The 72089-nt window shown below is 37.3% G+C and overlaps 1 protein-coding gene and 2 pseudogenes across 1 annotated transcript; all 3 read left to right on the top strand.

The window, feature by feature from the left end:
• Positions 1–2825: 2825 nt before the first annotated feature.
• Positions 2826–3770, top strand: LOC129559534 (olfactory receptor 2AJ1-like; annotated as a pseudogene).
• Positions 3771–25525: 21755 nt separating this feature from the next.
• On the top strand, positions 25526–26482 carry LOC129559050 (olfactory receptor 2L2-like). Its single transcript, XM_055430491.2, has one exon. It carries the CDS (start codon positions 25526–25528, stop codon positions 26480–26482), a length of 957 nt encoding a protein of 318 aa, XP_055286466.2.
• An 11562-nt stretch (positions 26483–38044) lies between these two features.
• On the top strand, positions 38045–44348 carry LOC129558908 (olfactory receptor 2L5-like; annotated as a pseudogene).
• The last annotated feature ends 27741 nt before the right edge of the window (positions 44349–72089 follow it).

Raw genomic sequence — 72089 nt, 5'->3', positions numbered from 1 at the left:
TATGTAGTCTCAACTATACTCTATTAAGTATGTTTATATATATTATATATATTTAATATATAATAATAATATATATATTAATATCTTAAGATTAGTAATTGACTTCTACTTAAATCTAAGTTTGAAGAAATACTCTATAAACCTAATTTATATAATAAAAGATCTACTAGAAAAATGAAAAAAAGTATTATGAGTCAAGTCAAAATGCATTGATATATACTATACTTTGAGAATCTTGATAAATGCAAGATGATGAAAATAATTTGAGTGTAGTACATTCACTGAATAAAGAACACAATGTATTTCTATTTTCTATAAGGAAAGACTGAAACACTGCTTTTATAATTTAAAATAATACCTAAAAATTATTTCATTTTCTATTTAGATTCCAGGCATTTAGAAGATAAAGGGATGTAAGCTATGTGTTACATCTCTTTTCTGGCATTTAGTATTAGTAAATCAGGAAAATTTGAGCCTAAACGGAGTGAAGACTTTACCTTGAATAAGACTTGCATATATATGGAAGTCTGATATGTAACATGTGTTTACTCCATTTTTTAGCTTTCAGTAAGGAGGTCACCACTTGAGAATTTTTCTTTGAATTCAAGAACAGCTTTCATTCCAGATCTTGGAAGTCACAGATATTTCTTTTTCCATCTTTCCAGTTCATAGGAGAATATTCAGATGCCTGATTTACCAATTAAGCTAAGTTTTACAATAAATGGTTGCAAAAATTTTAGGTAATTCTTTTAAGCACCTCGTTTTTCCCCTACCTCCTAAGGGTAGGGGAAATATTATAGAAGTAAGATAATAAGTATGTTAGGGAATACATAATGGAGTACATCCTATATCTGAAATCAAAATAATAAACATACTTGTGCAGACAAAACAAACTGCCTAAAAACATAAATATAATTGATGACTCATGAAGACCTTTCATATCAGAGATCTGAGAAACATAAGTCAAAAATTTTCTTAATAAGAATCTGGGACGCTATCATGGTCCAGGGACTTTACTAACTAACAGGAATTTAGTGTGAATAGACATTGTCCATTCTTCTTAACACTAAAATGAAGTGTTTTGTTTTAGGATGACTACATTGAAGTTAACTGTTAATGGAAAAAGCAAAGCCAGAAGGACAAAATGATTCTATGCAGTGGGAAAACGTCAACTACTTTGGATATCAATATATTAAATGTGAGTTGCAGTAATAGTCACTGATTTTAGAGACTAAATTATAAACAGTCTGTTCATGGGAAACACCACTGCCTTCAAACTGAATCTATGCCTACACCAAATTTTACTGAGCTCTAGATCAAACCAGTAGAAACAGCAAGAACCATGTTTGCGCCCCCATGGACTATAGTCCACCAGGCTCGTCCGTCCATGGTATTCTTCAGGCAAGAATACTGGAGTGGGTTGCCATTTCCTCCTCCAGGGATTTATATATGCATACATCTGCAAATCCCACTGATATGCTGATCTTTTAAAATTTTTTAAAAATGACAGCCAAACAGTGTTAACATTTCAGGGAATTAAATATATAATTAAGTTTATTCTTATATAAATAAAGTATATACAAATTATGTTTATTTCGTAATGGATAAAATAATTAACTTGTTCAGCAAATAAATGCCCATGGTGTAAAACATGCCCAATTAAAAAACTATCTGAGTCCATTGGCTTTACTTGGAAAATATAGCAAAAAGAGAATATGCTTATATTTAGTTCAGTTCAGTTCAGTCACTCAGTTGTGTCCGACTCTTTGCGACGCCAGGAATCATAGCACGCCAGGCCTCCCTGTTCATCACCAAATCCCGGAGTTCACTCAAACTCATGTCCACAGAGTCGGTGATGCCATCCAGCCATCTCATTCTCTGTCATCCCCGTCTCCTCCCACCCCCAATCCCTCCCAGCATCAGAGTCTTTTTCCAGTGAGTCAACTCGTCTCTTGAGGTGGCCAAAGTATTGGAGTTTCAGCTTTAGCATCAGTCCTTCCAATGAACACCCAGGATCGATCTCCTTTAGAATGGACTGGTTGGATCTCCTTGCAGTACAAGGGACTCTCAAGAGTCTTCTCCAGCACCACAGTTCAAAAGTATCAATTCTTCGGCAATCAGCTTTCTTCACAGTCCAACTCTCACATCCATACATGACCACGGGAAAAACCATAGCCTTGACTAGATGGACCTTTGTTGGCAAAGTAATGTCTCTGCTTTTTAATATGCTATCTAGGTTGGTCATAACTTTTCTTCCAAGGAGTAAGTGTCTTTTAATTTCCTGGCTGCAGTCAGCATCCGCAGTGATTTTGGAGCCCAAAAAAATAAAGTCTGACACTGTTTCCACTGTTTCCCCATCTATTTCCCATGAAGTGATGGGACTAGATGCCATGATCTTCGTTTTCTGAATGTTGAGCTTCAAGCCAACCTTTTCACTCTCTTCTTTCACTTTCATCAAGAGGCTTTTGAGTTCCTCTTCACTTTCTGCCATAAAGGTGGTGTCATCTGCATATCTGAGGTTATTGATATTTCTCCCGGCAATCTTGATTCCAGCTTGTGCTTCTTCCAGCCCAGAATTCCTCATGATGTACTCTGCATATAAGTTAAATAAGCAGGGTGACAATATACAAACTTGACATACTCCTTTTCCTATTTGGAACCAGTCTGTTGTTCCATGTCCAGTTCTTACTGTTCCTTATCTTATTATACAGTTAAATATAAAGGAGGTTGAGATTTATGCTAATTTTTCTTTCTTTTCACTCTACCTCTTATCTATTTATATTTGTTTGTTTATTTATTTATTTTAGGTAAACAAGTATTTCATGATGGGATATGAGAATCACACTTCCTGCAGTGACTTCATTCTTTTTGGGACTCTTCTCTTCTTTCCAAACAAGTCTGATTTTCCTCTCCTTTATATCATCATTTTTAATATAACTATAACAGAAAATACAATGATGATTATCCTTATCCACAGGGAATCAAGACTCCATACTCCAATGTATTTCCTGCTCAGCCATCTCTCTTTTATGGATATCTTGCATACTAGCAACATTGTTCCCAAAATGATCACTGACTTTCTGTCAGGCAGCAAAACTATTTCCTTTGCAGCCTGTGGCTTCCAGATATTTCTATCCCTCATCCTCTTGGGTGGTGAGTGCCTTCTCCTGGCAGCAATGTCCTATGACCGCTATGTAGCCATCTGTCACCCACTGCACTACCCCATTCTTATGAATGACTATCTCAGTTTTCTTATGACTGGAGGGGCCTGGTTTATTGGGATAATCAACTCCATAGTTCACACAGCTTATGCACTTCACTTTCCCTTTTGTGGCTCAAGAGCCATTGATCACTTTTTCTGTGAAGTCCCCGCCATGTTGGTGTTGTCCAGTGTGGACACAACACACTATGAACGAACAGCTTATGCAAGTGGCGTTATTTTCCTGTTTTTCCCTTCCTCTCTAATCTTTGCATCTTACATCCAAATTCTTCTTACTGTCCTCCAAATGAAATCAAAAGAGGCAAGGAAAAAGTCCTTTTCTACCTGTTTCTTCCACATGATTGTGGTCATAATGTACTATTTGCCTTTTATTTTCACATACATGAGACCTAAAAAGTACCACACTCCAGGCCAGGATAAGTTGCTGGCAATATTCTATACCATCCTCACATGATCTTTAAACCCAATTATCTACAGTATCAGGAATAAAGATGTCTTAGATGCAATGAAAAATATGCTCAGAAGTAGTTTTCTCCACAAAATGTTATAGGTAAAAAGCTTAAAGTATATATTGCTGTCTATTTCCATAATAAATATTTAGAGGATATCTGTTATTCAAATCTCTAGAAAGTCTTTATCTCTTCAAGTATGCAGAGATGGATATTTCTGAAACATTGGAAAGAGTAGAGTTGTTACAGATATTTGTTTTATAAATACATATATATAAAAGTGTATCTGTCTCTCTATGTTGCCAATTATAATCTCCAAATCTCCAATTATAGAACATCAAAGATGACTAAAGGCTAATTTTATATTCCCACTAAAATCGTACAAATCTGTAAAAATTATCTATTATGATATAATCACATTATATATAGATATATACATATATGATGTATGTGAGAGAGAAATTCATATGATTTCTGCATTTTTATGAAACTATAAAATGATAATTCAAACCTTATAGTAAATTATCAAAAATTTATAAAAAGTCATAAGTGAAAAGGGTGAAGGTGACAAAATACGGAAACTTGAAGTTATGAGATAAATAAGTCCTGGGGAATTAATGAACAACATGGTGATTACAGTTAAAAATGCTATATTGTATATTTGAAAGGCACTAAGAGAGTGTCCCCACAACAAAGGTCCATCTAGTCAAGGCTATGGTTTTTCCCGTGGTCATGTATGGATGTGAGAGTTGGACTGTGAAGAAAGCTGATCACCGAAGAATTGATGCTTTTGAACTGTGGTGCTGGAGAAGATTCTTGAGAGTCCCTTGGACTGCAAGGAGATCCAACCAGTCCATTCTAAAGGAGATCGATCCTGGGTGTTCATTGGAAGGACTGATGCTAAAGCTGAAACTCCAATAATTTGGCCACCTCATGTGAAGAGTTGACTCACTGGAAAAGACTCTGATGCTGGGAGGGATTGGGAGCAGGAGGAAAAGGGGACAACAGAGAATGTTATAGCTGGATGGCATCACTGACTCAATGGACATGAGTCTGAGTGAACTCCGGGAGTTGGTGATGGACAGGGAGGCCTGGCATGCTGTGACTCATGGGGTCACAAAGAGTCGGACACGACTGAATGACTGAACTGAACTAAGAGAGTAGACTTTTAAAAGATCTCATCACAAGAAAAAATTGTAGTTTCCCAAAACACACACCCTATGAAGACTGAGTAGTGAGCAGAAAATTTGACTAGACCTATAATTAGTAAGGAGCTTAAATTAGTAATTAAGATTTCCCAACAAAGAAAATCTGTAAAGCAGATAATATCACTGGTTAATTTTAGCAGTCATGTATAACATAATTAATGTCAGTCATTTTCCATATCTTCCCAAAAACCAGAGGAGGAGGTATCACTCATTATCTCATTCTATAAGGTCACAATTACACTGATACCAAATTCAGAAAAAGATTCTATAACAAAAGACATTGAGGGGAGGGGTCCTAAGATGGCAGAGGAATAGGACAGGGAGACCACTTTCTCCCCCACAAATTCTTTGAAAGAACATTTGAACACTGAGCAAATTCCACAAAACAACTTCTGAATGCTGGAAGAGGACATCAGGCACTCAGAAAGGCAGCCCATTGTCTTTCAAAGGAGGTAGGTCAAAATATAAAAAAGAGAGACAAAAGAGGTAGGGATGGAGATCCATCCCCGAGAAGGGAGTCTTAAAAGAGAAGTTTCCAAACGCCAGAAAACACTCTCACTGGCAGATCTGTGGGGAATCTTGGAATCTCAGAGGTTAACATAACCAGGAGGAAAAATAAATAAATAATTAATTAAAACTCACAGATTACATGCCTAACGGCAACTCTTGGCACTCGCAGCCGCCACCAGCAAGTGGGGGCTGAACAGAGAGGCACAGGCTGCATTGCTTAGGGTAAGGACTGGGCTCGAATGCCCTGAGGGAAATCTGAGGGAGCTAACAGGAGATAGCAACCCAGACTGTGGGGTAGCCAGAGAGAGAGAGAGGGCTTTTCCTGCGAAAAGCCCTAACCTGAGGCACTGCCAGGCCCGCTCACAGAACAAAGGACTGAACAAATACCAGGGGAGAGCTAGCAGGCTGTGGACCGGCTCATCCCCCACTGGAGACAAGGAGGTGGGGGTGGGGGTGTGGGGAGGGATGCGGATTATACAGCCAGAGCATGCAAGGGGAAATTGTGGCCCCAGAGAGGCATCGTCTACCAAACTGCAGTCTCTGTTGCTAACCAAGAGTTGTTGAGATTCTGGACGGTTGACATCTACCGGGAGGGTTGCAGCCAGAGATCAACTCCCCAGAAGAGACACATGGCATACCTGAGAAGGCGCTCCCTTTGTACACTCAGAAAACCAAGTGGCTGGGACGGGGGGAGGCGATAAGACGTACCACCCACCTAGGGGTGACTGCGCTCGCCAACCACCTGGTCACCTGAACTTTTTGGACCTGGAAAGGGCACAAAATGCAGGCCTAGCCGAGTCTGCACCTTTGGGGAGTACTTGAGAACTTGAACCTGAGTGGCTTAGACCTGGAAAGTGCACCCAACCCATGGCCCGCCTCAGACAGTTCCCGGCAGAGCAACCTGGACCCTGAGCAGTGTAGACCAGGAAAGCACACACACTGTGAGCGGGGGCAAACCCAGTGCGGCTGAAACACTGGGAGAACTCCCCACACACGCCAGTGATATTTTTTGCAATGTTCCTCCCTCTCCACAGCACGACTTAACAAGTGAGCCTAAATAAGTGACCACTTTCGCCCCCTTGTGTCAGGGTGGGAATTAAACTCTAAAGAGACCAGCAAACAGAAGACTCTGAAATAAACAGAGGGAACTGCTTTGGAAGTGACAGGTGCAACAGATTAAAACCCTGTAGTTAACACCGACTACATTGGAAGGGGCCTATAGATCTTGAGAAGTATAAGCCAGATCAAGTAGCTATCTGAAAATGAACTCACCCCACACTGTCCACAATAGCTCCAGAGAAATTCCTAGATATATTTCATTATTATCATTTTTTTAATTTTTAAAATTTTAAGTCTATTACTCCTTCAATTTTAATTTTTATAACCTATTATCTTGCCCAAAAAAAGCCCCGATTTTTAAAGCAAACTTCAAATATATAGTTTATAATTTTTGTGACTTTGTTTTGCTTTATTTTAATATTGTCTTTTTGAGAATCTAACCTCTAGTCTAGATTTTTGATCTTTGCTTTTTGGTATTTGTTATCATTTTTGTATCTTTAAGAACTCAATCTTCAGTACCCATTTTTACTTGGGAGTGAGATCACTGGCTTGTTTCTCTCTCCCTCTTTTGACTCTCCTTTTTCTCCACCAGGTCACCTCTGTCTCCTCCCTCCCCCTTCTTTCTCTATCCAACTCTGTGAATCTCTTTGTGTGTTCTGGGCTGTGGAGAACACTTAGGGAACTGATTACTGGCTAGATTTGTCTCTCTTCTTTTGATTCACCCTTTTCTCTTCCTGGCCACCTCTGTCTCCTTCTTCTCTCTTCTCTTCTCTGTGTAACTCTGTGAACATCTCTGAGGGATCCAGACTGTGGAGAGAACACAGGGAACTGATTATTGGCTAGCTTGCTCTCTCCCCTTTTGATTCCCCCTCTTCTCCTCCTGGTCACCTCTATCTCCCTTCTCCCTCTTCTCTTCTCCATGCAACTGTGTGAACCTCTCCAGGTGTCCCTCACTATGGAGAAACTTTTCATCATTAACCTAGATGTTTTATCATCGTTGCTGTATAGATGGAGAAGTCTTGAGGCTACTGTAAGAATAAGACTGAAAACCAGAGGCAGGAGGCTTAAGTCCAAAACCTGAGAACTCCTGACTCCAGGGAACATTAATCAATAAAATCTCAACAAAAGCCTCCATACCTACACTGAAACCAAGCACCACCCAAGAGCCAACAAGTTCCAGAGCAAGACATACAACACAAATTCTCCAGCAACACAGGAACACAGCCCTGAGCTTCAATATACAGGCTGCAGAAAGTCACACCAAATTCATTGACATCTCAAAACGCACTACTGGACACTTCATTGCACTCTGGAGAGAAGAAAACCAGCCCCACCCACCAGAACACCAACACAAGCTTCCCTAACCAGGAAATCTTGACAAGTCACCCGTCCAACCCCACCCACAGCGAGGAACCTCCACAATAAAGAGGAATCACAAACTGCCAAAATACGGAAAGACCACCCCAAACACAGCAATATAAACAAGATGAAAAGGCAGAGAAATACTCAGCAGGTAAGGGAACAAGATAAATGCCCACCAACACAAACAAAAGAGGAAGAGATAGGGAATCTACCTGATAAAGAATTCAGAATAATGATGGTGAAAATGATCCAAAATCTTGAAAACAAAATGGAGTTACAGATAAAATAGCCTGGAGACAAGGATTGAGAAGATGCAAGAAATGTTTAACAAGAACTTAGAAGAAATAAAAAAGAGTCAATATATAATGAATAAGGCAATAAATGAGATAAAAAAATACTCTGGAGGGAACCAACAGTAGAAAACAGAGGCAGAAGAAAGGATAAGTGAGATAGAAGATAGAATGGTAGAAATGAATGAAACAGAGAGGAAAAAAGAAAAACAAATTAAAAGAAATGAGGACAATATTAGAGACCTCTGGGACAATGTTAAATGCCCCAACATTCGAATCATACGAGTCCCAGAAGAAGAAGACGAAAAGAAAGACCATGAGAAAATACTTGAGGAGATAACAGTTGAAAACTTCCCTAAAATGGGGTAGGAAATAGTCACCTAAGTCCAAGAAACCGAGAGAGTCCCAAACAGGATAATCCCAAGGCAAAGCACCCCAAGACACATATTAATCAAATTAACAAAGATCAAACACAAAGAACAAATATTAAAAGCAGCAAGGGAAAAACAACAAATAGCACACAAGGGGACTCCCATAAGGATAACAGCTGACCTTTCAATACAAACTCTTCAGGCCAGAAGGACATACTTAAAGTGATGAAAGAGAAAAACTTACAGCCCAGATTACTGTACCCAGCAAGGATCTCATTCAAATATGAAGGAGAAATCAAAAGCTTTACAGACAAGCAAAAGCTGAGAGAATTCAGCATCACCAAACCAGCTCTCCAACAAATGCTAATAGATCTTCTCTAGACAGGAAACACAGGGTGTATAAACTCAAACCCAAAACAATAAAGTAAATGGCAATGGGATCATACTTATCAATAATTACCTTAAACGTAAGTGGGTTGAATGCCCCAACCAAAAGAAAAGACTGGCTGAATGGATACAAAAACAAGACCCCCATATATGTTGTCTACAAGAGACCCACCTCAAAACAAGGGACACACACAGACTGAAAGTGCAGGACTGGAAAAAGATATTCCAGGAAAATAGAGACCAAAAGAAAGCAGAAGTAGCAATACTCATATCAGATAAAATAGACTTTAAAACAAAGGCTGTGAAAAGAGACAAAGAAGGAAACTACATAATGATCAAAGGATCAATCCAAGAAGAAGATATAACAATTATAAATATTTATGCACCCAACATAGGAGCACCACAATATGTAAGGCAAGTGCTAACAAGTATGAAAGGGGAAATTAACAATAACACAATAATAGTGGGAGACTTAAACATCCCACTCACACCTATGAATAGATCAACTAAACAGAAAGTTAACAAGGAAACACAAACTTTAAATGATACAATAGAACAGTTAGACCTAATAGATCTCTATAGGACATTTCACCCCAAAACAATGAATTTCACCTTCTTCTCAAGTGCACATGGAACCTTCTCCAGGATAGATCACATCCTGGGCCATAATCTAGTCTTGGTAAATTCAAAAAAACTGAAATCATTCCAGGCATCTTTTCTGACCACAATGCAGTAAGATTAGATGTCAGTTAAAGGAGAAAAACTATTAAAATTTCCAACATATGGAGGGTGAACAACACGAAGCTGAATAACCCACAAATAACAGAAGAAATCAAAAAAGAAATCAAAATACACATATAAACAAATGAAAATGAAAGCACAACAACCCAAAACCTCTGGGACACTGTAAAAGCAGTGCTAAGGGGAAGGTTCACAGCAATACAGGCTTAGTTCAAAAAACAAGAAAAAAGTCAACTAAATAACCTAACTCTACACATAAAGCAACTAGAAAAGGAAGAAATGAAGAACCCCAGGGTTAGTAGAAGGAAAGAAATCTTAAAAATTAGGGCAGAAATTTATGCAAAAGAACCAATGAGACCATAGCAAAAATCAACAAAGCCAAAAGCTGGTTCTTTGAGAGGATAAATAAAATTGACAAACCATTAGCCAGACTCATAAAGAAACAAAGGGAGAAAAACCAAATCAACAAATTTAGAAATGAAAATGGAGAGATCACAACAGACAACACAAAAATACAAAGGATCATAAGAGACTACCATCAGCAAGTATATGCCAATAAAATGGACAACTTCTTAGAAAAGTACAACTTTCCAAAACTGAACCAAGAAGAAATAGAAAATCTTAACAGACCCATTACAAGCACAGAAATTGAAACTGTAATCAGAAATCTTCCAGCAAACAAAAGCCCAAGTCCAGATGGCTTCACAGCTGAATTCTACCAAAAATTTAGAGAAGAGCTAACACCTATCCTACTCAAACTCTTCCAGAAAATTTCAGAGGAAGGTAAACTTCCAAACTCATCTGATGAGGACACCATCACCCTAATACCAAAACAAGACAAAGATGCCACAAAAAAGAAAACTACAAGCCAATATCACTGATGAACATAGACGCAAAAATCCTTAACAAAATCTAGCAATCAGAATCCAACAACACGTTAAAAAACTGGGATGAACCAGAGGGATAGGATGGGGAGGGAGGTGGGAGGGAGGTTCTAGATGGGGAACATATATACACCCAGGGCAGATTCATGTCAATGTATGGCAAAACCAATACAATAATGTAAACTAATTAGCCTCCAATTAAGATAAATAAATTTTAAAAAAGAGATCATACATCATGACCAAGTGGGCTTTATCCCAGGGATGCAAGGATTCTTCAATATCCACAAATCAATCAATGTAATACACCACATTAACAAATTGAAAAATAAAAGCCATATGATTATCTCAATAGATGCAGAGAAAGCCTTTGAAAAAATTCAACATCCATTTATGATCAAAACTCTCCAGAAGGCGGGAATAGAAGGAACATTCCTCAACATAATAAGAGCTATATATGACAAACCCACAGCAAACATTATCCTCAATGGTGAGAAAATGAAAGTGTTTTCCCTAAAGTCAGGAACAAGACAAGGGTGCTGACTCTCACCACTACTATTCAACATAGTTTTGGAAGTTCTGGCCACAGCAATCAGAGTAGAAAAAGAAATAAAAGGAATCCAGATTGGAAAAGAAGTAAAACTGTCACTGTTTGCAGATGACATGATCCTCTACACAGAGAACCCAAAAGACTCCATCAGAAGATTACTAGAACTAATCAATGAATGAATAGAAAAAAGATCTTTATGACCCAGATAATCCCGATGGTGTGATCACTCACCTAGAGCCAGACATCCTGAAATGTGAAGTCAAGTGAGCCTTAGAAAGCATCACTATGAACATAGCTAGTAGAGATGATGGGATTCAAGTTGAGCTATTTCAAATCTTGAAAGATGATGCTGTGAAAGTGCTGCACACAATATGCCAGCAGATTTGGAAAACTCAGCAGTGGCCACAGGACTGGAATATGTCAGTTTTCATTCCAATCCCAAAAAAAGGCAATGTCAAAGAATGCTCAAACAACTGAACAATTGCACTCATCTCACACGCTAGTAAAATAATGCTCAAAATTCTCCAAGCCAGGCTTCAGCAATATGTGAACCATGAACTCGCAGATGTTTAAGCTGGTTTTAGAAAAGGCAGAGGAACCAGAGATTAAATTGCCAACATCCGCTGGATAATTGAAACAGCAAGAGAGTTCCAGAAAAACATCTATTTCTGCTTCATTGACTATGCCAAAGCCTTTGACTGTGTGAATCACAATAAACTGTGGAAAATTCTGAAAGAGATGGGCATAGCAGACCACCTGACCTACCTCTTGAGGAACCTATATGCAGGTCAGGAAACAACAGTTAGAACTGGACATGGAACAACAGACTTGTTCCAAATAGGAAAAGGAGTACGTCAAGGCTGTATATTGTCACCCTGCTTATTTAACTTATATGCAGAGTATATCATGAGAAACAATGGGCTGGAAGAAGCACAAACTGGAACCAAGATTGCTGGGAGAAATATCAATAACCTCAGATATGCAGATGACACCACACTTATGGCAGAAAGTGAAGAGGAACTAAAAAGTCTCTTGGTGAAAGTGGAGAGTGAAAAAGTTGGCTTAAATCTCAACATTCAGAGAACTGTGATCATGGCATCTGGTCCCGTCATTATATGGGAAATAGATAGGGAAACAGTGGGAACAGCGGCTGACTTTATTTTTGGGGCTCCAAAATCCCTGCAGATGGTGATTGCAGCCACGACATTAAAAGACGCTTACTCCTTGGAAGGAAAGTTATGACCAACCTAGACAGCATATTAAAAAACAGAGACATAACTTTGCCAACAAAACTCCATATAGTCAAGGCTATGGTTTTTCCAGTGGTCGTGTATGGATGTGAGAGTTGGAATGTGAAGAAAGCTGAATGCTGAAGAATTGATGCTTTTGAACTGTGGTGTTGGAGAAGACTCTCTTTTTTTCTAAATTTATTTATTTTAATTGGAAGCTAATTATTGTTTTGGTTTTGCCATACATTGACATGAATCTGCCCCGGGTGTACATGTGTTCCCATCTTGAACCCCCCTCCCACCTCCCTCCCCATCCCATCCCTCTGGTTCATCCCAGTAGAGCAGCCCCGAGCATCCTGTATCATGCATTGAACCTGGACTGGCGATTCGTTTCACATATGATAATATACATGTTTCAATGCCATTCTCCCAAATCATCCCACCCTCGCCCTCTCCCACAGAGTCTAAAAGACTGTTCTATACATCTGTGTCTCTTTTGGTGTCTCGTATACAGGGTTATCGTTACCATCACAGCAGGATCCTCCATGACCCACCTCCCAGAATATTGGAAATAAAAGCGAAAATAAACAAATGGGACCTAATTAAAATTAAAAGCTTCTGCACAGAAAAGGAAACTATAAACAAGGTGAAAAGACAGTCTTCGGAATGGGAGAAAATAATAGCAAATGAAACAACTGACAAAGAATTAATCTCCAAAATATACAAGCAACTCCTGCAGCTCAATTCCAGAATAATAAACGATCCAATCAAAAAATGGGCCAAAAAAACTAAACTGACACTTCTCCAAAGAAGACATACAAATGGCTAACAAACAAATGAAAAGATGCTAACATCACTCAATATCAGAAAAATGCAAATCAAAACCACAATGAGGTACCATTTCACACCAATCAGAATGGCTGCTATCCAAAAGTCTACAAGCAATAAATCCTGGAGAGGGTGTGGAGAAAAGGGAACCCTCTTGCACTGTTGGTGGGAATGCAAACTAGTACAGCCACTATGGAGAACAGTGTGGAGATTCCTTAAAAAACTGGAAATAGAACAACCATATGATCCAGTAATCCCACTTCTGGGCATACATACCAAGGAAACCAGAATTGAAAGAGACACGTGTACCCCAGTGTTCATCGCAGCACTGTTTATAATAGCCAGGACATGGAAGCAACCTGGATGTCCATCTGCAGATGAATGGATAAGAAAGCTGTGGTACATATACACAATGGAATATTACTCAGCCATTAAAAAAATACATTTGAATCAGTTCTAATGAGGTGGGTGAAACTGGAGCCTATTATACAGAATGAAGTAAGCCAGAAAAAAAACACCAATACAATATGCTAAAGCATATATATGGAATTTAGAAAGATGATAACGATAACCCCGTACACGAGACAGCAAAAGAGACTCAGATGAATAGAACAGTCTTTTGGACTCTGTGGGAGAGGGCGAGGGTGGGATGATTTGGGAGAATGGCATTGAAACATGTATATTATCATATGTGAAATGAATCGCCAGTCCAGGTTCGATGCATGATACAGGATGCTCGGGACTGATGTACTGGTATGAACCAGAGGGATGGGATGGGGAGGGAGGTGGGAGGGGGGTTCAAGATGGGAACACATGTACACCCGGGGCAGATTCATGTCAATGTATGGCAAAACCAATACAATAATGTAAAGTAATTAGCCTCCAATTAAAATAAATAAATTTAAAAAATAAAAAAGTTTAAAAAAAGAAATTTGCAATACCATGTATAGAACAGTTAATGGGAACTTGCTGTATGACTCAGGGAACTCAAACAGGCTCTCTGCGACAAGCTGAAGGGTGGGGAGGTCCGGGAGCAAGGAGACATGGATGTCCCTATGGCTGATTCTTGTTGATGTATGGCAGAAAACCACAAGATTCTGTAAAGAAACTATCCTTCAATTAAAAAATTAAAACAAAAAACTGAATGAAAAGTACAGAAATAAACCGATTAAAAAAAAATACAAAGTAGTGACCAAAATTTCCCAAATCTGGGGAAAGAAGTGAAGTTTAAGATTCATGAAGCCCAAAGAATTCAATAATATAAATATAAAGATATCTTTACTGAGACACATTCTAAAATTTAAAATATTTAAAATAATTTTGTAAACACTTAAGCTGAATCAATATTACCACTGTCCAAGTAAAAGATGTAGCTAATTCACTGACTATAAAACTACCCGTAATGTCAGATCATTTAAATTATTATATGGAATAAGATTACATTAATGAATGTTTTCTAAATATCTTTGCATCAAAGTATCATCATAATTTTTATTATTTAACAAGTGAAAATTGTTTTATAGTTTAATGTGTTTTCAAACAGAATGGAAATAATTTAAAATATGTAATATTTAAAATCAATGAATGATAACCCTGATGTGTGTAATACACAACACATTTCTGCTTATATATGGAACAAATTTAATTTATTAATTTTGATGAATATATTAAAAACTTAAAATAAGTTAATATATGCAAACATATTATCATCCAATTATGAACTAAATATATATACAATATATGATTTTAAAAAATGATATTGGAAGAATATAAATATATATATTTATGTCTCCACTGGTTAGACTTTTAACCCACTTGTGAAAATATCTAAAGAAGTTAAAAAAGCTTCTTCCCAGACTTGGCATATGGCCATCCTGATCTTGTTAGCCTCATTCTCAGTGGAAATTTCTAACTGAATGCCAAAAAAAAAAAAAAAAGCCTTCAACTGATCTCTGGGTAAAGAATTCTTAGAACCATTGATGTTCCTGAGTTTCCATGAGATATTTAAAGTGTCAGCTGTAGAGAAGAAAGTTAACCTGTACATTTGTCTGGACAATTTTCAAAGAAGCTTACTGCACTGTTGGCAGTTAATCAAGCCAATGACTCTATGAAAATACAGAGATCATAGAAGGTACTAGTACAAATTGTATTTTGACTCTTTATTCATTGGAGAAGATGAAAGACTCTTCAAAAAGTGCTTAAGAGAAATTTAGTCATAATTAAGATCTTTTGTTTATAATAAAAAATAAATACATCCAGGCATCTCATCAGCCAGGAAACCCTTAAAAGTAAATTTTATTGGAGTGAAAGTAAATTTTATTGGAGTGACAGTAAATTTTATTGGAGTGAAGTTTGCTTAAACAAGTGATATAATCTATAATTAAATAGATCCTCCCCCTGGAGGAAATGGCAACCCACTCCAGTACTCTTGCCTGGAAAATCCCATGGATGGAGCATCCTGGTAGGCTACAGTCCATGGGGTCACAAAGAGTTGGATACGACTGAGTGACTTCACTTTCTTTTCTTTCTTTCTAAATATATATATATATATAAGAGACTCAAAACACTTATTCACAGCCATGTTACAAAGCTGTCATTCTAGGTAAATAATGGAAACATGATTTTTTTTTTTTTTTTTGATAACAGAAAGGCAAGTTAAGTTGGGGAGATCCAGACTTTTAGAATATTTCAAAGATCTTAAGAGGAAAGTGAAAGTGTTAGTCGTTCAGTCATATCCGACTCTTTGATACCCCATGGACAGTAGCCCACCAGAGTCCTCTGTACAGGGAATTTTCCAGGTGAGAATACTGAAGTGGGTAACTATTCATCTCTCTAGGCGATCTTCCTGACCCAGGGATCAATCCAGTCTCCTGTATTTCAGGCATATGCTTTACATCTGAGCCACCAGGGAAGCTCAAGAAAGGTGACATGTATTTCTGTGAAAACTGGTGAAGAGGATCTTGTGGTTTAGACAATTTTAAAACTGTAATCATATTTCTTATAGCACTTTCAGCAAAGCCAATTCAAAAACTTCTTGGGTGAATCTCCACTCTTGCTGCACCTCTGTAAAGATTCACACTAGTTTTATTTTGTAATCAAGAATGATTTTTGAGATTAGTTTTGATCAAAAGTGAGTATAGGGTATTAAAATCTGTGCTTCAGTGGGAAATTCTGCATTGTCTAGATTCTAGAGGACACTCTTCCAAAGTTTTTTTTTTTTTTTAATTCTAACACTAGATTACTATGTCTTGAATATTTCACTTCGTATCTTCATGATTCGGTTTTTTACTTTTTAATAATAAAACTATAGATTTAAAAATTGTATTTTCTATAAAATGTATGGATCACTAAAATGAGGTATCTTTAGTATTTTATTTTCATCTCTAAATATAAACATGGTGAAAAGGTCTGCAGTGAAATGGATACATAGTGACATGAAAAAATGGTCAGATGCAATTCATTTTGAAATACAGGCATGTTTGTATATGATTTTAGTAATCATATGGGCTTCCCTGGTGGCTCAGATGGTAAAGAATCCACCTGCAATGTGGGAGACCTGGGTCTGATCCCAGGTTGAGTAGATTCCCTGGAGGAGGGCATAGCTAACACTCCAATATTCTTGCCTGGAGAATCCTGTGGACAGACGAACCTGGCAGGCTGCAGTCCATGGGGTCACAGAGAGGTTAGACATGACTGAATGACTGAGTGACTAAGCACAGCACAGCAAGTTCAAGTTAGTCATCATATAGAATATGTGTATCTGCAATCTCAGTTGAACAGCCAATAATGTGATTGTTCCTTTTTAAGTGTATTCTAGATGGGGACAATTTTGTACTGGGGCTAAAACATGAATTGGATTTTTTTTTTGAGATTTTAAAAGAACATTTTTGTAATATAATGTGTGTGCTTGTCATGAGGGTGAGTGAAAATATGTTAAAACCTTTATATGATTAAATAAAATATGCTAAAATGAATAAACAAAATATTGAAGTAACTTTATATGTGCTCTAAGAGACAGTCTTAAAACACATTCATTCTTGACCTTCTACCAGTGTGTAAAATTTGTTTTAATGACTTCTTTCCTTTTTATTATTTCTTATTTTCAGTTATTTTTTGTTTGTGTGTGTGCTTGTGAACAAAGAGAGACCCACACTTATTTTAGATTCATAAACTCCAAGTATTTAATATTTGAGGTACACGATAGGAAAGATAGAAAGTGCCTTTAGATGATTAGATAGATAGATAGGCATGGGAAACCAGCTGCAAATATGTTTTTTAATGTAAACACTTCAAATCTTTGAATCTCATTTTATCATCTATAAAACATCAATGGTGATTTCAAGCTCAAGTTATCAAATTATCATGGTCAAGATTAAACACAATTTAATCCTGGAACATATTGTGACACATTTCATGTGCCATCCTATGAAATTCATCAATAAAAGTTTGCACTTTTTACCTTCTCTTTTATGTAAGTCACTGTCCAGATTTAAGGCTTAATTTTTCCCCACAAAAACAAGTCAGAATTATATTCTGTTTTTTCCTCTATTATACACTGTTATACCCTTTGCTTGGATTGCAATGCTTTCAAAGAAATTTTAAAAATCAGAGATTGAAAATATTTGGTAAATTGAATGAATTATTTATTGTTCCTCCAGTAGATAAAAACAAAATTAAAGGGAAAAATTGACTAGTTAGAATTGTTTTTACCTAAGAAAAAAACATTTGGCCCTTATTGTTATTATTATTTACCTTTAGACTTTGATAATATTAATGACCTCATGAAAAATTTTCAAAGAAAACCCTATAAAAATACATGATGTTGTAGTGATCATAATTTAATTGATAATTTTAAATATTACATTTTTGCTGTCAAGTATTTAATTAATTAAATCGCTAATGTATATTTTATATTTTGGTATAGTCTAACTTGCTATATCCTGATGAATCCAAACTATATTTAGGAAAAAATTTTGCTCTACTGCATTTTCTTTGAAAGTTTTCCTAGGCCATATATGATTGGGAGATCAATTTCTCTGCATGCTTTAAGGACTCTGATGTAGCTTTTGTACAACATAGAGTTCCAAATATGAAATAATTTTAGTTACATTAAATTGTATTTTTGACTGTTTATTAGCATCTAGGAGAATTTCCTTTCGTTTGAAGACTGAATAAAATTATATTTATGTAATATATATACATATATAATGTATATATGCATCTATGTATATAAATATGCATGTGTATACATATATATTTACATATAAATACATGTATAAATATTTGAATATATGTGTGTATGTAGGTGTGGACATTTGTGTTGCTTACACCTCTTAGCTTTTCAGAACAAGCTTTTAAACACAAGGGTGTACAAATACTTGTTCTATACTTTGCTTTCAGTTATTTTGGAGGTATCCTCAGAAGTGCAATAACTGGATCAAGTGGTAATTCTGTTTACTATGTTGAAAAATTATGGTAGGATTTTCTACAGTCGTTATACCATTTTGCATTCTCACCAGGATTGATTGCAGTGTTCTAATTTCTTCAAAGCTTTATCACTACTTGTTTTTATTTTCTTTTTTTTAAAAAAATAGAAGCTATTACTTAAGGGTGAGATGTGGTATCTCCTTGTAGTTTTAACTTGAATTTCCCTAATAATTAGTGATGTGGAGGTTATTTTTCTGTGTTTATTGGCCATTTGTATAAATATTTACAAATAAATATTTATTCAAGTGTTTTCCCCAATATAAAATTTTTTCTGTTGTCTTTTAGTTTGTATTGTCCTTCATATATTTGTTATATAAATTTATTGCCTGATACATGTTTTGCAAATATTTTTTCCAGTTGGTGAGTTGATTATTCCCTCCATTTTTCAATGCCCCGAAGTTTTTTTTTTTTTCAAATAATGTCCAATTTATTTAATATTGTTATTCATGCACATGTTTTTATTGTTATGTCTAAGAAAACACGGATTCAATGGCATGAAACTTTTCCTATATGGTTTCAACTAAGAGTTTATACTTTTAGTTCTACATTTAGATCTTTGATCCATCTTAGTTAATTCTTACAAATGGTGTAAGACAAAGACCCAAATTTATTGATTGCATATTAATATTACATGTCCCCAGCAATATTTGATGGAATGGCAACCCAATGAAATGGCTATGAGACCCTTGTACAATTCACTGACATAATGTGAAGTTCTTTTTTTCCCAATATTTCTATGTTATTTTGTTGGTTTAAATCTGTCTTTATGCTAGTACTACACTATTTTTATTACTGTAGCTTTGTAATAGGTTTTGAATTAGAGACATTGTGTTCTTTGATTCCTTTATAAGATTTTTTTCCATTATCTTAAGTCCTTGAGCGTTCATTAGAATTTTAGGATGTATTTTTATTTCTACTTAAAAACTATCGTTTGAGTTATGACAGACATTTCTTTGCATCTGTAGTTTGCTTGTAGTAGTACTGTCATCTTAACTATAGTCAGTTTCCCAACACATAAGCATAGAATGCTTTTCATTTTATTTGTCTTTTCAATTTCTTTTGCCACTTTTGGTGCTTTTCAATGAACTCATTTTTTACCTCTTTTGTTAAATCTATTTTTAGGACATTTCTTCTTTTTTCAAATTCTGCAAATATAGTTGTTTTCTTGAATACCTCTTGGTATTATATACTGTTTAGTGTATAGAAATATCCTGCAACCATGGGGAATTTCTTCATCAGTTATAACAGATTTTTTGGTGAACTTTTTAGTTTTATACATATAAGCTTATGTAATGCTCTGTAAATTGGAAATGTCAAAGTGGACATCTTTGCCCTTTAACTTCTTAAAGGAAAATTTTTTTGTCTTTCACCATAGAATAAAATCTTAGTTTTGTGTTCAATTTTAATCATGCCATCAATTTTCTATCAAGTGAAAATAAATTCAAGTAAAGCAAGAACATGATCTTAAGCATCTACAGGACAAAAAATGGTTTCATGATCCAACCTGATGTCCAGGAAAAATACTTTATATTATTTTGATACTTTTCCCTCATTATTCATATTTTTTCACCAATATGCTTATCTTCTAGTGCTTAATTATTAATATTAAATACTATCTCTTGGTTCTTTGCTGTGAACATTGTGGATGGAGACCTTCCCTCCTCCACAGACAACAACATTCAGTGATTTTCTATTTTCCCATCATTTCAGCATAGTTATATCCCAGTTTGTGTCTGGATGGCAAGGTTTACTATTTCACCATCATATAGTATATGCTAAATATAAAAAATACACACTATTTTTAAACCTAAGAATACACAGAAGAACTGTACAAAAAAGATCTTCATGACCAAGATAATCACGGTAACGTGATCACCTACCTAGAGCCAGACATCTTGGAATGTGAAGTCAAGTGGGCCTTACAAAGCATCACTACGAACAAAGCTAGTGGAGGTGATAGAATTCCAATTGAGCTATTTCAAATCTTGAAAGATGATGCTGTGAAAGTGCTTCACTCAATATGCCAGCAAATTTGGAAAACTCAGCAGGGGCCACAGGGCTGGAAAAGGTCAGTTTTCATTCCAATCCCAAAGAATGCTCAAACTACCGCACAATTGCACTCATCTCACACGCTAGTAAAGTCATGCTCAAAATTCTCCAAGCCAGGCTTCAGCAATATGTGAACCGTGAACTTCCAGATGTTCAAGCAGGTTTTAGAAAAGGCAGAGGCACCAGAGATCAAATTGCCAACATCCACTGGATCATGGAGAAAGCAAGAGAGTTCCAGAAAAACATCTATTTCTGCTTCATTGACTATGCCAAAGCCTTTGACTGTATGGATCACAATAAACTGTGGAAAATTCTGAAAGAGATGGGAATACCAGACCACCTGACCTGCCTCTTGAGAAACCTATATGCAGGTCAGGAAGCAACAGTTAGAACTGGACATGGAACAACAGACTGGTTCCAAATAGGAAAAGGAGTACATCAAGGTTGTATATTGTCACCTTGCTTATTTAACTTATATGCAGAGTACATCATGAGGAACGCTGGGCTGGAAGAAGCACAAACTGGAATCAAGATGTCTGGGAGAAATATCAATAACCTCAGATATGCAGATGACACCACCCTTATGGCAGAAAGTGAAGAGGAACTCAAACGCCTCTTGATGAAAGTGAAAGAGGAGAGTGAAAAGGTTGGCTTGAAGCTCAATATTCAAAAAACAGAGATCGTGGCATCTAGTCCCATCATTTCATGGGAAATAGATGGGGAAACAGTGGAAACCATGACAGACTTTATTTTGGGGGGCTCCAAAATCACTGCAGATGCTGATTGCAGCCAGGAAATTAAAAGACGCTTACTCCTTGGAGGGAAGGTTATAACCAATCTGGATAGTTATTAAAAAGCAGAGACATTACGTTGCCAACAGAGGTCTGTCTAGTCAAGGCTATGGTTCTTCCAGTGGTCATGTATGGATGTGAGAGTTGGACTGTGAAGAAAGCTGATCGCCGAAGAATTGATGCTTTTGAACTGTGGTGCTGGAGAAGACTCTTGAGAGTCCCTTATACTGCAAAGAGATCCAACCAGTCCATTCTAAAGGAGATCAGTCCTGGATGTTCATTGGAGGGACTGATGCTGAAGCTGAAACTGCAATACTTTGGCCACCTCATGCCACGAGTTGACTCACTGGAAAAGACTCTGATTCCGGGAAAGGTTGGGGGCGGGAGGAGAAGGGGACGACAGAGAATGAGATGGCTGGATGGCATCACCGACTCGATGGACATGAGTTTGAGTGAACTCTGGGAGTTGGTGATGGACAGGGAGGCCTGACGTGCTGTGATTCATGGGGTCACAAAGAGTCGGACATGATTGAGCAACTGAACTGAACTGAAGAATATTTTAGTTGGTATTGCTATAAAATAGTTTTTCTTATTAGCAGTATTTTCTTTAAGACACTTTTAAAATTTATTTTAAAAAATTTTTTAGAGTATAGTTGATTTACAATATTGTATTTCTACTGTAGAGCATGGTAAATCAGCTATACATGTACATAGTTTTTGTTCAGTAGCTGAGCTGTGTCCAACTCTTTGTGAAGGCCTGTAGTATGCCAAGCATCCCTGTCTTTCACTATCTTCCAGAATTTGCTCTAATTTATTCCATTGAGTCAATGATGCCATCCAACCACCTTATTCTTAGTTGTCCCCTTCTCCTCCTGCCCTCAATCTTTCCCAGCAGTAGGGTCTTTGCCAGTGAATTGGTTATTTGCGTCAGGTGGCCAACATATTGGAGCTTCAGCATCAGTCCCTCCAATGAATAAGAAGGGTTGATTTTTCCAGTACCACATTTCAAAAAATGAATTCTTCCACGTTCAGCCTTCTTTATGGTCCAATTCTCACGTCAATACATAACTACTGTGAAAACTATAGCTTTGACTATATGGACCTTTGTTGACAAAGTGATGTATCTGCTTTTTAATATGTCTAAGTTTGTCATAGTTTTTCTTCCAAGGAGCAATTTCTTTTAATTTCATGGATGCAATTCATTGGAAGGACTGATGCTAAAGCTGAAACTCCAATACTTTGGCCACCTCAATGCAATGAGTTGAATCACTGGAAAAGACTCTGATGCTGGGATGGATTGGGGGCGGGAGGAGACGGGAACAACAGAGAATGAGATGGCTGGATGGCATCACCGACTCGATGGACATGAGTTTGAGTGAACTCTGGGAATTGGTGATGGACAGGGAGGCCTGGCGTGCTGTGATTCATGGGGTCACAAGGAGTCGGACACGACTGAGCAACTGAACTGAACTGAACTGAACTGAATCACCGTTCACAGTGATTTTGGATTCTAAGAAAATAAAGTTTGTCGCTGTTTCCATTTTTTTCCCATCTGTTTGCCATGAAGTGTTGGACAGGATGTCATGATCTTAGCTTTTTGAATATTGAGCTTAATATCCATTCTTTTTTAGATTATTTTTCCATATAGTTCTTTATAGAGTATTGAATAGAGGCACTTTTGGACCACACATTATAGAAATATTGAAAATTGTCCAAAAATATTTTCAAAAGACATTTAGAATTTTCATGGAAGCAATTCCAATAAAATAGTTCACATTTATTTTTAAGTATTATGTTTATACTTTTTGAATATTGTGCTGCATATGTATCAATTCCGATAAAAATAGGTTTTTTGGTATTATTAATGGTATTATTATTTTGTTATATATATATTTCTATGAATTCCAATAAGCATGCATTTCTTCCCTTATATTAATTCTTTAAGCCTTCTATCAATTCAAGTAACAGTATTAAAGTAATTTTCTTGCAGTTTTTTCAATTCTTTAAATTATTTTCATTTTGTCTATACCATTTTATTAAATCTTCTATCAATTATTATTTTACAATTTGCAAGACACTTTATTACCAGACACTTTCTTTTACATATCTAATGAAATTTTTGTAGTGGAATGAAAATATGTCATATATGTTTGAGATGCAAGCCCTTTTTAAAAGAAAACATTTTCACTTCTACATTTTTCCAACCATTTTACCTCATTGTATGTTGCTTATGGGCCTTCCCTGGTGGATCAGTGATAAAGAATTTCCCTGCCAATGAAACAGACGTGGGTTCCATTACTGGGTGGGGAAGATCCCCTGGAGAAGGAAATGGCAACCCACTCCAGTATTCTTGCCTGGGAAATCACATGGACAGAGGAACCTGGTGGGCTACAGTTCATGGGGTCACAAAGTGTCAGACACGATTTACAACTAACAACAGAAGCTTATTGTTTATGTGAGTGTGAATATGCATGTCTATTTGTGTATATGTATGTGCAGTTGTATCTGTCTTCATCTTTCATATAAAAACTTCCGTAAAATCTGGTAACATTTGGCTCTTAAACTATTTTATGACTAGGAAGGAAGGAAGTGAAGTTGCTCAGTTGTGCCCGAATCTTTGCAACCCCATGGACTGTAGCCTACCAGGCTTCTCTGTCCATGGGATTTTCCAGGCAAGAATACTTGAGTGGGTCGCCATTTCCTTCTCCAGAGGAATCTTCTGGACCCAGGGATCGAACCTGGGTCTCCCGCTTTGTTAGCAGGTGCTTTTACCGTCTGAGCCACCAGGGAAGTCACCACTAGATCATTACATAATCTGTGAAAATTTTCCACTTACGATGTCTCTGGAGAATTCTTTCTATCTCCATGAAAAGATTCCTTTTTCTTTTTTTTCCATTTAAGTGACAGCATTCATTACTCTGTGCAATCCCTTCAAAGGTCCTAAATTATTTCATACTTTATTGTGCCTTGCACTCATCTGCTTTCTTTTAATTTATAACATATCTATATTTTGTAATCATTTAATAGGGAGATATTTTAACTATATGTGATTAAGTTTGCATACTAATCGATAATTGGAAAGTTTTAGATATAAGAAAATAGAAAGTAAAATTTGAAAGAGTAAGCCAAAGTGAAATTGAACACTGTTTCTCTAACACAAAAAAAGTCATAAAACACATGCCATTTGGGACAGTTTCAGCAGACTCTTGAAAGCTATAAGGAGTATGATGCATCAATTTTCAGGCATTGATTTTGTTAATACATTAACCACGGCATTCAGAAACATATTTCTTCTAAGGAAACAGAAGAAACGATCCTTTAATGTTACATGACATATGGATTCATTCTAGATTTCACAAAAGATAATTCAGCTAATGCTACCTGCTGCTGCTGCTGCTGCTGCTAAGTCGCTTCAGTCGTGTCCGACTTTGTGCGATCCCATAGATGGCAGCCCACCAGGCTTCCCCGTTCCTGGGATTCTCCAGACAAGAGCACTGGAGTGGGTTGCCATTTCCTTCTCCAATTCATGAAAGGGAAAAGGGAAAGTGAAGTTGCTCAGTCGTGTCCGACTCTTCACGACCCCATGGACTGCAGCCTACTAGACTCCTCTGTCCATGGGATTTTCCAGGCAAGAGTTCTAGAGTAGATCGCCAGTGCCTTCTCCAATGCTACCTGAGGTAATGTGAAAAAAAATTCCTTGTCATAATATTTACTAATAATGGAATTCTATAGTGCATGAACTTACATTAATTTCCTATACATATACTTTAAAAATGACATCATTTTTAATGTTAGTTTAGTTTGTGTAGGTCAGTCAAACATATTTATCCCAATGATGTTGTAATATATATATATTTTAATTACTTAATAGAAAACACTCTGGAACATTTGGAAAACATTTTGGTCAAAAATATTTGCATTTTCAAATTTTAATTCTGTTTTAAAAATTAAGGTTTTGTTTTTGTAAAATTAATAGATCAGTTCATTTTTAAGAACTGTAACATTTTAAGTAATACAGAGTCCCATTAAAATAATAACAAAAATATCTTATAATTTTAAACTTAACTCATTTGCTTTTGTGTCTTCCTTTAGGAAAAATAATATGAATGACCAATGGAATATTATAATCAAACATCAACTGATTTCATCTTATTGGGGCTGTTCCCCTCATCAAGATTTGGCATATTTCTTTTCATTCTTATTTTTCTCATTTTCCTAATCGCTCTGTTTGGCAACCTGTTTATGATCCTTCTCATCTTTCTAGACACCCATCTTCACACACCCATGTATTTCCTTCTTAGTCAGCTCTCATTCATTGACCTAAATTACATCTCCACCATTGTTCCCAAAATGGCCTACGATTTTCTCTTTGCAGACAAGTCTATCTCCTTCATTGGATGTGGGGTTCAGAGCTTTTTCTTCTTGACTTTAGGAGGTGCAGAAACATTGCTCTTGACATTTATGGCTTATGATCGTTATGTAGCCATTTGCTTCCCTCTTCACTATCCCATCAAAATCAGCAGAAAGGTCTGTATGTTGATGATAACAGGATCTTGGATAATGGGCTCTATTAATTCCTGTGCCCATACTACATATGCCTTTCGTATCCCTTATTGCAAATCCAGGGTCATCAATCATTTCTTCTGTGATGTCCCAGCCATGTTGACGCTGGCCTGCATGGACACCTGGATCTATGAGTATACCGTGTTCATGAGTACCATCTTCTTCCTTTTATTGCCTTTCATTGGTATTGCATGTTCCTATGGTCGTGTTCTCTTTGCTGTTTATTACATGCACTCAACCAAAGGGAGGAAGAAAGCTTATTCGACCTGCAGCACCCACCTTACTGTGGTGACTTTCTACTATATGCCCTTTGCTTACACTTATCTCCGCCCAAGATCTTTTCGTACTCCAACTGAGGACAAGGCTCTGGCTGTCTTCTACACCATCTTGACCCCAATGCTCAACCCAGTTATCTATAGCCTGAGAAACAAAGAGGTGATTGGAGCACTGAGAAGATTAATTCATAGATTCTGCTCTGTGAAATTGTCAACAAATATTTTGGCATGAGATCAATATACAGAAATGTAAATTACTTTATCATTATGTTCAAGGACTATTTTTAATCTTTATAAGAAGAAAATTATGTCTGGACAAATTTATAATACATATTTGTACATATGCATATGTGTTATACATATATATGTAATTTCAAGTGTCCTTTTTTCTTCATTTTTTCCCCATTGATTTCAAATGCATTTATTTTTTGCTGACATATTGTTAACCAAATGGTTCTTTGTCATATGGTAATAAAAATGAAAGCTGTTTAACTGGTCATTCAGTATTACAATTCCATTGTTTCCAAATATTTTCCCAATATGCATAAATCATAAATGTAAATGTTTCCTGGATATCAAGATCAAATTAAAATAAGAATTATTTCTGTTATTTTCATAACAGACATAATTTATCAGTAACAATTACTCTTTTTTTCAATTTAGGGAAACATGGTTGAAGTGGCTTCCCAGGTGGCACTAGTGTTAAAGAACCCGTCTGACAATGCAGATTAGATTTAAGAGATGTGGTTTAGGTGCCAGGGTATGGAAGATACCCTGGAGGAGGGCATGGCAACACACTCCAGTATTCTTGTCTGGAGAATCCCATAGATAAAGGAGCCTGGTAGGCTACAGCATATGGGGTCGCACAGAGTTGGACACTACTGAAGCAACTTTCACTGAGAATTCAAGTTCTTATCAGTTCAGCTCAGTTGCACAGTCGTGTCTGACTGTTTGTGACCCCATGAATCACAGCACACCAGGCCTCCTTGTGCATCACCAACTCCCGGAATTCACTCAAACTCATGTCCATCGAGTCAGTGATGCCATGCAGCCATCTCATTCTCTGTCGTCCCCTTCTCCTCCCGCCCCCAATCTCTCCCAACATCAGAGTCTTTTCCAGTGAGTCAACTCTTCGCATGAAGTGGCCAAAGTATCAGAGTTTCAGCTTTAGCATCAGTCCTTCCAACGAACATCCAGGACTGATATCCTTTAGAATGGACTGGTTGGATCTCCTTGCAGTCCAAGGGGCTCTCAAGAGTCTACTCCAACACCACAGTTCACAAGCATCAATTCTTCGGTGATCAGATTTCTTCACAGTCCAACTCTCACATCCATACACAACCACTGGAAGAACCATAGCCTTGACTAGACGGACCTCTGTTGGCAAAGTAATGTCTCTGCTTTTTAATATGTTATCTAAGTTGGTCATAACTTTCCTTCCAAGGAGTAAGCGTCTTTTAATTTCATGGCTGCAATCAGCATCCGCAGTGATTTTGGAGCCCCCAAAAATAAAGTCTGACACTGTTTCTACTGTTTCTCCATCTATTTCCCATGAAGTGATGGGACCAGATGCCATGATCTTAGTTTTCTGAATGTTGAGCTTTAAGCCAATTCTTTCTCTCTCCTCTTTCACTTTCATCAAGAGGATTTTGAGTTCCTCTTCACTTTCTGCCATAAGGGTGGTGTCATCTGCATATCTGAGGTTATTGATATTTCTCCCAGACATCTTGATTCCAGCTTGTGCTTCTTCCAGCCCAGCATTCCTCATGATGTACTCTGCATATAAGTTAAATAAGCAGGGTGACAATATACAGCTTTGACTTACTCCTTTTCCTATTTGGAACCAGTCTGTTGTTCCATGTCCAGTTCTAACTGTTGCTTCCTGACCTGCATATAGGTTTCTCAAGAGGCAGGTCAGGTGGTCTGGTATTCCCATATCTTGAAGAATTTTCCAGTTATTGTGATCCACATAGTCAAAGGCTTTGGCATAGTCAATAAAGCAGAAATGGCAAGGTCCAATAATTCAAGTTCTTATAGAACTCTGAATAAGGGATTCTAAAGTTATTATACCACTCACCAGGGGCAGATTCATGTCAATGTATGGCAAACCAATAAAATAATGTAAAGTAATTAGCCTCCAATTAAAATAAATAGATTTAAAAAATAAATAAATATAAATAAATAAATAAAGGTATTTTACCACTCTGAGTTCTAGGGATGTGACTTAATATCAGCTATATCTGAGAGTCAACAACAGAACCTAAAGATGCCAACAGAGATCAAGTAAGTTGTGAAGTTATTCATAAGATTAGTGAGTCAAGATGTAGTCTAACTAGTGGAAATTAGAAACATTAAGGACATTCCTGCAGCTATCCTTCACATTCAGGACATACCCAGTTTACTTCTAGTGGCCAGTATTTCTTACATTAGATAATACCTCTCAGATGAGATTTTATTCTCCACTCACTATATTCCATATTTCTACTTAAACGTGTTGGCAGAAGTCAACTTTTATCAACCAATTTTAGCAATTCATTCTATAGCTTAGCTTCTTTCCTTAATAGGTCCCAGTCACTACATCCAATAAAAATCTATCAGCTGAAGTGAACAGTAATCTGTCTCTACTCCCACCATGGGTCACTGCTTATTCCAGGCAAAACTCCTCTCTCCTGGGTGGTGAAAACTTCAACCATTGTTGTTGTGTCTGCATCTGCCATTATCATCAACACTACCACTGGTTCAAGTCCTAATTACAACCCAGTCACTCCCCTGGGGTACTGAATATAGATATATATGTAAACATGAGATCAGGCCAGTGACTCCATATGCATGCTGTCTGAGTCCACATGTACAAGCTCTGCTTCTGGATCAAAACTACATGATAATTCTACCACCCCATCTATAGCTCCTTTGCTCAAAGGAATTCTCAGCAGTAAAATTGCTAAGTATTTCAAGATGTTGTTACTGATCCAGGATCATTTGCATGACACTCAGACAGTCAAATACTGAAACCAGTACGTTTATAAAAAACAAAGAGTTCATCCACAAGGCAGCCAAGAGAGAGAAGGGGAGAAAATGTTTCATATTTACCTCTCCAAAATTGAGGGGCTAGAGAAAATGGTATCCTGCTCCAGTATTCTTGCATGGACAAAGGAGCCTGGCAGGCTAAAGTCCATGGGGTCCTAAAGAGTTGGATACAACTGAGCACACACACAGAGACAGATATTTATGGAATAAAGAAGTAGGGTAATTTTAGGTATGGGAGGAGGAGTTTGGGGTTAGACTAGAAAGGGAATGAAATTATGCAAACCAGAAACATGATGGTAATATCTATTCTTTTTGTTAGTTATAACTGGAAATAATCTAAGGAGGTGTGGAGTTGAACATAGATGTCCATACCAGGTTCCTTATCCATTTCAGGTGTTGAATAATAGTGGGGATCAGAAGATGTGAATCTCTTCTTGACTCTGACACACCATGGCCCACCTAAAATAGGTTACAGGTAGTCTTCTTTAGCTATCATCCACTCCTTCATCAAAGGTGAAAATAAGACTCATAGTTTTAAATTTCCAAAACCCAGCAAGAATTGTCAAAAGGTTTTGTAAGTACATAACCTCCTGAAATTAGTGAATTGATAAAAAGGCAGAAAATAAGATGAAGACAAACTTTCTGACTGAACTTGTGACCATATCTGTATTTTGGAACAAGACCATAAACGTATGCCAAGTTAGCATCTTGCAATACCTCATGTGCTGTGTTTAGCTGCTCAGTTGTGTCTGACTCTTTGTGACCCTATGGACTGTATCCAGCGAGGCTCCTCTGTCCCAGGAATTCTCCAGGCAAAATTACTGGAGCAGGTTGCCATGTCCTCCTCCAGAGGATCTTCCCAACCCAAGGATCAAACCTGGGTCTCCTGCACTGCAGGCAGATTCTTTACCACTGAGTTATCAGGGAAACCTTTCATATCTGCTCTCAAAAGAAGGCTAGATATGAGCCACTCCTTGGGTTTACCAGACTCTGAAGGATTTTCCAGTAAGCTGTTGTTATACTCTTAAATAATCAAGGGAAATAAAAATTAATGAAAAACTTTACAAAATTATGATAGACACCAGAATTACATGCTGTATTGCAAATTCCACTTGGAGCATGCAAATGAGATACTGGGAAACTGGAAGAAGCTAGATAACGGTGAAAAGTTTTACTAAGTCGACTCTCCCAGATTTTCATCTCCAGTAGCAGTAGATGAAGAAAATAGAATACTTTTTTCACCCTCTTGGTTGTTCAATACTGCCAGAAATATTTACCAGTACCTGGAAGAAAAAAAAAAAAAGGCCTTCTGAAGCCACTGTAGAAAATTTTATTATTACAGCTTAAAAACTAATAACCCTAAATCCAGAACATGGATACAAACTCTTCTGCCCAAACTGTAGTAAAAATCTTAGTCACCTAAACAGATATACTTTCCTTTTTGAAGATTAAATTTTGAAACATAAGGACACTTTACATCACTCTGTATGTTGACATATGTCTATATATACCTATGTGTGTTGTAAGTGTATGATATATTTTAACCTCTGGATAGTATTTCCAAAATTAATTTTTAAAAGAGTTATTTTAAATTGACTTGAAGAAAATTAACCACTTATATGAATTAAGGAGTTGTAAAACTCTCCCACAGAGTCCAAAAGAGTGTTCTAATAAAAATTAACTCAAATGTTTTACAAAACAAAAGCTAGCTTGTTTTTGTTTCTTCTCGGATTTTGCTCTAATTAAAAAAATATATGTATTTTTTTGGAGTTATCAACATTGAGTATAATGCAGTCATGCAGCTTTATTCTACTTGAGTTTATTAGTAAAATAAGGTCAAGTTAATCTTTGTTATCAAATCTGTCAGCAAGAAAAATAATTTGGGATGATGGCTGACTTTGTCTAATGGCCCATATTTTTTTGTGTGGGTAGTATAAGCATAATTATTGATGACAAGTAAATTAAATAGAAGAAAATAGAGCAAAAGTTTATAAACTCATATTAAAAATGATGAGTATTTATGAAATATATCTACCTAAAAATGGTTTCTAAAATAAAACAGCAGCAACAACAACAACAACAAATTCTAAACTCTTTTAGTAGCTTGAAACCTTAGAGTTCTGCTTAAATTATGCAAATTTATTAAATATGAAAACTATTTTCAAATACGATTAAATATGGAAACAGTTATTACTGAACATAAATGTATGTCTGTTCTTGACTTCAACAAAGGATAAAAAGATGGTTGAGATGATTAGTTAACATGTTTTGTGCAACACTAAAAAAAGATCATTCCATGAGAAAATATGTTTCTAAGGGTGTACAAAATACATTTACCAAATCAGAGGATATATGTAGTTAAATTTTTTAGATATAGTAATTGAAACATCCCAATGCGCAAGGAAAATAGGATGAATGCAGTTTGTAGAAAAAGGTATGAGAAATAAAAATATATTTCCTTGTTGAGGTAAAAGAAAGTGCTTTTGTCCTAGAGTGATGCTTCTTATTTCAGAATGGGAAAAAGGAAAAACAGAAGAAAGAATAAGAATGTAAAAATAAAGTTGTTGATAGTTTGTGGTAAGGGGATATTTGGAAACATGAATGAAAAATGTTGCCTGCAAATCAGTAAATAAAGACTGTTGCAGCCATCAAATTATGACATTACAGCAACCCCAGAGGGTGAGTCCTGAGGGAACTCAGGATGGAAACAAGATGCCCACCATCAAGCCATGAACCATCACAGCCAATGCCCAACGTTGCACACTGAGGATACTCGAGGTGGGAAAGCACAGCATACTGGCATCAGATAGCAAGGGTTAGTTGGTCAGATATTAAGATTCAATAAATTTAAGAAAATTGAAATCATATCAAGTATCTTTTTTTTTTCTGACCACAGGGCTGTGAGATTGGAAATCAATTACAGGAAAAATGCTACTAAAAATCCAAACACATAAAGATTAAACAACCAATGGATCACTGAAGAAATCAAAGAGGAAATTAAAAAAAAAAAAAAACTAAAGATAAATGACACAAATACATGATGACTCAAAACCTGTGGAACACACTGAAAAAGCAGTTCTAAGAAAGATGTTTCTAATAATACAATCCTACCTCAGCAACAAAAACAACAACAAAAAATTCAAATAAGCAGTCTAACCTTGTCCCTAACACAATTAGGGAAAGAAGAACAAAAAAAGCCCCAGTTGAGTTCAAGGAAAGAAATAATAAGGATCAGAGCAGAATAAATAAAATAGAGATTTAAAAAAAAATAGAAAAGATCAATGAAACTGAAAGCTGGTTCTTTGAGAAAATAAACAAAATTGATAAACCCTTAGCCAGACTCATCACGAAGGAAAAGATTCAAATTCATAAAATTATAAATAAAAGGGGAGAAACTAGAACCGACACTGAAGAAAAACAAAGGATCATACGAGACTACTTCAAGCAACTTCAAATCAATAAAATGGACAACCTGGAAGGGATTAACAAATGCTTCAGTTCAGTTCAGTTCAGTCGCTCAGTCGTGTCCGACTCTCCGCGACCCCATGAATCACAGAACACCAGGCCTCCCTGTCCATCACCAACTCCCGGAGTACACTCAAACTCATGTCCACAGAGTCGGTGATGCCATCCAGCCATCTCATTCTCCGTCGTCCCCTTCTCCTAGGGACTGATGCTAAATTTGAAACAAATGCTTAGAAAGGTATAATCTCCCAAGACTGAACCAGGAAGAAATAGATATATGAACAGACAAAGTACAGGTACTTAGATTGAAGCGGTGATTAAAACTTTCTAACACACAAAAGCGCAGGACCAGACGGATCTGTAGGCAAAATCTATCAATATTTAGAGTAAAGCTAACACCTATCATTCTCAGTGAGTGAAGGTCACTCAGTCATGTCCAACTCTTTGCGACCCCATGGACTATATAGTCCATGGAATTCTCCAGGCCAGAATACTGGAGTGGGTAGCCTTTCCCTTCTCCAGGGGAATCTTCCCAACCCAGGGATCAAACCCAGGTTTCCCGCATTGCAGGCAGATTCTTTACCAGCTGAGCCACAGGGAAAGCCTATTCTCAAAGTCTTCCAAAAATTTTAGAGGGAGGGCCACTCCCAAGCTTATTCTGTGAGGCCACTGTCACCCTGTTACTAAAACCAGACAAAGATGTCACAAAAAGTAAAAAATTACAGACCAATATCACTGATTAACATAAATACAAAAATTCCCAACAAAATACTAGGAAACAAACCCAACAATGCATTAAGAAGATCATACACCATGACCAAGTGGGATTTATCCTGGGATTGCAAATAATCTTCAATATATGCAAATCAGTCAATGTGATACACTGTATTAATAAATTAAAGAATAGAAACCATATGAGAATCTCAATAGATGCAGAAAAAGCTTTAGACAATATTCAATACCCAGTTATGATAAAAACTGTCCAGAGAGTGGGCAGAGAGGGAACCTACCTCAATACAATAAAGGACATATATGACAGACCCACAACAAACATCATTCTCAGTGGTGAAAAACTGAAAGCATTTTCTCTAAGGACAGGAACAAGACAATAATCCACTCTCATCATTTGTATTCAGTATAGTTTTGGAAGTCTTCACCACAATAATCAGAGAAGAAAAAGAAACAAAAGGAATATAATTTAGAAAAGAAGTAAAACTGTCATGGTTTGCATATCAGTTCAGTTCAGTTCAGTCGCTCAGTCGTGTCCGACTCTCTGCGACCCCATGAATCACAGCACTCCAGGCCTCCCTGTCCATCACCAACTCCCGGAGTACACTCAAACTCATGTCCACAGAGTCGGTGATACCATCCAGCCATCTCATTCTCCGTCATCCCCTTCTCCTTCCGCCCCCATCCTTTCCCAGCATCAGTCTTTTCCAGTGAGTCAAATCTTCGCATGAGGTGGCCAAAGTATTGCAGTTTCAGCTTTAGCATCAGTCCCTCCAATGAACATCCAGGACTGATCTCCTTTAGAATGGACTGGTTGGATCTCCTTGCAGTTTAACGGACTCTCAAGAGTCTCCTCCAACACCACAGTTCAAAAGCATCGATTCTTCGGCGATCAGCTTTCTTCACAGTCCAACTCTCACACCCATACATGACCACGGGAAAAACCATTGCCTTGACTAGACAGACCTTGGTTGGCAAAGTAATGTGTCTGCTTTTTAATATACTATTAAGGTTGGTCATAACTTTCCTTCCAAGGAGCAATCGTCTTTTAATTTCATGGCTGCAATCAGCATCTGCAGTGATTTTGGAGCCCAAAAAAATAAAGTCTGACACTGTTTCCACTGTTTTTCCATCTATTTCCCATGAAGTGATGGGACCAGATGCCATGATCTTTGTTTTCTGAATGTTGAGCTTCAAGCCAACCTTTTCACTCTCCTCTTTCACTTTCATCAAGAGGCTTTTGAGTTCCTCTTCACTTTCTGCCATAAGGGTAGTGTCATCTGCATATCTGAGGTTATTGATATTTCTCACAGCAATCTTGATTCCAGCTTGTGCTTCTTCCAGCCCAGAATTCCTCATGATGTACTCTGCATATAAGTTAAATAAGCAAGGTGACAATATACAACCTTGACGTACACCTTTTCCTATTTGGAACCAGTCTGTTGTTCCATGTCCAGTTCTGACTGTTGCTTCCTGACCTGCATACAGGTTTCTCATGAGGCAGGTCAGGTGGTCTGGGATTCCCATCTCTTTCAGAATGTTCCACAGTTTATTGTGATCCACACAGTCAAAGGCTTTGGCATAGTCAATGAAGCAGAAAGAGATGTTTTTCTGAAACTCTCTTGCTTTCTCCATGATCCAGCGGATGTTGGCAATTTGATCTCTGGTGCCTCTGCCTTTTCTAAAACCTGCTTGAACATCTGGGAGTTCACGGTTTACATACTGCTGAAGCCTGGCTTGGAGAATTTTGAGCATGACTTTACTAGCGTGTGAGATGAGTGCAATTGTGCGGTAGTTTGAGCATTCTTTGGCATTGCCTTTCTTTGGGATTGGAATGAAGACTGACCTCTTCCAGTCCTGTGGCCACTGCTGAGTTTTCCAAATCTGCTGGCATATTGAGTGCAGCACTTTCACAGCATCATCTTTCAAGACTTGAAATAGCTCAACTGGAATTCCATCACCTCCACTAGCTTTGTTAGTAGTGATGCTTTCTAAGGCCCACTTGACTTCACATTCCAAGATGTCTGGCTCTAGGTCAGTGATCACGTTATCGTGACTATCTTGGTCATGAAGATCTTTTTTGTACAGTTCTTCTGTGTATTCCTGCCACCTCTTCTTAATATCTTCTGCTTCTGTTAGGATCATACCATTTCTGTTAGATATTATACATAGAGAATTATAAAGATATCACCAGTAAACTACTTCTGCAAATCAGTGAATTTAGTAAAGTTGCAGGATACAAAATTAATGCACAGAAATCTCCTGCATTCCTTTACACTATCAAAAAATATCAGGAAGAGAAATTACTGAAGCAATCCCATTTACTATTGCATCAAATAGAATAAAATAAACCTGTAGGAACGAACCTACAAGGACCTTCCCTGGGGGCTCAGACAATAATCTGCCAGCAATGTGGGAGAGCCAGGTGATCCCTGAGTTGGGAAAAATCCTCTGGAGAAGGGAATGGCTACCCACTTCAGTATTCTTGCTTGGAGAATCCCATGGACAAAAGAGCCTGATGAGCTACAGCCTATGGGGTCACAAAGAATTGGACATGATTCCGAGACTAACACTTTGAACTTTGAAACTTACATGAGGAGACAAAAGACCTGTACTCTGAAAACTATAAGACAACGATTTAAAGAAATTGAAGATGACAACAGACAGAAAAATATACTGTGTACTTGGATTAAAAATATCGGTAGTATCACAATGACTTACCAGCGTGGGAATCTAGGGAGTCAATGCAATTGCTATCAAATTACCAATGGCATTTTTCATAGAACTAGAACAAAAATCTTAAAATTTTTATGGAGACCCAAAGGACTCTGAATTGCTAAAGTAATCTTGAGAAAGAAAAATGAAGCTGAAGGAATCAGATTCCCTGCCTTCAGACTATTTGTAAAGCTGCGGTAAGCAAAAGAGTATAAAACTGGCACAAAAACAAAAATATAGAAAGGCAAATCAAAACTGAAATGAGATATCACTTCACACCAGTCAAAATGGCCACCATCAAAAAAATCTACAAACTAAATACCGGAGAGAATGTGGAGAAAAGGGAACTCTCCTACACTGCTGATGGGAATGTAAATTGGTATAACTGCTATGGAGAATGGCATGGATTTCCCTTAAAAAAAAAAAAAAGCAGAGCTCATATATTATCCAGAAATCCCTCTCTTGAGCATATATAGATAGAAACACATGATTTGAAGGGATACATGCACATCAATGTTCATTGCGGCACGTTTCACGTTAGCCTAGACATGTGTCTGTGTTTTAGTCGCTCAGTCATGTCGACTCTTTGCGACCCCATGGAATGTAGTCTGGAGGCTTCTCTGTCCTTGGCATTCTCCAGGCAAGAAAACTGAAGTGAATTGCCATTCCCTTCTCCAAGAGATCTTCCCTGGGACCCAGGGATCGAACCCAGGTCTCCTGCATTGTAAGCAGATTCTTTACCTAGTGAGCTACAAGGGAAGCTCTAGCCTAGACATGGATGCAACACAAATCTCCACTGACAGATGAGTTGATAAAGCAGATGTAGTACATAAACTCAGTGCAATATTAGTAATTAAAAAGAATGAAATACTGCCATTTGTGACAACATGGATGGAGTTGGAGATATTATATTAAGTGAAGTGTTATTCTAAGTGAAATAAGTCAGATATAGACAAATATCATGCATCACTTATATGAAGAATCAGAAAAAAAATGATACAAATGAACTTATTTACAAAACAAAAACAGATTTAGAGAATAGACTTATGTTTACCAGTGGAGAAGTGTGAACCAAGGAGGAATAGATTGGAAGTTTGGGATTGACGCGTACACAGGGCTATATTTAAAATAAAATGTCTTTCCATTAAAAAAGGAAAAGAATGGAAAAAAGATCCCACAAAACATGTGATTTTGGAAATAGCAGTATATACATTATGAAACTCTCAGAATAAGCAGCCAGAGAGAAAAGGAGGAAAATACTTATTTAAAGGAAAAATGGCAAAATTCTGAGAACAAAAATGAACATACAAATGCATGAAGCCCAAATAATTCAAAATGAGTTAATTGTAAAGAAGTCTTTACTGAGACACATTAAAATAAAAGTTCAACTATTAAACATGCACCAATATTATTCCATCCAAAGTATAAAGTATAATTAATTCACTTACTGGAAACTGAAATACATAAAAATATGTAAGGTATTATCTGCTATAAAAATTGTATTGTTGAATACATTCTAAATGTTGCATCAAAGTTAGTAATACCATTTTGATTTCTTAGTTTCATAAGTGAAAGTTATTTTATATTTTAATGGGTATTTTCATCAGAAAGAAGACAATTGAAAATGTGTAGTATCTAAAATAGATTAACACCCTATATACATTTGATATTTTAAATATATTTTAATTTGGCTAACTTGTTTTTTATTAAACTAACCATATTCTCTTTAGTTTATTAAACTTTATCTGATATGGTCAAAACTGGGAAATTAATTCTTATATGCAGAAATATAATTACTGAGCTTTTACTGAACAACAGCTCATGAAATATATTATCCATAAAGTTTTGAAGCATAATAATGTTGGAAGAAACCCAAAGGGTAATTTATTTATTTCCCAACTGAATTGACCCTTTACACACTTGTGAAAATATCTATGGTTGTTGTCAGAACTCCTTCTCCATCCTTGACTTCCTGCCGTCCTGTGCAATTAGTGGCATGACCTACACTGGCTAAATCTCAGTGGGCATTTCTAAGTGAATTATTTTAAATGCAATAAAATAAATCTCCCAGTAGATAAGTCCTAGCATCAGTGTTGCTTCTCAGTTTCTGTAGAGTTATTTAAAATTTCAAAACTACACATAAAAATTAATAGGTACATTTCCTTAGAAAATGTTCAAAGAAAAAATTTCACTTAGAAAATGCTTTTATTTATTGGATAACAGTTTGTCCTCCATCAGCTAATAAATCCAGTGAGCTTTTTTAAATGAAGAGAAATTAAAAGGTACTGATTTTAATTGTATTTTTATTTTTATCCACCAAAGAATAGGATTGCCTCTTCAGCAAGTGTATAAGAGAAGTTTATTCAGAATTAAGATAACTTTTGATTATAAGAAATGAATACATCCAGTAGTGTCATAGGAGAAGGAAATGGCAACCTACTCCAGTTTTCTTGCCTAGAGAATGCCATGGACAGAGGAGCCTGGTGGGCTGCTGTCCATGGGGTCGCACAAAGTCGGGCACGACTGAAGCGACTTAGCATGCATGCATGCTTGGAGAAGGAAATGGCAACCCATTCCAATATTCTTGCCTGGAGAATCCCAGGGGGAGAGGAGCCTGGTAGGGTGCCATCTATGCAGTCGCACAGAGTTGGACACGACTGAAGTGACTTAGCACCAGCAGCAGTAGTGTCATTATTCAGGGAATTCCAAAAAGAAAATTTTATTTGAATGAAGTTGGTTTTAAAAAAATATGAATAATTTATAATTTAAAATATGTATGTTTAAAAATAATACTATATGGGCTGCTTGAAACCTTATTCACAGTATTTTAAGACATGAGACTCCACTAACCTAAACCATGTTGTTATACAATTCTTAAAATTTATTTAATTGTGAAATGATAGCAAACCTAGCAAAATTGATAATAAAACCAACTGCTGATGTTGTCTATGAACTACTGTTCTGGATACATAGTGAGTAATACATGGGCCTATGCTCCACTATACCATCTTCTGAAGAATAATTGAAAATAATTATGATATTCTATGACAAAGTATACAGTGATAGTTTTTATCAATTATGAGAACAACTTATTTAACCCTAACCAAAACTCAGTATTTATTAAAAAATGTGGGACTCATTGCCACACACCCTGTGATGTATCCTCTGGAAATAGGAAAAACTGTAGCCACATAGAAAATGACTTAAAACATCATATGTAACATAAATTATATTCCTTAAGAGTAGAGATCCTTTCATATAAGCACACTGTATAATCACATAGGTGATGATTCTATATTAAGATTTTGATTATATATTAAGCATTTTACCAGTGCTTAATATTAACATATATAGTTAAACTATAAAACTATAATTTTTTAAAAATGAATCATATTTTAGTTAATCTTTCTTTATAAATCCTCTCATTATTAGTATTTTCTTGGTAAAGACAGTTTTATGACTACATATTTATAGGAAATATTTAGAACTTTCAAAAAATATTTCAAGAAAATGTTTACAATTAAAATATGTCAAGAAAATGTTTAGAATTTTTAAGAAAATGCTATCAATGAAAGATTTATTGTTTATTTTCTATATTCTTTTCTGTGTTCATATATATCAATTGTAAAACATTTATTTTTTATATTATTAGCTTTTACTAAAGTTAAATTTATGAAAATTTTATTTTCAGTCAGTTAAGTCGCTCGGTTGTGTCTGGTCTCTGCGACCTCATGAACTGCAGCATGCCAGGTCTCCCTGTACAACACCGACTCCCGGAGTCCACCAAAACCTATGTCCATTGTGTCGGTGATGCCATCCAACCATCTCATCCTCTGTCGTCCCCTTCTCCTCCTGTCCCCAATCTGTCCCAGCATCAGGATCTTTTCAAGTAAGTCAGCTCTTCGCATTAGGGGGCCGAAGTATAGGAGTTTCAGCATCAACATCAATCCTACTAATGAATACCCAGGACTGATCTCCTTTAGAATGGACTGGTTGGATCTCCGTGCAGTCCAAGGGACTCTCAAGAGTCTTCTCCAACAGCTCAAAAGCGTCAATTTTTTGGCGCTCAGCTTGCTTCACAGTCCAAATCTCATATCCATACATGACCACTGAAAAAACCATAGCCTTGACTAGACGGACCTTCGTTGGCGAAGTAATGTCTCTGCTTTTTAATATGCTGTCTAGGTTGGTCATGGTCTTTGTTTTCTGAATGTTGAGCTTCAAGCCAACTTTTTCACTCTCCTCTTTCACTTTCATCAAGAGGCTTTTTAGTTCCTCTTCACTTTCTGCCATAAGGGTGGTGTCGTCTGCATATCTGAGGTTATTGATATTACTCCCGGCAATCTTGATTCCAGCTTGTGCTTCTTCCAGCCCAGCGTTCCTCATGATGTACTCTGTGTATAAGTTAAATAAGCAGGGTGACAATATATATCCTTGACGTACTCCTTTTCCTATTTGGAACCAGTCTGTTGTTCCATGTCTAGTTCTAACTGTTGCTTCCTGACCTGCATACAGGTTTCTCAAGTGGTCATGTATGGATGTGAGTGTTGGACTGTGAAGAAAGCTGATCACTGAAGAATTGATGCTTTTGAACTGTGGTGCTGGAGAAGACTCATGAGAGTCCCTTGGACTGCAAGGAGATCCAACCAGTCCATCCTAAAGGAGATCAGTCCTGGGTGTTCATTGGAAGGACTGATGCTAAAGCTGAAACTCCAATACTTTGGCCAGCTCATGAGGAGAGTTGACTCACTGGAAAAGACTCTGATGTTGGGAGGGATTGGGGGCAGGAGGAGACGGGGACAACAGAGAATGAGATGGCTAGATGGCATCACTGACTCGATGGACATGAGTTTGGGTGAACTCCGGGAGTTGGTGATGGACAGGGAGGCCTGGTGTGCTGTGATTCATGGGGTCGCAAAGGGTCGGACACAACTGAGCCACTGAACTGAACTGAACTGAACTGAAGGTTGGTCATAACTTTCCTTCCCAGGAGTAAATGTCTTTTAATTCCATGGCTGCAATCACCATCTTCAGTGATTTTGGAGCCCAGAAAAATAAAGTCAGCCACTGTTTCCACTGTTTCTCCATCTATTTGCCATGGGACCGGTCCCATGATATTAGTTTTCTGAGTGTTGCGAGATGTGAGAGTTGGACTGTGAAGAAAGCTGATCGCCGAAGAATTGATGCTTTTAAACTGTGGTGTTGGAGAAGACACTTGAGAGTCCCTTGTACTGCAAGGAGATCCAAACAGTCCATCCTAAAGAAGATCAGTCCGGGGTGTTCAATGGAAGGACTGATACTGAAGCCAAAACTCCAATACTTTGGCCACCTCATGCGAAGGGTTGATTCATTGGAAAAGACCCTGATGCTGGAAGGGCTTGGGGGCAGGAGGAAAAGGGGATGACAGAGGATGAGATGGCTGGATGGCATCACCGACTCGATGCATATGAGTTTGGGTGAAATCCAGGAGTTGGTGATGGACAAGGAGGCCTGGCGTGCTGCGATTCACGGGGTCACAAAGAGTCGGACACTACTGAGCAACTGAACTGAACTGAACTGAACTTTAATAATAACTTTAAAGTTACTATTTTAACTAAGGTGACATTAAGCATACATTAGTTTCCTTTTTTTGTTTTTAATTCTCTAATTCTCCTATCCTTTCAAGTGACAATCCTTTCACATTTTTGTTTCTTTATTTTAATTTCTAGTAGAGTTTTGCATTTTGCCTTACAAATTTTTGACTGGACCTTTCATTAATATAAATTTTTAAATTTTCAGTAGACAGTACCGCTTTATTTTACATATTTAATAATATTTGTATTGTAGAATGATAATGTCACACATATATGAAGATAATGATATTATATTTATAAAGGTTTTATTATTCTACATATTTACAGTCAATTTACCAAACTATATTTGTTTCTGATTGTATATATGAACGTGAATTTTTTTTCTATATGTGTGTGTTCACCCACACATGTAAACATCTTTATTTCATGTTGCAGACTTTCTTGTATGTGATAATATTTGGCTTTCATAATATTTGCAACTAAAATACCGCACACTGTGTACAATTTGTTCACTTGCAAATTCTTTGGAGAATTACTCCTTCCCCCTCCACAAAGAAAACTCTGAAGAAGCTATTTTTTTTCCACCTAAGTAATTAACCATTCCTTTCCCCAAATTTCTTCTTTCAAAAAATCTTAAACTATTTAGTCTCTTATTGAGCCTTATCCTCATCTGAACTGTAATTCATAAGGTATCTATTTTTTATCATCATGACAGTTGAGTTTAATAGGGAGAGATTGTAAATATGTGTGATTGAATTTAAACAATAATCTATAATTGGAAAGAGTTGTAAATACAATAAAAGTTGATGGGTAGACAGAGTGTCATAAAGTTTATTATATAAGTGTTAGAGAAGCAAAGAGATATAAAAATTCTATTTGAAAGGGCTTGCACAGATTTTTTGAAGTTATAAAGGATATGGTTTATAGATATTCAGGCAAAGGGTCTATAACTACAGATTTCAGAAATTCAGTGAAGAAGAAGAGAATAATTTTGTTTAAATAGTACTTGAAAATAAGGATTCAGTCTATATTCCACAACAGTTGAACCAAATAATGTTATTTGGGAAGCTAATTTCACATTTCTGTGTGACAATATCTCAGCAAATAAAAATATCATTCCATCTTTAAAAGTAAACTATGAAAGAGAAATCATTCCTCAACAGCACAGTAAATGTTTATTCACTGTAGAATTGTATAATGCATGCATTCATTGATTTTCTATGAATATATTTTAAATACAAAATTTAATTTTGATGTTATTGTGCCTTTCTATGGCAACCCACTCCAGTGTTCTTGCCTGGAGAATCCTGGGGACGGGGGAGCCTGGTGAGCTTCCGTCTATGGGGTCACACAGAGTCGGACACGATTGAAGTGACTTTGCAGCAGCAGCAGCAGGGCAATATAATTAACTAGCAAAATGATGTCAAAATAATCATTTTTATACCAGCAAAATTACCTAGAAAAATCTTTGGCCAAAAGTGTTTGCATTTTCAAATGTTAACCTATCGATCAAAAAAGATTTATTTCTCCAAATTGGTAAGCTCATGTCTTTCATTTAAGATCTGTAATGTTTAAATAATACAAATTCTGACTAAAATAACTTAAAATAGCTTATTATTTTATACTTGACTTCCTTACTTATGCTTATGTCTGCCTTTAGGAAAAATGATGTGAATGCCCCAAGGAAAACTATAATCAGACATCAGTTTATTTCATTTTATTGTGGTTGTTCCCCACGTCAAGATTAGACATGTTTCTTTGTATTCTCATTGTTCTCATTTTCCTAATGGTTCTATTTGGTAACCTCTCCATGATCCTTCTCATCTTTCTGGACATCCATCTCCACACAGCCATGTATTTCCTACTTAGTCAGCTCTCCCTCATGGACCTGAATTACATCTCCACTTTTGTCCCTAAATTGGCCTCATTTTCTATTTGGAAACAAGTCTCTCTCCTTCATTGGGTGTTGGATTCAGAGCTTCTTCTTCTCGACTTTAGTAGGTGCAGAAGGATTGCTCTTGGCCTCTTTGGCTTATGATCGTTTTGTGGCCTTTTGCTATCCTCTTCACTATCCCATCAGAATCAATAGAAGTGTGTGTTGATGATAGTATAATCTTGGGTAATGGGCTCTATCAACTCCTGTGCCCATACCACATATGCCCTCCATATTCCTTATTGCCAATCTAGGATCATTGATCATTTCTTCTGTGATGTCCCAACCATGTTGACTCTGGCCTGCATGTACAACTGGATCTATGAGTACATAGTGTTTGTGAGCACCACTGCATTTCTTTTGTTGCCATTGGCATTGCATATTCTTATGGCCACGTTCTTCTTGTTGTCTATCCTTTGAACTCAGCAGAAGGTAAAAAGAAGCCCTGTTCTACGTGCAGTACCCACCTCACTGTGGGGACTTTCTACTATGTGCCCTTTGTTTATACATATCTACACCCAAGATTTCTTCATATTCCAACAGAGGACAAGGATCTGGCTGTCTTCTACACTATCCTCACCCCAATGCTCAATCCTATTATCTACAGCCTGAGATACAGAGAAGTAATGGGATCCTTGAGAAGAGTAATCCAGTGAGTCTTCCCTGTGAAAATGTAGGCAAACTTTTTGCATGAATATCAGATTTGTATAAATTCATTCATTAATGTACAGTCATAAAAATATTAAGGAATCATTAAGTGCAAAGACTAAAAGTGATCTAGAGAAGAAGAAAATCACTCAGATTTCAACAAAATTGTCTTATATATAAATATATATGTGTATTGACACATGTGCACATATACATATTTAAAGACTTAAAACCTCATTCTCTTTTATGGGAATTTTCCCCATCAATTTCAAGTCCTTTTATTTCTTCTGTTTTGTGGGCAATAATAATTGTTTTTTGTCACATAATAGTTAAGATGGAAACTATGTGAAGTCATTCAACATAACAAATTTGCTATTTTCCACTTATTTCCAATATGTTTAAGATGGGCTCTAAGAATATCTATGTTAATTTAAATATCTGAAGACTTACTGTTCTTCTCATAGTAAACCTATAATTGCAAGTAGCAGTTACTATTTCTCTAAATATAGGGAAATTTAATTTCATGACTTTAGCTGAGACCATCAGGGGTTCTGAAGTCTTTACGTCAGTTTGAAAGAAAAATGAGATGTTTCTATTTATTTTAGCATGGCATGTCCTAGCGCAACAATTTATTATCCTAGGTTGAATGAGAAAAAGCAATTAGGACTTGAAGATACCAAAAGAAATCAAAGAAATTGTGAAGTTAATAATACAATGAATGGGTCAACATTCAATTCAAATTAGTGGAAATTAGAAATATCCATATATCTGCAGATGGTGACTGCAGCCATGAAATTAAAAGATTCTTGCTCCTTGGAAGAAAAGCTATGACAAACTTCAGTTCAGTTCAGTTCAGTCGCTCAGTCGTGTCCGACTCTCCACGACCCCATGAATCACAGCACGCCAGGCCTCCCTGTCCATCACCAACCCCCGGAGTACACTCAAATTCATGTCCACAGAGTCGGTGATGCCATCCAGCCATCTCATTCTCCGTCGTCCCCTTCTCCTCCCGCCCCCAACCTTTCCCAGCATCAGAGTCTTTTCCAGTGAGTCAACTCGTCGCATGAGGTGGCCAAAGTATTGCAGTTTCAGCTTTAGCATCAGTCCTTCCAATGAACATCCAGGGTTGATCTCCTTTAGAATGGACTGGTTGGATCTCCTTGCAGTATAAGGGACTCTCAAGAGTCTTCTCCAACACCACATTTCAAAAGCATCGATTCTTCGGCGATCAGCCTTCTTCACAGTCCAACTCTCACATCCATACATGACCACGGGAAAAACCATTGCCTTGACTAGATGGACCTTGGTTGGCAAAGTAATGTCTCTGCTTTTTAATATACTATTAAGGTTGGTCATAACTTTCCTTCCAAGGAGCAAGCGTCTTTTAATTTCATGGCTGAAATCAGCATCTGCAGTGATTTTGGAGCCCAAAAAAATAAAGTCTGACACTGTTTCCACTGTTTTTCCATCTATTTCCCATGAAGTGATGGGACCAGATGCCATGATCTTTGTTTTCTGAATGTTGAGCTTCAAGCCAACCTTTTCACTCTCCTCTTTCACTTTCATCAAGAGGCTTTTGAGTTCCTCTTCACTTTCTGCCATAAGGGTAGTGTCATCTGCATATCTGAGGTTATTGATATTTCTCCCAGCAATCTTGATTCCAGCTTGTGCCTCTTCCAGCCCAGCGTTCCTCATGATGTACTCTGCATATAAGTTAAATAAGCAAGGTGACAATATACTACCTTGATGTACACCTTTTCCTATTTGGAACCAGTCTGTTGTTCCATGTCCAGTTCTAACAGTTGCTTCCTGACCTGCATACAGGTTTCTCAAGAGGCAGGTCAGGTGGTCTGGGATTCCCATCTCTTTCAGAATGTTCCACAGTTTATTGTGATCGACACAGTCAAAGGCTTAGGCGTAGTCAGTGAAGCAGAAATAGATGTTTTTCTGAAACTCTCTTGCTTTCTCCATGATCCAGCGGATGTTGGCAATTTGATCTCTGGTGCCTCTGCCTTTTCTAAAACCTGCTTGAACATCTGGGAGTTCACGGTTTACATACTGCTGAAGCCTGGCTTGGAGAATTTTGAGCATGACTTTACTAGCGTGTGAGATGAGTGCAACTGTGCGGTAGTTTGAGCATTCTTTGGCATTGCCTTTCTTTGGGATTGGAATGAAGACTGACCTCTTCCAGTCCTGTGTCCACTGCTGAGTTTTCCAAATCTGCTGGCATATTGAGTGCAGCACTTTCACAGCATCATCTTTCAAGACTTGAAATAGCTCAACTGGAATTCCATCACCTCCACTAGCTTTGTTAGTAGTGATGCTTTCTAAGGCCCACTTGACTTCACATTCCAAGATGTCTGGCTCTAGGTCAGTGATCACATTATCGTGACTATCTTGGTCGTGAAGATCTTTTTTGTACAGTTCTTCTGTGTATTCCTGCCACCTCTTCTTAATATCTTCTGCTTCTGTTAGGTCCATACCATTTCTGTCCTTTATCGAGCCCATCTTTGCATGAAATGTTCCCTTGGAATCTCTAATGAGGAATTCCCCAGGTCAGTAGGTGCCCAGTATGCTACTGGAGCTCAGTGGAGAAATAACTATAGAAGGAATAAAGGGATGGAGCAAAAGCAAAACCAATACCCAGTTGTGGATGTGACCAGTGATAGAAGCAAGGTCCGGTGCTGTAAAGAGCAATATTGCATAGGAACCTGGAATGTTAGGTCCATGAATCAAGGCAAATTGGAAGTGGTCAAACAGGAGATGGCAAGAGTGAACGTCAACATTCTAGGAATCAGTGAATTAAAATGGACTGGAATGGGTGAATTTAACTCGGATGACCATTATATCTACTACTGTGGGAAGGAATCCCTTAGAAGAAATGGAGTAGCCATCATGGTCAACAAAAGAGTCCGAAATGCAGTACTTGGATGCAATCTTAAAAATGACAGGCAAACCATTCAATATTACAGTAATCCAGGCCTATGCCCCAACCAGTAATGCTGAAGAAGCCGAAGTTAATCGGTTCTATGAAGACCTACAAGACCTTTTAGAACTAACACCCAAAAAAGATGTCCTTTTCATTATAGGGGACTGGAATGCAAAAGTAGGAAGTCAAGAAACACCTGGAGTAACTGGCAAATTTGGCCTTGGAGCACGGAATGAAGCAGGGCAAAGGCTAATAGAGTTTTGTCAAGAGAACGCACTGGTCATAGCAAACACCCTCTTCCAACAACACAAGAGAAGACTCTACACATGGACATCACCAGATGGTCAACACCGAAATCAGATTGATTATATTCTTTGCAACCAAAGATGGAGAAGCTGTATACAGTTAGCGAAAACAAGACCAGGAGCTGACTGTGGCTCAGATCATGAACTCCTTATTGCGAAGTTCAGACTTAAATTGAAGAAAGTAGGGAAAACCACTAGACCATTCAGATATGACCTCAATCAAATCCCTTATGATTATACAGTGGAAGTGAGAAATAGATTTAAGGGACTAGATCTGATTGATAGAGTGCCTGATGAACTCTGGACAGAGGTTCGTGACATTGTACAGGAGACAGGGACCAAGACCATCCCCATGGAAAAGAAATGCAAAAGAGCGAAATGGCTGTCTGAGGAGGCCTTACAAATAGCTGTGAAAAGAAGAGAGGCAAAAAGCAAAGGAGAAAAGGAAAGATATAAGCATCTGAATGCAGAGTTCCAAAGAATAGCAAGGAGAGATAAGAAAGTCTTCCTCAGTGATCAATGCAAAGAAATAGAGGAAAACAACAGAATAGGAAAAACAAGAGACCTCTTCAAGAAAATTAGAGATTCCAAGGGAACATTTCATGCAAAGATGACAAACTTAGATAGCATATTAAAAAGCAGAGACATTACTTTGCCAACAAAGGTCTGTCTAGTCAAAGCTATGGTTTTCCCAGTAGTCATGCATGGATGTGAGAGTTGGATCATAAAGAAAGCTGAGTGCCAAAGAATTGATATTTTGAACTGTGGTGTTGGAGAAAATTCTTGAAAGTCTCTTGGACTTCAAGGAGAGAAACCAGTCAATCATAAAGGAAATCTGTCCTGAATATTCATTGGAAGGACTGATACTGAAGCTGAAACTCTAATACTTTGGCCACTGGATGCGAAGAACTGGCTCATTGGAAAAGACCCTGAGGCTGAGAAAGATTGAAGGCAGGAGGAGAAGGGGACAACAGAGGGTGAGATGGTTGGATGGCATCATCGACTCAATGGACATGAGTTTGAGTAATCTCTGGGAGTTGGTGATGGACAGGGAAGTCTGGCATGCTGCAGTCTATGGGTCGCAGAGTTGGACACGACTAAGTGACTGACCTGAACTGAACTGAGAACATTTTTGTGAGTATCTTTGAAAAGTGAAAGTGTTAGTTGATCAGTTGTATCTGATTATTTTTAGTCCACTCCATGGACTATAGCCCACCAGGTTCCTCCTATAGAGTGGGTAGCCATTTCACTCTGCAGGGGATCATCCTGATGCAGCGTTCAAACTTGTGTCTTCTGCATTAAAGGCAGATTCTTTACCATTTGAACCAATCCAGGACATTTTTGCAACTCTCCTTATCACTTATCATATTTCCATTTTACCAGCTGAGTAACCACTAACTTCTTGCATAATGTCTCTCAGACAAGATTTTCTTCCCACTTACAAATTTTATAGTTCTCACAAAAGAGATTGGTGAAGGTCAACTTTTATGGACCAGTTTTATTATTAATAAATCACTTTCCTTAAAAGGTCACATAAGTGCTTCCACTAAAACAGCATCAGCTAAAACAAACTTCTTGGTTGAATGATTATCACTGTTTCTCAGTGATCTATGGAGAAATTTTCTTCATCTCTCAGTTACGTCATTAAAAAAAGGGTCACATCCTACATAATTTGCAGGGCACAGGACAAATAAAATTATAAGGCCTCTTGTTTACAAATTAGAAAAATATTCATTACTGTTGCTCAAATATTGTTTCTTCAAAATTAAATTTTAGTTATATAATGTATCAATTTTTACAAACAATATTTTTTCAGAAGTTTATATATAATACAAAATGACATTGTATTTGGTGATATCTTTATTTATTTTAAGATTTTGGGGGGTTCACATTTTTCCAAATTTATTTTCATAAAGCTTATACATGTGAAAATTATTCTCTATCACTAGAATTGAAGTGTTTTCTGTCACTACTGATAAATGCTTCAGTTCAGTTCAGTAGCTCAGTCGCGTCTGACTCTTTGCTTAGTTGAAATTAATACTTGATGATTTTTAATGTTTAATTAAAAATGTGTTGTGCTTACATTTCTGGAGATATTAAGAATGTTCATAGGCTGTAAAAATATTGGTCAGATTTTCTGATAAATTATATCAAAATAGAAATTTTAATACAAGTTGAGATGATAATTAACATGAAGAAAAGTTTCTAAAAATGATTTAGCTTATAAATCAATTTCAATCCTTCAATTCATACAAATCCATTACATGTAAGTCTGAATTTAATTTTAAATTTGATTTTGAAATTTAAGCAATGGATCCCCTTAAATTTTTGATTTTTAAACTTTGTAAAATAACCAGAAGTAACTTTATGTTTTAAATATTTGTTCATTCATTTTATCATTGTATTTTCAGTTACAAGTTAAATTGATGTTAAAATGTCTTTTTGTTAAAACTTTTTCTGAAAATTTACATAAAAGAATATTCTTTCCTGCCATCGATCTTTCAAATAAATTTTAATTTTGCTTTTAAACCTGTGAATATTTATTTCAATAGTTTTAAAACTAATTTACCCTGTACTCTTTGGTGAGTGCTAATTACTCCCTGATATGCTTTATTGCAATGACCTTTCATGTATTCATTTTGTGATAATTTGCTGAATCTCCCCTTAACTCTTGAAAGTATTGTAGAATCACTACTCAAAGAACAGTTTTCAGAACAAAAACTTCAACTTTCTGGCCAAAGTTGTTCTTGATAAAATAGTCCTTGATTATCTTTTAGCTTGTGCAAGGTGGTTTCATTACTTTATTGGCTGTACAGAGACAACCTTAAGGGACTGCACTGGTGTGCAATCACAGCTGAAGATGCATGCAGAAGAAATCAAGGCTTACCAGACAGTCAGGTCACCATTGTTGAGCTCTATGTGAGGGGGTGGGGTGGACTTCCATTGAAGCTTTTTTACCTGTACACACCCTCAGGTAACAGGACACCATGTACACAAGCTCTTGGGCCAAGCACAAGTGGCCTCTGCCATCATAGTTTCAAGGGTCAATTGAAGTTTTTGTCTTGGAAACTATTCTTTCAGCACAGATTCTGCAATATTTTTAAGAGTTAAGGAGAGATCCAGCAAATTATTACAAACTTCAGAGGTGGTATATCACCACCACTGAAAAAACCAAGAGCAGGTGCCAATCGCTGACCCTGCTGGCAAAAGTACTGGGTGTACACTCAGGTGCTGTATCTGCACTCCCACTGTCAAGGGGATATTGGTCATCACACACTGAAAAAAGAGGTGGAAGGCATCCGAACTAAAAGCAGATCTCACTCCCAAAATATTAATCTCATACAAGCTAAGGAGGGAGGTTCCCACATATAAATAGCCTTCCAAGACTACAGTAAATTATAGTTTTTTCTAAACTCATGGAGTAAGAGAAATATAAGTAAAATGAAGAAGCAGAGGAACCACTTTCAGTTAAAAGACCAAGAAAATTCCCCCAAAGGAACAATGAAACAAGCATCTTTAGTGTAATATGTAGAAAGGTGCATGCTCAATCACGTCTGACTCTGCAATCCCATGGACTATAGCTCACTAAGCTTTTCTGTCCATGGGATTATTTATGCAAGCAAACTGGAGTGGGTTGTCATTTGTTTCCCCAGGGGAATTTCCCTACCCAGGGAGCAAGCCCATGTCTCCTACATTAGCAGGTGAATTCTTTACTGCTGAGACCCTCAGTCTAATATACATGGTTTGAAAAGGAGGTAATGAAAATACTGAAGGAATTAAGAAACACTATTGACAGAAATACAGATTACAGTAAAAAGGAAATAGAAATTACAAAGAGGAGCTAAGAGTAAAACAGAAAATGTATTTACTGAGACAAAAGCTGAACTTAAAGCAGTGAATAGTGGAATGAATAATGCAGAATAACAAGTTTATGTGTAAGATAGACTGATGGAAATCATTCAATCAAAACAACACACAGGCTTCCGGTTCAAAATGGTGGAGTAGAAGGACATGTGCTCATCTCTTCCTTTGAGAGAACCAAAATCACAACTAACTGTTGAACAACTATTGACAGGAGGACACTAGAACCCACCATAAAAAGATACCTGTCATTCAAAGACAAAGAAGTAAATGCAGCAAGAATATAGGAGGGGCACAGTCAGAATAAGATAAAATCCCATATCCGTTAGGTGGGTGACACACATACTATAATACCAAAGCAATAATACAATAATAATACCAAAGAAGCTCTCCTAGTGTGTTTGAAGGTTCTGAACTATGTGTCATGCTTCCCAGTTTGGGGATCCAAAAATGGGAGTGAGAATACCCGGAAAATCTGACTTTGGAGGCCAGAGGGGTATGATTACAGGACTTCCATAAGACTAGGGGAAACAGAAACTCCAGTCTTGGAGGGCACTTGTATACATCAAGACCCAGAGGATAAGAGCAGTGACCCAAATGGAGACTTAACCAAAACTGCTGCTGCTGCCACTGCTAAGTCACTTCAGTCATGTCCGACTCGGTGTGACCCCATAGATGGAAGCCCACCAGGCTCCCCCGTCCCTGGGATTCTCCAGGCAAGAACACTGGAGTGGGTTGCCATTTCCTTCTCCAATGTGTGAAAGTGAAAAGTGAAAGTGAAGTTGCTCAGTCATGTCCGATCCTTATTGACCCCACGGACTGCAGCCTACCATACTCCTCCATCCATGGGATTTTCTAGGCAAGAGTATTGGAGTGGCTTGCCATTGCCTTCTCCGTTAACCAAAACTACCTGTTAGTATTGTGGGGTCTCTTGTGAAGGTGTGGATAAGCAGGGACTCACCACAGGGATGTGAGCACTGGCAGCAGCAGTACAGGAAAGTCCCCTTGGCATAAGCCCACTTGTAGGTTGCAGTCAAGCTTACCATAGAGCTCATAGACCCCAGGGCTGGGTAGCCTCAAGCCAAACTACTACCAGGCAGAGAGCCCAACCACATCCATCAGCAGATAATTGGATTAAAACTTTATGAGCAAGATTTTGACCACCAGAGCAAGACCCAGTTTTTCCCACCATCAGTCCCTCCCACCAGGAAGCTTAAACAAGCCTCTTAGCCTTCTCCATCAGAGGGCAAACAAAACAAGTGGGAGGAACCACAGTCACACATGCTAAAACAAAAGCCACATTAAAGAAACTTAATCAGGATAAAAAATCAAAAAATTATGTCCCAGTTGAAGGGACAAGTTAAAACCCAAGAAAAACAACAAAATGAATTTGAGATAGGCAACCTTACCAAAAAAGAATCCAGAATAATGATAATGAGGATTATCTAGAATCTCAGGGAAACAATGCAGAAAATATAAATGTTTACCAAAGACCTAGAAGAACTAAGAACAAACAAGCAGAGATGAATAGTGCATGAGAAGGTATCAATAGCCAAGTAACTCAGGCAGAATAAACAATAAATGACCTTGAGGACAGAATACTGGAAATCAGAGCTGCAGAACAGAATATAGAAAAAAGAATGAAAAGAAATGAAGACAGCCTAAGAAAACCCGAGACAATATTAAACACACCAACATTCACATTATAGGGCTTCTAGGAGAAGTGAGAGAAAAAGGACCGGAGAAAATATTTGAAGAGCTAATAGCTGAGAAGTTCTCTAACATGGAAAAGGAAATTGTCAATCAAATCCAGAAAGCACAGAAAGTCCTAGGTAGGATAAACCCAAGAGGGAACACATCAAGGCATGTAGTAATCAAACTGATAAAAATTAAAGATAAAATATTAAAAGTAACAAGGGGAAATTAAGATGGTGGCTCAGAGGTTAAAGCGTCTGCCTCCAATGCGGGAGAGGTGGGTTCAATCCCTGGGTCGGGAAGATCCCCTGGAGAAGGAAATGGTAACCCACTCCAGTATTCTTGCCTGGAGAATCCCATGGACGGAGAAGCCTGGTAGGCTACAGTCCATGGGGTCGCAAAGAGTCGGACACGACTGAGCGACTGAACGGAACGGAACGGAACAAGGGGAAAACAGCAAATAATATGCAAGGGAACTCCCATCAGGCTATCAACTGATTTCTCAACAGAAACTGTAAGTCAGAATGGAAAGGCATGACATATTTAAAGTGATGAAAAGGAAGAACTTACAACCAAGAAAACTCTACCCAGTAAGATTCTCCTTCAGGTTTGATGGAGAAATCAAAAGCTTTCCTGACAAGCAAAAGTTAAGAGAATTCAACACCAAATAGGAAAAGGAGTACGTCAAGGCTCTGTATTGTCACCCTGCTTATTTAACTTATATGCAGAGTACATCATGAGGAATGCTGGGCTGGAAGAAGCACAAGCTGGAATCAAGATTGCTGGGAGAAATATCAATAACCTCAGATATGCAGATGACACTACCTTATGGCAGAAAGTGAAGAGGAACTAAAGAGCCTCTTGATGAAAGTGAAAGAGGAGAGTGAAAAAGTTGGCTTAAAGCTCAACATTCAGAAAACTAAGATTATGGCATCTGGTCCCATCACTTCATGGGAAATAGATGGAGAAACAGTGGAAACAGTGACAGACTTTATTTTTGGGGGCTCCAAAATCACTGCAGATGCTGATTGCAGCCAGGAAATTAAAAGATACTTACTCCTTGGAAGGAAAGCTATGACCAACCTAGATAGTATATTAAAAAGCAGAGACATTACTTTGCCAAAAAAGGTCCGTCTAATCAAGACCATGGTTTTTCCCATGGTCATGTACGGATGTGAGAGTTGGACTGTGAAGAAAACTGATCGCTGAAGAATTGATGCTTTTGAACTGTGGTGTTGGAGAAGACTCTTTTTTTTTTTTTTTCAAGACACAGCGAGGTTTATTTCCAGCTAGCTGGGGTCCAAGTGTCCGCCCGACGCAGCGGGTTTCAACAAGGACCCCGAGCACTCAGAGCCAAGGGGTTATATAGCATTTTCAAATCATGATATTTCTAAATTACCTAACTCACAGGAATTTTCTTTACACACACACACAGCTGTGCATATCTCTCTCCTGGGGTCTTAAAGAGATAAGTTTATCAGACCTGTTTACCTAATTTTCAGTGTCGAAGCCGCCCACATTCTTGGTACTTAAGATTAACTTGTCTCTCGGGTTTTATCTAGTTCTTCTTCCCTCAAGTCACATACTCAGTAAAAATGGTTTTTCCGGCCTCTAAGATGGACGTTCTTATGCTAACCCATTCTTAAATTACCCCCTTTTCTGTTGTTCAAACGGAGGAATCTTCCTCCGTAGGTAGAGTTTGATCCAGGTATCATTATACATCCTTCCTCAAAAACAATTTTAGGAATCTTTACTTAAAAACAACCTTATCTTAAAATGGAGTAACTTTGGTTTTACAAGCAGCAAGCAAAGTACAGAGGCAAAAATGCATTACAGGAGCATTAAATTCTACATTAGGTCACAGCGTCTAATCTGAAATCACACCCATAATATCATTTTTCAGGATATCTGGGAAACCATAGCTACTCTATTTTGAGTTTCAATTGTAAAAAAAAAAAAATTTTTAATAACCAAAGCAGATGTCACCACTAATGACGTTAGTGTTTTTCTAGGTATGAGAAGATGCAAGAATTGGAACTCATAAAACCTTTTTCTGAAAAGATATGACTATCTGAATGTCTGTTCTGCCAGTTTTTTCAGAGCACAGAGTGCCTCATTCCTGATTTTCACCCTGAACTTCTTTCAGGGGGTGTTGAAGGTCAGCAGCTTGCAATGGTCGTGACATAATCTTTGTAGAGGCAGCTGGCAAGTACCAACTTCCAGTCAGCAGGGTCCCTTCATAGCCACATATCTGACAATGTGACACCATTTCATGGCCATTGTGTCCCGCGTTGCTGGGAAGGCTCATTCCCAGGTCTAGGGAAGCGATGGGCCACTCAGTGTGCTAAAATTGGACCAGGCCTTGCAAGTAGCAAAAGTCTCTGGACCACTGTCTTACTAGCCTCCTGGTCCAGGAAAATATTCCCTCTTGTTGCTTTTTCTCATACCCAGAGTCACATTATTACAATTATTGATCTCATATGGAACTGCATATCAGCATTATATCACAGGCTCAGTGAAACAAGTGACATAGAAAATAATATAGCCATAGCTAGCAGTTATTAGTAAAATAAGAATTATAAGTCAAGAACTTTTATTAGATAAAGCCTGGTATACCCCAAGTCACCTGACTTCATTTGTTAAATGACTATGCTGCTGCTGCTAAGTCACTTCAGTCGTGTACGACTCTGTGTGACCCCATAGATGGCAGCCCACCAGGCTCCCCCGTCCCTGGGATTCTCCAGGCTATAGCCTGGTGTTAATCTCCTGGTTGTACATTATGGAGCATCTGACCTTTATCTGAAGATTGGTTATTGAGATAAACCTTAGAAACTAACCTAGAGTGTCCTTTTTAATAACTTAATTAAATCTTTTAGCAGTATCATATAACAAGGAACTGTCTCAGGAGTGAGTCTTAGTAAACACTAGACATTAACAAAACTATAAACTTAACAATTTACAAAACTTTATATTCCGTGATTTTTCATTATGGAGGCCCTGTAGCCAGGGAGGCTTTAACCCATCAAATAAAAAATGAGGCTTGTCAGGGAGCTGGGAAAAGCCAAGCAGCCTCTTGGATTTCCCATAGCCCTGACTTTGATTTCCAGCTATTGTTTTTCATTTTCCAATTTAGAAGCAGACTTTTGCCATGGTTTAAGGACATTAGGATGGCACAAGTCTAACAGAGTTTTTATATAAGCAGAATGAGCTTTTACATGTCTACAAACCCGACAATTGGATTAATTTCTAATACTAGCATAGGATCAGGCTTATGGTAGAAAAGCATTTGATTTACATGCAGAGGTCTAAGAAGTCAAGAAAACATTATAAATGATCATACGAATCAGGTCCAGCATCTTGGGCAAGCTGTCTACCTCTGATGTCATCGTCTTCTCATCCTGGTGTAGTGTAGTTTCTTCTGAAAAAAGTCCTTCCATCCAGGTTGGAGACAGTCCCTTAAATTATGTCTTTTTCCAGTCCTGATTGCAGGTCATAAGGCATCTGATCTTCATCCAAAGATAGATCACTGAGACAAGCTTCAGAAACAAACCTAGGGTGCTCCTCAAGAACTCAACCAAATCCTATATTAATATCACATAACAGCAAAGATCCATTCAAGAAATGAGTCTTAGTAGAAACAGATTTCCATTAATAAACTGGGATTTAACACTCATTGAAACATCTTTTTCTCCCTAAAATCACCCTCATTTTTATCAAATATAACCAGATTAAGACTTGTTTACAAAATAGATCTGTTCTCAATAAACTTGACCTGATTATTTATATAACCATAGATTTTCTTCTTTTTTTTTTTTTTTTGCTTTGCTTTGCTGAAACTTTTATGGAGTCTTTAACTTGACTTTAAAACCTTTCAGGGCTAGGAAAGTCATCTCAAAGCCTTATCACAGATTTTGCCTAACAGATGTGAGTGAATTCCTCCCTTTCTTAAGGTCTCCAAAACTGAGATTTCTGTACCTGTTAGTGAGATAACCTTCTTAGTTTATCTGATAAAGTTACTGGAAGACTAAGAGTTTCCAGTTTCTGAAGGGGTCAGATAGAGAAAAATGTTAAATGCTTCAATTTGTCTATTAAATACCATTTTACCAAATTACTATTAGAAAACACAGATTCAAACCAGTAATTTTTCAGAAACCATAAAAGTTATAAGCATATTTGCCAGTTCATTCGGTCCTTTTGTTAACCTTTGTACAGTCATCAGGTTTCTCACTAGAATCTTTTAATTTCTTACCCAGTTCAGAAACTTGTATTTATCCAAAAATACTTTTTATAAATCTTCTGGAAGAGGAAGCATTTTCACTTGAAACTTGGTTAGTGCTGTGACAACACTTTAAGATAGTAATCAGAATTATGGCAACATTTTACCTGAATATATCAGAATTTATATATAAATTGTTTCTAGGATATCTGAATTAGTAACATTTACCATACAATATACCCGAGACTTATTATTCACTTGACAATACTTCCCATGTAATTTAACATGGAAGTTGAACCCAATTAGTGTAATATTTCCCTTTGGGATGTTTCAGGGGCCCTCTGAAGCATCCCAAAGTCAGCTAGAAGCCAAAAGTGCTTCATCTGATTGATTTAGGAAGTTTTGTCAACAAATATCAGAAAGGTTTAGAGCACTCAGTCAGATGGGATTATAGGTCACTGTGAAACAATAGCTATTCACTCAGCCATAGTAACAATATAGGATTTCAGAGGCAAACATAGAACAGACCACTTAAGAGGCAAATAAACTTATATCTATTGTCAAATGCAATTTAACATCTCAAGAAAATGTTTATTTATACACAAAACTCTTTCCTTGGTGTCCACTTTCCACAAAACCATTTTATCACTTTCTGTACCCATTTGTTCTCCCATCCTGGAACAGCCAACTGTAAGTTAGACCTTTTTCCTCTATAAAATGTAACTTCATTTTTCATACCTTTTTTTATTTCCACTCTGCCATAATTGCGAGCCATGGCGCTGATTTCAGGAAAGTGGTTCAGGAGCAGGGTCTTAGGCGTTACCTGAGCCTGTCCCATTATTGTTACAAAAAGAAGACAGAAAAAGACAAGGGACACAATGCCAGCAAACACACAAGTTCGAACCAAGCTTTTTAACACCCACTGGCCGGTCCGCCACACCACATTCACAGGCGCCGTCTCATTCACACAACACTCAGGACCCTTACCTAGGGTTCCAAACGGCGTCCACTGTGGACGTCGTTCAGGCACCCCTTCGTAGGGAACGTCTCCCACAATTTCCAGTAATGGAGCCTCCAGGGTTGTAACTGGCTTCTTCCCTTCCACGAGAATTCTCAATTGGGACCGGGCAGAGACCTGTTTCAGTCTCTCCGGTCGAAGACCTGTTTCAGTCCTCCCCTCTAGGAGGTGGCCAAACCTCCTGCTGCGGCTTTTGTGCAAACCTCAGTATCGGAGGTTGTCTGTCTCTTTGAGGAGGGGTCTTGGGATCCCGGACGAGCCCCCAAATGTTAGAGTCTGGAGTTGCCCTTCCCGCAAAGGAACAGAGGACACTCACGATAATGCAAGACACACAGTGAGGTTTATTTCCAGCTAGCTGGGGTCCAAGTGTCCGCCCGACGCAGCGGGTTTCAACAAGGACTGGAGAAGACTCTTGAGAGTCCCTTGGACTGCAAGGAGATCCAACCAGTCCATTCTAAAGGAGATCCGTCCTGGGTGTTCATTGGAAGGACTGATGCTAAAGCTGAAACTCCTATACTTTGGCCACCTCATGCGAAGAGTTGACTCACTGGAAAAGACTCTGATGCTGGGAGGGATTGGGGGCAGGAGGAGAAGGGGACGACAGAGAATGAGATGACTGGATGGCATCACTGACTCGATGAACGTGAGTTTGAGTGAACTCCGGGAGTTGGTGATGGACAGGGAGGCCTAGCGTGCTGTGATTCATGGGGTCGCAAAGGGTTGGACACGAATGAGCGACTGAATTGAACTGAACTGAAACCAGCTTTACAACAAAGACTAAAGAAGCTTTTCTAAGCAGGAAACACAAAGGAAGGAAAATACCTATAGATAATAAACCAAAACAATTTTTAAAAAAGGTAAGAAGATCACAGATATTGATAATTACCTTAATGTAAATGTATTACATGCAGCCATCAAAAGATAGATTGACTGGCAGATGAAAACATGTGCTTGTGTACTTCCACTTACCATGTCACTCTGCTTTACTCCCCAGATTATATGCAATTATTTTATATTGTCAGGTTAATCGTGTTCCCAGTATGGCTGACAATTGAATTATTTTTTATTTAATTTGAAAATTGATAAGCATCAGTTACTATTGTGATTATGTAACTACTTTTCCCTGAATATCATTGTAACATGATTAGTCAACAGAAAAGTAATAGAATTCTATAGCCCCACATTTACCACTTAGTAGAAAATCCTGTAATCACTTATTAATATCCAGATAAATATCAGAATTGTCTTGGAATTTTTTTTGAAAAATACAAATGCTCAGGTATTGTTCCGTTTTCCCCAGGCTCCAGATACGTTTTTAATGTACAGCAATGTTTAAAAACAGCTGGACTGTATGATGATCTCTTACTTTTATCTAGTTTTTCACTTTTTCTATTTCATATTCAGTTCTCCCATTTCATTTAGTTTATGATTTCCGTTTTCTCAATCTCTTCCTTTTTGTGTCTGTGTTCTTTCTTTAGTATTTATTGTGCAGTTGAAAAGCATTTGTAAACATATATATACATATATGATATGTATAAGATGTATATATAAGAAAATGTATGAATCTTTGCCAAACCAGAAAAGTTATGATATTTTGATTCCACTTGTTTGACTTGGTATGTATAAAATGCTAAAGTTCTATTTTAAAAATTTTAAAAATAAATATGTGACAAGGAACAAATGTTTACTGTATAGCACAGGAAACTATCATCAATATCTTATAATAATTTACAATGGAAAATAATTTCAAAAATAATATATGTATATATGTATATCTCTATCACGTTGTTGTATACCTGAACCACTGTAAGTCAACTATACCTACATTTTATATATATATAAATATATATATATAAAGAAAGAAAAAATAAAACAACAGGACACAGAAAACCAAATGTAGAAACAATTAAAGCAATATAAAGAACCAGTGGGATCATAAAACATGCCAATTTATGTATAATAGAGATTTTAAAAGGAAAAAAGAGACAAGGGGATTGAAAATGTATTTGAAGAAACTAAGGCTGAAAACTTCCCAAACCTAAAGACAGAAACATATATCCAAATATGGAGAACACAGAGTCTCAAACAAAATGAACCAAAACATACATACACTAAGACATATTATAAATAATTGGTAAAAAGTAATGATAAAGAGAAGATTCTAACAGTAGGAAAAGAAAAAAAAAAAGATAATTACAAAGGAACCCACATAAAACTATCAGTTGACTTCTCACAGATGTGTTGCAAACCAGAAGGGAGTGGAAAAATATATTCAAAGTCTCAAAATAGAACAATCTGCAGTCTGTAATATTCTACCCAGCAAGTTTATAATTTAGGATAAAAGTAGAGTAAAAAAATTATCAAACAAGCAAAATCTAAAAAAATACAGCAGTACTAAAGCTATGCTAAAATAAATGTTGAAACATCTTCTCTAAATGTAAAAGCAGCAAGAAGATGTAAGAAAGAGGAAATCAAAGTTGGAAATAAATTTCTTAAATAACAGTTTGCATATCAAAAAATTAAATATTTCTGAAAGTGATGATAAACAAAAGGAACAGCAGAAGTATAAGTATAAAGATTTTAGAGTGTTTGATCCTAAATGATACTGTTCATGGGGGACGGAGGTTCATGACATTGTACAGGAGACAGGGACCAAGACCATCCCCATGGAAAAGAAATGCAAAAAAGCAAAATCGCTGTCTGAGGAGGGCTTACAAATAGCTGTGAAAAGAAGAGAAGCGAAAAGCAAAGGAGAAAAGGAAAGATATAAGCATCTGAATGCAGAGTTCCAAAGAATAGCAAGGAGAGATAAGAAAGCCTTCCTCGGCGATCAATGCAAAGAAATAGAGGAAAACAACAGAATAGGAAAAACAAGAGATCTCTTCAAGAAAATTAGAAATTCCAAGGGAACATTTCATGCAAAGAGGGTCTCGATAAAGGACAGAAATGGTATGGACCTAACAGAAGCAGAAGATATTAAGAGGTGGCAAGAATACACAGAAGAACTGTACAAAAAAGATCTTCAAGACGAAGATAATCACGATGGCGTTATCACTCACCTGGAACCAGACATCTTGGAATGTGAAGTCAAGTGGGCCTTAGAGAGCATCACTACGAACAAAGCTAGTGGAGGTGATGGAATTCCAGTTGAGCTATTGCATATACTGAAAGATGATGCTGTGAAAGTGCTTCACTCAATATGCCAGCAAATTTGGAAAACTCAGCAGTGGCCACAGGACTGGAAAAGGTCAGTCTTCATTCCAATCCCAAAGAAAGGCAATGCCAAAGAATGCTCAAACTACCACACAATTGCACTCATCTCACACGCTAGTAAAGTCATGCTCAAAATTCCCCAAGCCAGGCTTCAGCAATATGTGAACCATGAACTTCCAGATGTTCAAGCAGGTTTTAGAAAAAGCAGAGGCACCAGAGATCAAATTGCCAACATCCGCTGGATCATGGAGAAAGCAAGAGAGTTCCAGAAAAACATCAATTTCTGCTTCATTGACTATGCCAAAGCCTTTGACTGTGTGGATCACAATAAACTGTGGAAAATTCTGAAAGAGATGGGCATACCAGACCACCTAACCTGCCTCATGAGAAACCTGTATGCAGGTCAGGAAGCAACAGTTAGAACTGGACATGGAACAACAGACTGGTTCCAAATAGGAAAAGGAGTACGTCAAGGTTGTATATTGTCACCTTGCTTATTTAACTTATATGCAGAGTACATCATGAGAAGTGCTGGGCTGGAAGAAGCACAAGCTGGAATCAAGATTTCTGGAATCAATAACCTCAGATATGCAGATGACACCACCCTTATGGCAGAAAGTGAAGAGGAACTCAAACGCCTCTTGATGAAAATGAAAGAGGAGAGTGAAAAGGTTGGCTTGAAGCTCGACATTCAGAAAACAAAGATCATGGCATCTGGTCCCATCACTTCATGGAAAATAGATGGGGAAACAGTGGAAACAGTGTCAGACTTTATTTTTTGGGGCTCCAAAATCACTGCAGATGCTGATTGCAGCCATGAAATTAAAAGACGCTTACTCCTTGGAAGGAAAGTTATGACCAACCTAGATGGCATATTAAAGAGCAGAGACATTACTTTGCCAACAAAGGTCCGTCTAGTCAAGGCTATGGTTTAACCTGTGGTCATGTATGGATGTGAGAGTTGGACTGTGAAGAAAGCTGGTTGCCGAAGAATTGACGCTTTTGAACTGTGGTGTTGGAGAAGACTCTTGAAAGTCCCTTGGACTTCAAGGAGATCCAACCAGTCCATTCTAAAGGAGATCAGTCCTGGGTGTTCATTGGAAGGACTGATGCTAAAGCTGAAACTCCAATATTTTGGCCACCTCATGTGACTAGTTGACTCACTGGAAAAGACTCTGATGCTGGGAGGGATTGGGGGTGGGAGGAGACGGGGATGACAGAGAATGAGATGGCTGGATGGCATCACCGACTCTGTGGACATGAGTTTGAGTGAATTCTGGGAGTTGGTGATGGACAGGGAGGCCTGGCTGTTGTGATTCATGGGATCGCAAAGAGTCGGACACGATTGAGAGACTGAACTGAAATGAACTGATCCTAAATGACTATTAGGCTAAAGCAAGAAGATGGAGGAGTGTGTTAACTTACTTAAAAAACAGGATAGCCACAAATTAAAAACATACCATAGATTCACACACACAAGAAAAGAAGAAATGAAGAGAACACAAGCATAAAATTTAAGGAAATCACCTAGCCCCCCCCCCCCGCCCACACACACACAAAGACCAAAAGAAAAGAAAGGAGCAAAGAAAAATATAGACTCAACTAGAAAACAGCGTTCAAAATTGCAGTAGATACATAGTTATCAGTAATTACCTTAGTGTTAATGGATGAAATGTTCCAATCAAAAGGCATGGAGTGGCAGATTGGAGGAAAAAAACAAAAAGCAAGAGCATACAATATGCTGCCTACCAAAGACCCACTTTAGAGCAAAGGATTTACATGGATTGAAAGTGAGGAAATGGAAAAATGTGTTTCACATAAATGAAAATTACAAGAAAGTGGGGGTTGAAATATTTATATTAGTGAAATAGACTTCAAATGAAAAGACATAAAGAAAGATAAAGAATGCTATGTATTGGTAAAATCATCAATACAAGAGGATTTTACACTTGTCAACATGTATGCACCTAATATATGAGCATTAAAATACATAAAACCAATATCAACATGCATAAAGGGAAAAATTGACTGGAACACAGTAAAATTAGGAGACTTTTAACACTCAACTTACAACAATAGGCAGAGTTTCTAGATAGAAAATAGATAAAGAAACAAAGATCCTGAAGGACATAATACAACAGTTGCACTTAATTGATATTTCCAGTGCCTCCCTTTGGAAAATACAGAATACGTTTTTTCACAAGTGCATATAGAAGAGAAAATTCTCTAAGACTGACAACATGCTAGGGCATGACATAAACTTGAAAAAATGTAACTGTGCAGAAATATTCCAAGTACATTCTCTGAACCCAACAGCATAAAACTAGAAATCAAATGCAAAATAAGAAATGAGAGAGAGAGAAAAAATAACAATAATTCCATGTAGCCTAAGCAGTGTGTCACTATAAAGCAAATGGTAAATGAGGAAATAAATAAAGAAACTTAAAAGTACTTTGAGACAAATGACAGGGAAAGAGCAACCATACAAAATTTATGGGATGCAGCAAAAGCACCTCTCAGAGAGAAGTCTATAACGACACAGTCCTTCTTCAAAAAGTAAGAAGATTCTCAAACAACCTAATCTACTATCTAAAAGGATTAGAGAGGAAAAAACAACATAAAGTCAGCAGACAGAAGGACATAGCAAAGATCAGAGAGGAAAAAAATTAAGAAAATGACAGAAAAAGACAAGAATGCAAAGATTTAGTCTTCTCCAAGGGTATACAAAATTGACAAACTTCTGACCCAGCCCACCAAGAAAATTAAAATAAAATAATCAACAAAAAAGGAAAAATACCAACCTGCACTGCAGAAATACACAAAAAAATATATATGAGAGTAGTATAAACAATTATATGCCAAAGAATTTGGCAACCTAGATGAAATGGACAACTTTCTAGAAATGTACAGCTCACCAAAATTGAATAAAGAAGAAATAAATAATTTGAACAGACCAATTACTAAAAATGAAATATAATCTGCAATTTGAAAAGTTCCTACAAACAGAAGTTCAGGACACAATTCACAGGTGAATTGTAACACACAAAGAAGAAGTGAAAGTCGCTCAGCTGTGTCCGACTCTTTGCCATTCCATTGACTATACAAGTCCATGGAATTCTCCAGGCTGGAACACTGGAGTGGGTAACCTTTACCTTCTCCTGGGGATCTTCCTAAACCAGGGATTGAACCCAAGTCTCCCACATTGCAGGCAGATTCTATACCAGCTGAGCCACAAGGGAAGCCCAGAAAAAGAAAAATTTTACCAATTTTTCTTAAACTCTTCTAAAACACTGAAGAGGAAGGAACAGACCCAAATATATTCTATGAATGCACCATCACCTTGACACCAAAACTAGACAAAGATACCACCACCAAAAAAAAAAAAAACTTTGCAGGTCAATATCTTTGATGTAAATAGATGTAAAAATTCTCAACAAAATAAGAGCAAACCAAATCCACCAGCACATAGCAGAAAGTTCATACATCTGACTAAGTGTGATTCATTCCAAATTCACAAAGTTGGTTTAACATACAAATATCAATCCATGTGATACTTTTGTTATTGTTGTTTAGTCACTAAGTTGTGTCCAGCTTTTTTGTGATCCATGGACTGTAGTCCACCAGGTTCCACAAAGCAAATAAATCCCCACATAATAAATGCTATTCACATCAAACCCATCAGCCAATATAACATTCATGGTAAAAAGCTGAAAGTCTTCATGCCAAAATCTGGAAGAAGACAAGGATGTCCACTCAAATTGTCATATGCAGATGACATGATACTACATATAGAAAACCCTAAAGTATTTATACAAATACTACTAGAACAAACAAGTGAATTCAGCAGTTTATCAGGGTACAAGATTAACATATAGAAATCAGTTGCATTTCTTTACCCTAATAATGAAAAATCATAAAGGGAATATTAAAAGCAAACAAACAAAAAACAATATATTTTTAAATCACACACTCCAAAATAAAACTCTTAGAAAAAAACTTGACCAAGAAGGTGATAGAGTTATACACTGAGAACTATAAAACATTAATAAAGGAAATGAAAGGTGATTCAAAGAAATGGAAAGATATACCATACTCTTGAATTGGAAGATTTAATTTTGTTAAAAAACAAAGCAATCTACAGATTTAATGTAATCCCTATCAAACTGTGTGTGACATGTTTCTGAAGACTAGGACAAATTGTCCTAAAATTTCTGTGGAAATGTAAAGGAACCAGAATTGTCAAAGCAATCCTGAGGAAAAAGAACAAAACAAGAGTTATAATCCTCCTAGACATACTACAAAACTACAGTAATCAAAATAGTGTGGTACTGCAACAAAAGCAGACATATTAATATATGGAATAAAATAGATAACCCAGAAAAATAACCACACGTCTATGGCCAATTAATTTTTTGTAAAGGAAGCAAGAATGTAAAATGGAAAAAAGACAAATCATCAGCAAGTAGTGCTGGGAAAGTTTGACACCTACATTTAAATCAGTGAAGTTAGAACATATCCTCGCAACATATACAAAAATAAATTCAAAATAGTTCAAAACTTAAATACTTAAATATAAGACACAGCTTTATAAAAATCCTAGAACAGATCATAGGCAAAATATCATCTGACAATAATCATACCAATGTTTTCTTAGGTCAGTCTCCTAAGGCACAGAAATAGAAGTAAAAAAATTTAAAAAAATTTGATGATGTCTAATCAAACCTATAAGCTTTTGCATAGCAAAGGAAACCATAAACAAACAACAACTTATGAACTAGGACAAAAAATTAGCAAATAATGTGGCTGACAAAGACTTAATTTCCAAAATATATAAACAGCTCCTACAATTCAGTAATGAGAAGAAGAAAAAAAAACTATTAAAAAATGAACAGAAGAGCTAACTAGATGTTTCTCCAAAGAAGACATACAGATGGCCAAGAACACAGGAAAAGTTGCTCGGCATCACTATTATAGAAATACAAGTCAAAGCTATAGCGAGGTATCATCTCACAGCATTAAGAATGGCCATAACCCAAAAAAAAAAAAAAAAAAACTGCTGGAGACGTTGTGGAAGGAAGGAAAATCTCCTACACTTTGGTTGAAATTTGTCAGTGCAGCTACAATGGAAAGCAGTGTGGATGTTTCTCAGAAAACCAAAAATAATATTACCACATCATCCAGAAATTCCACTGGCCATATATCGGGACAGAATTTAATTAGAAAAGATATATGCACCTCTATGTTCATAGCACCGCTATACACAGTAAGTAGCTAAGACATGGAAACAACCTAAATGTCCATTGACAGATGAATGGATAGATGGATAAAGATATGGTACATATATACATATTCATATATATATATACACACACACACATATATACATATATGGTACATATATATGGAATATTACTCAGCCATAAAAAAGAAGAAAATAATGCCATTTGTAGCAACATGAATACAACTAGAGATCATCATACTAAGTGAAGTAAATCAGAAAGATAAACACCTTATGATATCACTTATATATAGAATCTAAAATATGATAAAAATGAAACATAAGCAGACTCACAGAAATCAAGAATAGACTTGTGGTTCCCAAGGGAGAGGGGGACTAGGGAAGGGATGTAGTGGGACTTTGGGATTAGTAGATGCAAATGATTATATATAGAAGAGATAATATACAAGTTCTTACTGTGTAGCACATGAAACTACATTCAATATCTTGTGGTAAACCATAATAAAATATCATATATATATATATATATATCCGCAACTAGAGCAAGAACCACATCTGTTTTTGAAAGAGAGGACTACAAACTATCCAGAGATTATACGCTTTTGTCAGGAGGCAATGACTCATGACTCACTGGATATTTGAGGTATCTCTCTTGGTGAGTAAGTAAATATGATTTTATGGATATTAAAATGCTTACATACAAAAAGCTGGTATCAAGATTGGCTCCTTGTAACATAATATGGCAGATGATTTTGATCCACCAACAATTCAGATCCTATCTATAGAAATGGGAATTGTTGGTGGAAGAGAGCTGATTAGTCACAGAGTCATATTTCAACTCTTGCTTCAAGTGTGTGAACGCTTCCCTCTTTCACCCAAGATTTCCATAGTTCTGGAATAAAATTGATTTCTTTGCTTTGATCCACAGAAAAGAGCCCAAGGAACATATAATTGTTAAGAAACTTATAATTTCATATAAGTTATGTCTTTACACAAAGTAATGACTGACTTACTTTAATACACACTGTGCATTTCTTAGCTTTCAGATGTCTGGTAAAGATAAAAGTGTTAATAGAAGACTGCAAAAATATTTTCCTATTGTTAAACCTTTGTTCATGAGAGAGATTAGTTGTTAAACATCATTTAAGTAGTCTTCTGTGACTATGACTACATTAATGCAATGACATAAGTTTCAGGAGAAAGCATTAATCTCTCGAAGAGGAGGTGCTTAATGTCACACAAAGAAAACTGACTATGTACGGCTGATTGAAATGCAGGTATTGCTTTCTGCTAATAATTGTAAATTTTTGTTTTTAGTGCTCTGATTAAACATTTCATAAGTTTTAAATGGTCTATCATTATTTTCCCTAGATATTTTATGTATCCCCAATGTTCAGTTTTATCATAAAAGTTTTTTATGTATAGAAGATGTAACAGCAGGAGTGTTTACATTTACGTATTAGTATTATCATCCTTACATCTTCTTCAGTTCAGTTCAGTTCAGTCTCTCAGTCGTGTGTGACTCTTTGCGACCCCATGAATCACAACATGCCAGGCCTCCCTGTCCATCACCAACTCCCGAGTTCACTGAAACTCATGTCCATCGAGTCGGTGATGCCATCCAGCCATCTCATTCTCTGTCGTCCCCGTCTCCTCCTGCCCCCAATCCCTCCCAGCATCAGAGTCTTTTCCAATGAGTCAACCTCTTCTCATGAGGTCACCAACGTATTGGAGTTTCAACTTCAGCATCAGTCCTTCCAATGAACACCCAGGACTGATCTCCTTTAGGATGGACTGGTTGGATCTCCTTGCAGTCCAAGGGACTCTCAAGAGTCTTCTCCAACACCACAGTTCAAAAGCACCAATTCTTCAGCGCTCAACTTTCTTTATAATCCAACTCTCACATCCATACATGACTACTGGAAAAATCATAGCTTTGATTATATGACATTTGTCAGCAAAGTAATGTCTCTGCTTTTTATATGTTGTCTAGGTTTGTCATAGCATTTCTTCCTAGGAGCAAGTGTTTTAATTTCATGTCTACAGTAACCATCCACAGCAATTTTGGAGCCCAAGAAAATAATGTCCTTCACTGTTTCCATTTTTACCCCATCTATATGCCATGAAGTGATGGAATCAGATGCCATGATCTTAGTTTATTGAATGTTGGTATTAAGCTAGTTTTTCACTCTCCCCTTTCACCTTCATCAAGAGGCTCTTTAGTTCCTCTTCACTTTCTGTAATAAGGGAGGTTCCATCTGAAACCTGAGGTTATTGATTTTTCTCCTAGCAAACTTGCTTCCAGTTTGTGATTCAGCCAGCCCAGCATTTTTTATAAGGTACTCTTCATATAAGTTAAATAAACAAGGTGACAATATATAGCCTTGACGTACTCATTTCCCAATTTTGAACCAGTCTGTTTTTCCATGTTTGGTCCAAACTGTTGCTTCTTAACCTGCATACAGGTTTCTCAAGAGGCAGGTAAGTGGTCTGTTATTCTCATCTCTTTAAGAATTTTCCACAGTCTGTTGTGATGGACACAGTCAAAGGCTTATAGTCAACAAAGCAAAAGTAGAAGTTTTTCTGGAAATCTTTTGCTTTTTTTTTTTTCTATCCAACAATGTTGGCAATTTGATCTCTGGTTCCTCTGCCTTTTCTAAATCCAGCTGGTACATCTGGAAGTTCTTGGTTCACATACTGTTAAAGCCTAACTTGTACTATTTTGAGCATGACCTTGCTAGCATGTGAAATGAATGCATCTGTGCAGTAGTCTGAACATTCTTTGATATTGGTCTTCTTTGGGATAGAAATGAAAACTGAGATTTTCCAGTCCGATGGCCACTGCTTAGTTTTCCAAATTTGCTGGTATTTTGACTTCAGCACTTTAACATCATCATCTTTTTGGATTTGAAATAGATCAGCTGGAATTCCATCACTTCCACTAGCTCTGTTCATAGTGATACTTCCTAAAGTCCATTTAACTTCACATTCCAGTATGTCTGGCTCTAAGAGAGTGACCACAGCATCACAGTCATCTGGGTCATGAAGATCTTTTTGCATAGTTCTTCTGTGTATTCTTAACACCTCTTCTTAATACATTCTGCTTCTATTAGGTCCATACCATTTCTGTCCTGTATAGTGCCTATCTTTACGTGAAGTGTTCCCTAGAAATTAGGTATTTCTAATTTTCTTGAGCTGTGGTGTTGGAGAAGACTCTTGAGAGTCCCTTGGACTGCAAGGAGATCCAACCAGTCCATTCTAAAGGAGATCAATGTTGGGTCTTCATTGGAAGGACTGATGCTGAAGCTGAAACTGCAATATTTTGGCCACCTCATGCGACGAGTTGACTCACTGGAAAAGACTCTGATGCTGGGAAAGGTTGGGGGCGGGAGGAGAAGGGGACGACAGAGAATGAGATGGCTGGATGGCATCACCAACTCTGTGGACATGAGTTTGAGTGAACTCCGGGAGTTGGTGCTGGACTGGGAGGCCTGGCGTGCTGTGATTCATGGGGTCGCAGAGAGTCGGACACAAATCAGGGACTGAACTGAACTGAACTGAACTGAATTTTCTTGAAGAGATCTCTAGACTTTCCCATTCTATCTTTTTTTTCCCTCCATTTTTTTTCATTATTCACTTAGGAAGGCTTTCTTATCTCTCCTTGCTATTCTTTGGAACTCTGCATTGAAATGGATGTTTCTTTCCTTTTCTCCTTTGCCTTTCACTTCTCTTCTTTTCTCAGCTATTTCTAAAGCCTCCTCAGACAACCATTTTACTTTTTATATTTCCTTTTCTTGGGTATGATTTTGATCACTACCTCCTTTACAATGTTAGGAACCTTCATCCATAGTTCTTCAGTCTCTCTGTCTATCAGATGTAATCCCTTGAACATATTTGTCACTTCCACTGTATAATCATAAGGGATTTGATTTAGCTCATATCTGAATGGCATGGTGGTTTTCCCTACTTGCTTCAATTTAAGTCTGAATTTTTTGTGATCTGAGCCACAGTCAGCTCCCAGTCTTCTTTTTGCTGATTGTATAGTTTCTCCATCTTTGGCTGTAAAGAATATAATCAATCTAATTTCGGTATTGACCAGCTGGTGATGTCCATATGTAGAATCATCTCTTGTATTGTTTGAAGAAGGTGTTTGCTATGACAAGTGCATTCTCTTGGAAAAACTCTGTTAGCCTTTGCCCTGCTTTACTTTGTACTCCAAGGACAAATTTGCCTGTTAGTTCAGGTATCTCTTGACTTCCTACTTCTGCAATCCAGTCCCCTATAATGAAAAAGACATCTTTTTTTATTTGGTTTTTTGGTTTTTTGCTGTTAGTTCTAGAAGTTCTTATAGGTCTTCATAGAACTGTTCAACTTCAGTTTCTTTGGCATTAGTGGTTGGGGAATAGACTTGGATTACTGTAATATTGGTTTGCCTTGGAAACGAACACTCTGAGCTATACTCCTTTCTTCTAAGGGATTCTTGCCCACAGTAGTAGATATAATGGTCATCTGAATTAAATTCACCCATTCTGGTCCATTTTAGTTCACTGATTCCTAAAATGTCAATGTTTACTCTTGACATCTGTTTGGCCACTTCAAATTTACCTTGATTCATGGACCTAACATTTCAGGTTCCTATACAATACTGTTCCTTACAGCATCAGACATGGTCATATCATTTAGAAGCATTTTCTCCTATTTAGTAAGTAGTCTTTTAGTTTTATTGAATGTTTCCTTTCCTGTGCAAGTGCTTTTCAGTTTAATTATGTCCCATTTGCTTATTTTTGCTTTTATTTCTTTACTCTAGGGGATGGATTAAAAAAAAATAATGTTGTTCTCCTGGAACTTTTATATCCTCTGGCCATATATTTAGATCTTTTATCTATTTTAAAGTTTATTTTTATATATCAGTTCAGTTCAGTTCAGTTCACTTGCTCAGTCTTGTCCGGCTCTTTGTGACCCCATGAATCACAGCATGCCAGGCCTCCCTGTCCATCACCAACTCCCGGAGTTTACTCAAATTCATGTCCATCGAGTCAGTGACGCCATCCAGCCATCTCATTCTCTGTTGTCCCCATCTCCTCCTGCCCCCAATCCCTCCCAGCATCAGAGTCTTTTCCAGTGAGTCAACTCTTCACATGAGGTAGCCAAAGTATTGGAGTTTCAGCTTTAGCATCAGTCCTTCCAATGAACACCCAGGACTGATCTCCTTTAGAATGGACTGGTTGGATCTCTGTGCAGTCTAAGGGACTGGCAAGAGTCTTCTCCAGCAC

The sequence above is a fragment of the Moschus berezovskii genome, chromosome 8, assembly GCF_049115385.1.
Source record: "Moschus berezovskii isolate FMDL1 chromosome 8, NW_MosBer_1.0, whole genome shotgun sequence".
Lineage (NCBI taxonomy): Eukaryota > Metazoa > Chordata > Mammalia > Artiodactyla > Moschidae > Moschus > Moschus berezovskii.
The sequence above is the reverse complement of the archived record's forward strand: the minus strand, read 5'-3'. Positions and strand labels throughout refer to the sequence as shown.

Coding starts and splice junctions, on each gene's coding strand:
- LOC129559050 (XM_055430491.2), top strand. CDS start 25,526: ATGGAATATTATAATCAAACATCAACTGATTTCATCTTATTGGGGCTG.